The 72,089-nt window shown below is 34.8% G+C and overlaps 1 pseudogene; it reads left to right on the forward strand.

The window, feature by feature from the left end:
• Nucleotides 1–49,026: 49,026 nt before the first annotated feature.
• LOC114222756 (metallothionein-1 pseudogene) lies at nt 49,027–49,606 on the forward strand (annotated as a pseudogene).
• The last annotated feature ends 22,483 nt before the right edge of the window (nt 49,607–72,089 follow it).

Below are 72,089 nucleotides of genomic sequence, written 5' to 3' on the forward strand. Positions count from 1 at the left end.
TGATTAGTAGTTCCATGCATTAACTAATTTGTTGTTCAATTACTTATAGATTTATTTATACTTGCCTCCTTCCACAAAAATTTGAGGTCAATATTTTCCTAAATATACCAATGATAAGCGTATTGCTACAGTAAAATTTCTGAAATGTATTTTTATTGGTTACTTGGCTTTAAATGGTATATTTCAGAAATCTTGCTATACTACCAATATAAATGTCAGTAAAAATAAAATTGAGAACTTGATTTAGAGTATCGTTTATCACATGACATTATGGTGATAAATTCCTTTTCTGAGAGAATTGCAAAAGCAAACTTTTAAGTCTTCTATTATCATACAGGCATGTTTTGACTTCATTTACTCCCACTCCAATAATACAGAATTTTAATTCAAGAATATTTTTAACATCTGTCAACCTATGAAGAAACTAGATACAAAAAAATTTTAAAGGAATGTTTTACAGTTTGTACATAAAATGTTAGCTTTAAATGAAGATAAAGTTATAAAATATTGCTGCTATATCCACTGGACTTCTTTTGTATTGACAAGTTATGCCAAATACAGCCATTACTTTAAAAGTATTGCTTTAGCTTTAAAAAAAAAAAACACAAAACTTCTTTCATTCCTTCAATATCCTGGCCTCTGTCCCCCCTTCTGTCTCTGAATATGAAGTATGTCATGATTAAGTTTCATTTCTTTCAACTTCCTCAAATTTCTGGAAAGCCATCTCCCCCCTGGGAAAAACAGGAAGAAAGAATCAAAAGGTAATAGGAAGTGAGTTCCTGATTAGCAGATCATCTCTGGGGTTCAAAGCTATACCCCATGACAACCTAAACAGCCCAGAAACACATAAAAATTCTTATCACCATATCTTAACATGTATAAAAGGGTTCTTTAATTTTTATTGAAGTTTATATGTATGTGTGTTTTACACAATTTATTATTCAAACTGAAATTGAAAACTAGAATTAGTATACACAGAACATGCATCACCTAGGAAATGTTGCATTGTTTTACTTTTCATTTTACCAGATTGAAAATTAGAAGTAAAATGACTTTCTTTTTATTGAAGTACACATTACATAAAATTAACCCTTTTAAATCTTACAACTGAGTGGCAGTTAGTACATTCACATTGTTGTACAGCTACTATAATAAGTTTCAAAACATTTTCATCACTCCCTCCACGAAAAACAAAAACAAAAACAAACTTCTCCATTAATCAGTCATTTTACATTATCCCTTACTTTAGCCTCTTAGCAAGCACTAATCTGCTTTCTGTCTCTATCCATTTAACTATTTTGGATATTTCACATAAATGGAATCATACCCTATGTGACCTCTTATGTCTGGCTTCTTTCACTCAGCATAATGTTTTCAAGGTTCATCCATGTTGTAGCATGTATCAATACTGCACTCTTCTATATGGATAAAAAATATTCCATTGTATGTATATGCCCCATTTTATTTCTCTGTTGATGGACATTTGAGATGTTTTTAATTTTTAGCTATTGTGAACATTGATGCTGTGAACATTCATATGCAATTGTAGTTTGGACACCTGTTTTCAATTATTTGGGGTATATACCTAGGAGTAGAATTGCTGGGTCGTATGGTAATTCTACCTTTTACTTTTTAAGGAACTACCAAATTGTTTTCCACATGGCCACTCTATTGTAGATCCCTTCAGCAACGTAATATATGAGGGTTTCAATGTCTCCACACCCTTGCCAATACTCATTGTTGGTTGATTATTATTATTTATTACAGCTATATATTATATGTTGTTAATACTATATACTGAGAATATAAAATATTATTTTTATTTTTATAGCTATAGTGGATATGAAGTGGTATCTCATAGGTATTTTTGTTTTGTTTTGTTTTTTATCGAGGTATCATTGACATACTTTAGTACCTTAGTTTCAAGCATTGTAGTTTTAATTTTCATTGCCTTAATGACCAATGATTTTGAGAAATTTTTCATGTGCTTTTTGGTCATTGGTGTATCTTTAGAGAACTGTCTATTCTAGTTCTTTGTCCACATCTTAATTGAGTTTTGTCTTTTTGTTGTTGAGTTATGAGAGTTCTTTATATAGTCTGAAAATTAGATATTTATCAGATATATGGTGTGAAAATATTTTGTTCTTTTTTTTGATCTTTGGGTTTTCTTTTCACTTTCTCAATACTGTTCTTTGATCCCCAAAAGATTTTAATTTTATGAAGTACAATGTAACTATTTGTTTTTCTTTTGTTGCTTGTACTTTTGTTGTCATATACAGAATTCATTGCCTAGGGCACCTGGGTGGCTCAGTTGTTAAACATCTGCCTTCAGCTCAGGTCATGATCCCAGGGCCTGGGATCGGGCCCCACGTTGGGCTCCCTGCTCCGCGGGAAGCCTGCTTCTCCCTCTCCCACTACCCCTGCTTGTGTTCCCTCTCTCGCTGTGCCTCTCTCTGTCAAATAAATAAAATCTTAAAAAAAAAAAAAAAGAATTTGTTGCCTAACCCAACGTCATGATGATTTACCCTTATGTTTTTTTTTGCTGAGTTTTATAATTTTAGCTCTTATATTTAGGATATTAATTTATTTTGAGTGAAGTTTTATATATGGTGTGAAGTAAGGATATTGTAGTATTTTAAGGCACACCTCATGAATATTTGAGCCACTGGAAAAATAATTCTGACAAAACAAAGGAATTATTTCATTGTGATTTGTTGTCCTTGATTAAAAAAATATTACAAATGTGGATTTTGTAACGTATGGCCCTTACAAAACTTAGAATTAGTTAGTACTACTCTGGAAATATCCTATATTTGAATTGCTAGATGCATTAGAGCTACTGTGACTTCCTTATTTGTTTCCGCTGACAACTTTATCACCTGAGCACTAGTCCACCAAATCTGGCAGACTCTGGGTAGTATTTAAAGCTATAATATCCAGAACATATCTGCCAATCTTCCTACAGTCCTCAAATCTGATGGTAGGGGATGGGGTTGTAAACCTCCTTTGTGATTACCACACCTCATATTTATAGAGGGCTTTCCATTTTACAAAGCTCTTTAAACACAATATTTTATTTGGTCCTACTACTCCCCTTTGAAATAGACAGAACCTGTACTTCTTCATGATTTTATATATAAGATAACTGAATCTGCAGAACTAAATTATCTTCCAAGGTCATATGACAAAAAGTAACAGATTAGTACTGAAAACCCAGTCCTTAGATTCTGGGCCATTTTTTTTTTCTTTTTTCTTTACTCAACTATGATGGGTCAGTGTGATTCTTGAGCAAATTTATAGGAAGGGTTTATAAAAAATTATTTTAACTCATTATGGAAAATCAGATTTAAAAATGGTAAAAAGCTATAAAGTGCCATTTCCCCTCTAAATGAATGTGCAGTACATATTTATAAACTTTAGTACAATAATTTTATAACCAAACAGCTGCTGAAACAATGAATTTTTATGACCACCATCTCAGTTCATGTTTTTCTCCTAAGCATGATAAAATAAAGTTTGTGTGATACAATTCATCTACTTCAGATGCATTTAACATAAGCATCAGCAAAAGGATAATCAACCAGAGGAGAATCCATGAAATGAAGTCACATTGGCAGTAGAGTAAAATAAAAACACATGTTGGTTATCTATGTTTTTAACTCGTTTGTATGCCTGATCATAGTGAACAATAATTTGTGAGATTCTTTAAAAGAAAGCAAAACTAAGACTTCTTTTAGAGCTACATGGTAGAGACATCCATCTTAGCTCACCGTCAAATCACACATATTAATTGAGCACCTTTCATATGGATAGCTCCATGCTAGATATTATAATAGGGTAACAATCTGAATAAGATTTAGTTTCTATCTTCAGTTTACAGTCAAAGAAAGGTGAAATATATGCATGCAGCTAACTAGATTGTAAAAGAATATGCCACAGCTAAGGTATGAGCTGCCCTACAAGGTAATGAATTTCCTCTCCCTGGAGGTGTTCAAGCACAAGCTGGCCTTCCACTCAACAGCATTGCTATAACAGAAACTGATGCATGGGTAGAGGCTGACAGTGAATCACTTGTAAGAGCACTTCCACTTTTAATATAAGCTCTAAAATAATACAGTTTACAGTTAAAGCTGTAAAATAAACCCCTTCTCAAAGCATTAGCTTACTATTATATTAATGTTTTTTCCCTGCTTATGATCTTCTTTATTCATTACTCATATGTATTTGTGAAACATTTTTATTGCTTCTTGAATGAAACACTTTCTACAAGAGAAATAGCTTGGCATGTCTTTTGTAACAGGAATTCCATCCAAGATAAGTCCTATTCCAAGTGACTTTTTTGTTGTTGTTTTTTTTCCTTAAACAGCCCTCTTGCATCTGATAATGTTGATTCCTCCACCAGAACACCCTGCAGTTAATGCTATCACATTACTATTATATACTGGATCAAAGGATTGTGTAAAAACTGAAATATGGTGTAATTAGTAGCTGAAAGCCTAACAAATGTAAAATAAATTTTAGAGAAATACAAAGTGTTATTTGGCACTGATCACTACCATATAAAGCATGTCAAATTAAATAGCATCCCAATATGCTAACAATGTGTTTTCTAAAAGGTGAAGAGGTTAATTGTGTTGTAAAAGGAATTTCCAAAAGAATGCATCATCTATTTTACATTGAAACTTCAATTTACTACGGCAGGAAACCGTATTACTGAACTTTGCAGATTAGCAAGTAATTGACCAAACATTCAGAAATAGTTTTCCCTAATTGTTGGTTGTTGGAGCAGTATATGTTATTATATTTAGCAATCCTAATTAAGTTTAATAAACTAAAGTGATCTTTGTTGTGAACTAAAATTTTTTTATACATTTTTAAGTTAATAAAATTACATGAATTTGATAAAAGATTCCTGTGATTAAATTTGTCATGGTTGATATAAAATTGTTCAGCCATTTGGAGGAAATGAATTTTTTTAATGTTTTATGTTAGCAAATGAGAATTACTGATTATTATTTATCCTAACAATATTCACTTCTCAAATTATGAACTGAATACATCTTGATTGTGGCTTATGATAATAAGTAAAAAGTTTAATTAGTGTATACAACTGAGTTGGGCTTTTTTCTATAAATCCTATAGGTTTTGTTTTCACGGAGATTTTTTATTTTTGAACTTGTCCAGCTTCCAAAGGGAATAGAGAACCCAGTGAGGACTGATGGATTCCACAGGGGGACTACGTCAGTAAGTGCTCTCTCTCATGTATCTCCTTCCGTTTTTTTTTTAATTTATTTAGAATTTATATGAGAGAGAGAGAGAGAGCACAAGCAAAGGGAGTGGCAGAGGGAGAGGGAGAAGCAGGCTCCCCGCCAAGCAGGGAGCCTGATGCTGGTGCTGGACCATGGGATCATGACCCGAGCCAAAGACAGAAGCTTAACTGACTGAGCCACCCAGGTGCCCCCATGTATCTCCTTCTTTTTAAGGAATGTATCATCCCTTAGCTGAAGAAATAAGAAAAGTGATTCTTAAAATGTAAAGTTATTAGTACATGGACAACATTACCAAGTGTTTGTTAAGAAGGGCAGGCCTGTAAATGTTCTACTTAGCCAACACAGTTTGTATTAAATCCAACTAACTTTCTTAGTGCCCATCACCTGTCTTTGACCGTTTCTATATATAATACTGGTGCTAATGTAATGTAATCTGCATAGGCAGAGTCTGTCCCAGATAATGTGTAATAAAGATAATTGGTATTGACAAATGTTTGTAGATATATGAAATATTCATATAAGATTTGGGCAAAATTAAAAATGATTCTTATATTTAAAACCTGTGACATATCATCATTTTAAAAGGCAGAGCATGATTAATTACTTCACAGGCATTTTAAAAAGTCACATTAAGTGAACAGCAGACCAAACTGAGGGAGGAAGCCACTAAAAATTAAGTTGTTATTATGGTTCTACTCTTTTATATGAGCATATAATCTTTCAGTTGCTATAAAAGAAAACTCAAGTCAACATAGCCCACACTATAAAGGAGATGTGTTGGCTCATGTGATCAAAATGTTCTGAACTTCCTTTTCTCCTTTCAGAGAAACATGCTTTAGCAGTTCACATGCTGGGACCAGAGTCCTGTCTTTCGTTCTCAGTTCTGCCTCTTTGGTGTGAACTCCGTTCTTAGTGACCTCATGTCCTCAAGGCCCGACCCTGGCTCATGGTGCCTCCCAGGACTCTCCTCTTTCCCATTAATGTCACATAGAGAAGAATAACAAAGTAGTTCTGTAAGAAGAATTATAAAAGCATCTTTTCCAGGAATCTTAGGGAGGGTCACCCTTCAATCCCTTGGGTGCGTTTGGAACAAAAACCCTGAATTAATCACTCTGTGATGATTGTCTTAAGCCAATGAAGCTTTAGTTTTATGGCTGAAGAAGAAGTTCGACTTCCCCCTGAAATATATGGGCTTTGTGGGGGAGGACAAATTCCCACAAAATTTGGGATAGGCTTTTGTCAAGAGGAAAGAGAAATGGACCACCAGAAAATGTCCATGAAACTGGTGTTGTACATCTTTGCCCTTCCACTCATCCTCTCTCTGCCTTTAAGTAATTAATAGAAAAATCATTTTTGTAGAGATCAAAGAAACAAAACTGGTGAACCAATTATTCTTATCCCTCCCATTTAGAGCCCATTAACCCATGTGTTTATTACAAGAGATTGCCTCCCACCCCACTTAACATCCATGGAAAATAACTAAAGAAGTTCCTGAAACATAGTCTCTTGGATGATATACTCCACTGGCTAATTCTTCAATAGTAATCATAAATGCAATCAGTCTTCTCTCCAAATGTAGAAAAAGGTAAATATGTATAAAGTCCTTCTGCCATTTAATCATATTCCACATTCCCTTACCTTTCCAAAGAAACCTGTAGGCCTCAGTTCTTCAGTCTGCAGGTTCTGTGGGTCCCTAATTGGGCCCCAGAATCAAATACTTTTGTATTTATAACATTTTGATATTCCAGATCAATATTTGACCTCTAGCAAGGCAAGTATACTCTGGTTGCCTACTTATTCTCATGTTTTTGGCCATTGGTTTTACAGATACAAGTAATGTCTTCCCTATCCATTTTACTTTTTAAAAACCAGCTGCCATTTAATCATTGTCATAAAACCTATTTCCCTGCTCCACATCCAATAAATATGAAGTGCATGCTGATAGTTTTTCATTCATCATTTGGCAAAAGTTTACCAAGTCTTTGAAACAGTGGTAGGTAAAACACATAAGATATGGATTTTGTGGGCCAGGAAACACAAAAATAACAAAACATTGTCCCTAACCTCACACAGTTATAAATTTTCGTGGTGAGTGAATTATGTGATTCTTTTGTCAAAATATTATTTGACAGAAATAAAACTGTCTTAAGTGCTATTGAATCTCCCTCTCTATTTCCCTCCTGCCTTCCTTCTCTCCTCCTATTTAAGACAGCTATTTTCAGAGCATGTCAATATTGAATATTCATTAATTTTCAGTCCTGTGTTTTTGCCAGTTTAGATTTAGTTGATAGTCCATTACACTGTTGAGCAGATTTCATGGTCCTCTAATCAAATTAGCTCACTTCTAAACACAAACATTTTTATAAGACACTTGCCCAAAGCAATTGTGACTTAGCTCCCATCTTATTTTCTCAATAAAAAAAAAATCAAGCAGCAGGTTATGAAGTTCAGCACATCACCTGCTGTGCAAAGAGACCAACACACAAGAAGAGCAGCCAGCCTTCCTACAGCACATACTGTAGATCACACCATGTAACACACACTGTAGATCAGAGAGTGGTTACATCACTAATATTCAAAACGCCCTGCATTTCAATTATACTTTATTTATTATCTTTGCCACTCCACCACTTGTGATGCATAGTAATCTTCCACACGTTCACTGCTTCCACGTTGATGGTTGTGAAGTATCTTCTATGATGCATTTTGTCATTTAATATTACGTTTACTAGGCAAAACATAGCTAACTCTTGACAGGCCCCATAAAAACCCATCCTAAATGAACCATTATATTGTACGCTGTCAATGTAGACTAAAAAAATACAGTGCCACTCCACCACACTTGCAGAAGCAGCAGAAAATAGTGGGTGATGTAGAAAACTGTGAATGATGTAGCTTCCAAAATGGAGATGGCAACATGTTTCGCACTTGACAGGACATATTCCTGGTCGGGACATGGGGTGAAGATAACTGGGGAAATGGCAACAATTAATTCGAATTTGATTCCATTTATGAAGTAGTTTTTGAATTCTTACAGGAGAGTCAATTTTTAACAAGACCTCGATTATCTAGAAGTTCAGCCAGTGCAGGAGAACAAGAAGTACACGCATGATCGTACAAGGCCACCGCAGTGCAGGTGTAACAACACAGAGGCAGCCGACCGAGGCAGTGGCAAAGAGGGAGTGACTTGCAACCCCTCGGGCTCTTGGGAAGTGATGGGCTCTTGATTCTCAGGGCCTGTTAATCTTCTCCAGGGTTCTGGATTACAGTGCTGTCAGCCTACTTTGTCCGAATCACGGGGAGCAGCGAGTTCTGGGACCTGTGGCACCTGACAAGTTCCCATAGGCACAGAGGTGGTTTCCTATCTCGTCCGCATGTCCAGATCACCATGAGAGTAATGAATACACAGATTTCTCTGCCCTCCACCAGAACTGCTCTACTTAAGTCCCAGAGGAGAGTCTGTCTTTTTAAAAAGTGTGCTGGGTAAATCAAACGGTTAGGCAGGCATTGAAGACGCAACTGTGTAGCTTTGACTTGCCAGATATTAGAGTCCCTGCTGCCTATGATCAACACTGAAATATGTTTTCTGTTCCTTACAGTCCCTGGCCTGATAAAAATAATCCATTTATCTCTCACCCTTCAGCGACCCCTTTTTGGGGCCAAGCTAACAACCAGGTGACTAAAGTGTAAGAGCTATATACTTCTTTAGCTTTCTCTCAACCAGGATCATATCATCTCCAGGTGATTCAGGATCTTCAACCAAAGGGCGTCAACATACTACTGCTTTGAAAATCATGGGTAATTTTTATTAATAAGAGTTAAAGCACAAAATTAGAAATTTGTGTATTTTATTATCTATAAAAATGAGCTCATTCAAAGTTATCAATGCACAAATATATATATATGTGTGTATATATATATGGCATATGTATGATATAGAACATATTTCATGTGGACTTGAGGATAGTGGGACTACGTAATATTTTTGCTGGAAAACAAAATTGAACTCCCAAGAGGTAACCTACGGAAATCTAACAGTAACCTTTTGTAGAAAATGGTAGAATCTTTAATATCACAACTAAAAAAGTGAATGTTAAGACCTATATATATTAAATGCAAAGCTCTACTCTGCAATATGGCCTGATGGGGTAGGTACTCTTTAAAATCTATTCAGACCTTACTAACATGAAGATTGCAACTTTGCCATATAATTAACCTGTATTAAGACTTCAGGGTATATATACTGTGGCCATCCTGCATTTGTGTACTAATATGGCTCATGTCTTCCAATGGGCAGATTTAGACCTGAAAGGAGACCTGTAATATCATTTTTTCTCTTATTTATTTTATTTGGGAGTAGATATTAAGTGCCTCCCTTTTATAAAATACCTGGAAGTGCTGGTTAAAATAAAAACAAGCATGCTTTTTAAATAAAGAAAGGAAAATAGTCTCTAAATTATAAAACATAATTATAATTACCTAATAGTAATATAAAAATAATAATATAACTATTAATAAATAAATAATATAATTTAAATAAAACATATTTTATATTGATATATAAAATATATATTTCATATATTTCTATAAATATTTTGTATTATGAATTTATAATATTTTGAATAAAAACATTATGTTAGTATAATAATAATCTATATAATAATTATAATGGCCAATTAAAAAACAGTGAAATAGAATCTGTATACGAGTATTGGAAAATATTATTGGAAAATTAAAAGGTTTTAAGATGCCAAGCTGGAAGCTGAACTGAAGCTGCCATAATCCATACTGATCCAAATAATCTAGAATCTTGATTGTTAAAAAAAAAAGAGAGCCAGAGAATAAAGATAAGACATTGGGGCCCAAACATGGAGAAATGAAACTGACTACCTGAATAAAGTTAGGACATTCAGAGGGCTTCAACCTCAATGCAGAGATGCGCTAGGGAAATTTCACCTTCCAGAAAGTAGACATGACAAGAAATTTCTGTCTTAAAGAGGACTCTAGGTAGACTCTCCCCTAAAAATGTATAATTTGGACCGGCCTTCACACTGATGGAATTTGAATTTGTATTTCTTGCAAGTCTAAGTTAAGAAATTAAGTTATAAAACTAACTCAAGTTTTTCCTGCGTCAGTAGGCCCTAAGGCAGTCTCTGTAAGGATTCATAGCCACTCAGATTTCACATGATACAAAGAGATAAAACTCAGCTGGATGTGAACTCACAATACAAAAAGATATATATCAATATGAAGGAAAATAAGCACAAAGAACACATGGCTGAATTAGATAACCAAGGAATTTAGACATTCCAAATACTGCACGCAGATTTTGGACTAAGTACAAATAAAGATTTATTTTTTTTATTTTTTTATTTTTTTAATGAGTAAATCTAGACCATAAATGAGAAAGAAGATATGATCAAACAAAGCCAGAAGGATTCAAAAAACAATGAAATAGAATCTGTGCATGAGTATAAAAAAATATATATATGTCCATGCCTGTGTAACTACCACACAATTTTTAAGAAAGAGAATATTTCCAGAATCTTAGAGGATCTTTGAGTGAACCTTGCCAACCAAGATACTTCCCTCTGTACCACAGTAACCACTGCTTTGACTTATAGAATAAGTATTCCCTTAATTTTACTTACTTTTCTTAAACAATATAATATTTAATTTTGATTATATCTGAATTATACATACATAAAATTCCACTTTATTCATGTGGTTGTTGTCTTTGCTCAAAATTATTTTTGAAATTCATTTGTGTTCAGTTACAATACACTCACTTTTATTAGTCTGTATTAATCTGTGGTATGAATATACCACAATCAACCTGTTAATTCTAGTGCTCATGAACCCAAACAGAATTCCAGGAGTAAAAATATAAACATCAAAAGGAATTAATTAAAATTAATGTCACATAATTAAAAGTAATGTTATATAATTAAAAGTAACATCAAACAAAAAATTTGAAATTATACAAACTGCACCAAAGAGAAATTCAGTGAAGATTAAAAGCCACAGAGAGAGAATGAAAAGGTGTAACATGTATCTAATCAGATATCTGGGAAGAGAATAAAGACAATGGGGGAGAGAAAGAATACTATAAGGAAAGAGTTTCCAAGAAATTAAAAAAAAGAAATGAAGATTTTTATATAAGATGCACAGCAAAGGACATATCCAATAAAAGGTTAGTATCCAAAATATATAAAGAACTTAAAAAACTCAACACCAAAGCCGCCCACAAATAATCCAATTAAAAAATGGGCAGAAGACACTAGCAGGCATTTCTCCAAAGAAGACATACCAATGGCAAACAGATATATGAAAAGATGCTCAACATCACACATCATCAGGGAAATGCAAATCAAAACCACAATGAGATATCACCTCACACCTGTCAGAATGGTTAAATCAACAATGCAAAAAACAACATAGTGAATAGCAACACTAATGACAACAGCAAGCCTTAAAAAGAGGGCAATTTTTGGAATATTTTAGGAAAAGTTTTCAATTAGCAATAATCGCACCTCCAATAAACCTCATTTGGCTACGATACTGAATATTTTAGAACATTTTCCAAAGAGCGATAGTCAACTAATTAATCAAAATGAAAACTTGAAAAGATTTGCAAATCAATGAAAATGAAAATATTACATAGGGAAGCTTGTGGGACAGGGCTAACGTAGCTTTCAACAACAAAGTTTAAATGTTTCTATTAGAAAAAAGAAAAAGCCAAAATATAATTAATTAAATACCCATTTTAAGTACTCTTTTACACAGCACCCCAAATTCATCCTTGCATACAAATGTCAGTTTCCATTTTGTGACCTCATGTTCCTTGTCCTGGTTAAACTTAGCTTATACCCAAACTATTTCCTGCTGACCTGACAGGGTCATCGACAGACTTAATCATATGCCTTTACAGGACTTCACAGCCAGACCTTCACCCAGTTGTACAGTCTCAGCCTTTGTCTTTTATAAATCAAATGTATGAACCATTTATACAGTCAATTCTATCCTTTTCTTTCAAGAAATTTGTATCTGCCCATTCTGTCCTGGGTCTTAATAATCTGGTAACCTCCCTGATAGCACTGTGGAAAGTGGAAAGGTCATAAAGGGATGAAGAAATGAACCACCAGAATTTACATGTGTTCATTATACTGAAGAGAACTGAGTCCTCAGGCTTTGTGTTCAGATATTTTCTTTGTGGTGATAAAAAAGAATATCTTTCTCAGTCTTTAAGAAAAGCTAGATGATTCTGCCTGAGGATGTCACTGCACATGTACCTTAGACTAAATTCAAAATCTGTCCCTCTATTCAGAATGGTCACTTCCTCACCTTTTTACCAACCATGTCATCTTTGTGCAAGAAGTACACAAAAACTTTTCCTCTATACAGTAACTATGGAGGACAAGCTGGTGAGGATTTTTTGTTCTTTTTTATTTTAATTCCCAAAGGAAATAAAGATGCTGATTAGACAGAGCAAAAGCTCCAACAGGCATTCCACTTTGTCTTTCAATATGGGAACTCATCCTGCCTTCTTAAAATGAACTGGAATGAAACTGATACACTAACCAGAAAACCCTAAGTAACCCTCTCCAAGACAAGTTTGTCTGAGCAAATTTAATCACATGCCTTGCTCAAGTTAAATGATATATTCTATTTCTTGCAGAAATCTAGATAAATTTCTGGTGAGGCCATTTTGTTGTGTTTTGCAGCCATGTACAATAACTTTTTTTTTTCCCCTTGAGAGGATATGTTAGCTACAACAACTGAAGAGTCCCCTTAGATCAGCTACAAAAAAAATATATTCTTCTAAATTGAATACTAGCTTATATTTATAGACCAGTTCAGCATCATGCATCACCCACAGTATTCTGCATATATTAATTTTATTTGTTCTTCACAGCAACCCTATGGTAATAAGTTCTTTTATCCTTATTTTACAGAGAAGAAACTGAGGTACAGTTAAATAGAAGTAATTTCACAAAAGTGAGTGGGAAGTGAAAGAGGTTAAGATTTGAGTCCAGATAAGCTGGGCTTCAGAGCCCATGTTTGGAACCTTATTACTTCTACCTTCATTTTGAGTTTCTGTGGGTATCCTGCGACTCAAAGTAAAATATGGAAATCGATGAGCTAAGTTATACAAAGGTTTCTAAGATTCATTCGATGCAACTATTGCCCCAACTACTTCCTTCATTCCTGTACTTTCATCCTAAGCCACATGATGCCTGTCTTCACTGGGGATTTCTTGTATTTAGAATGCAATTGTTCAGAGTTAAGAGTCACCATTATGTAAACCATAATATATTTTATTGATTCCTCTAACTATATTCTGAGTAGCATGTGAATAAAGGCCTGAGCTTGGGAATGAGACTATAAATTTCAATCCAGATCTACGTATTCTAGCATATTCTAGTATATTGTTGGGGGGGTGGCAAAATAGCTTCAATCAGCATCAATTTCCTCTTTTGTAAAATACTGATATTAATAGTACTAACTCCACATAGTCGTGATGAATAAATTAGATAACATAGAGAAAGAATTTGAATAAATTTTATGTGACTCATTAAGTGCCCAATGCTTTAAAAAGCTAATGGTTCAAGGATGAAATTGCTGAATGATTTGCAAAAGAAAAAAGTGTACGGCGATGAAGATTTTAGAAAATAATTAATAGTAAATTGATTTACCATTTAATTTTTTTAGGATACCCAACCAAAGCTCTTGTACTCATCTAGAGTGCATTTATTGTAGGAAGCCAGTAGGACTTTCTCATTTGTTAGGTTTCAGACAGAGTTTAGTGTTTCAAATATCTTAATATATTCAGGAAAGCCCAAAAGAAATTGGCAAAGGCTCAGAGAAACCAAATGCAATAAAAAAAAAAGTAACTCTAAAAGTACTAAGGAGTGTTACTGAATCAGCACTACCCTGACTGTGCTCTATGATTCTGGTGAAGCTTGTGTGAAAACATAAAACACACTCAACAGATATTGTAAATGCTCTGCGAGTGGCTAGAATCAGGAAGTGCCATAAATTCTTGGAGGATACCTACATTTACACAATTTGGAAACAGATTATTTAGTGAACTTCAGCCAAACTGATCTAATATAATTTTTGCTGTTCTAATAAAGACAGATTAGCTCACAGGCGAATCTGGGTTGTGAGAACTTTGTAGATACCTGTATGTGTTTTGAAAGAGATTTCTTTTCAAGTAAAGGTATAGCTTAGAGGTGCCCCTACTGATACACAATTTTAGCTAAATATTAACTGGCCAAATGGCCAATGAAGCCAAAATTACTGTTATAGAATGAATTTTAAATAGATCTGATGAATTTTTATTTAAAAGAACAATTTTAAGCAGAAATGAATTTTGAATTTTATGGTTTGGGAAAAATAATTTCTCACTTAGATTGTTCCTGCAGTAGAGAATAAGGATTTGAGGTACAAAACAATGCTTTTACATAGGGCCTTGGAAGAGTCAAATATTTAGTGGATGCCTTGTTTTCCTGTAACATTTTCATTTTTTAAACCATTAAACTATAAACATATGCTTTATTATGTCTTGATCAATGTTGATTTATCCTGAGTAGTATCATACTTGACTTTGTAGTTTTTCTTTCTTATAACACATTTTTGAGGGGTCAACATTTACATTCTTCTTTTATGATTCGAAGAAAATCCACTCAGATTTTTTTTTCCCCAGGCCTACTGGCCTTATTTCATGCCTTAGTGAAATTAAATTAAAAAATCTAAACATAATTTTTAAATTGTAGTTAAACTTAATTTGGTGAATGTTATAAACATTGGCAAGAAGATTAGAATAAAGGTATAATAGCGCTATTATTATAACTTAGATTATTACTCAAATTTTATTGGCATTTATGGATATAAAGGATATGTATATATGTCTCAAAAAGGATATAAAAATCCCCCCAGGATTTTATGCTTTATAAACTAATATTAATTGTCAAAACATGTATTTATTTATTTGAGAATGCCCAATAATATTTATACATAAATTATTAGCTTTCACAATCATCAGTAATTGTGGAAATATTAAATACACATTTATATACAATCAAGTAATAGAATTTTAACGTATAAAGAATGTAAGGAGATTTTTATTCCAAGTTACAGATAGAATCCTCACCTATACTTGGAGGTATTATAAGATATTAACCTATAGATATGAGGAAAGTCCAGATGGAATATTCCTATGACTACTACTTTTATGCTGATTAAACATAATGCTACCTAACAGAATTAAATGATTATTATTCCCAAGCAAGTTCAGAGATACCAAAAAATTAAATGAAATATGCATTTGGTCTTCAGCTTTCCAAATGTTCAATCTGAGGCTCAAACACCTGAACAAATATTTGAAAGACTCTGTGTTCAAAGCCAAACTTCTGTGCCTTTGAGGCTGGCAGATAAAATACCGATATTAACAATTATCTGAACTAATATTTTAAAAATGTTAATGCAACACCTTTTTTCTAAGATTTTATTTATTTATTTGACAGAGAGAGACACAGCGAGAGAGGGAACACAAGCAGGGGGAGTGGGAGAGGGAGAAGCAGGCTTCCTGCTGAGCAGGGAACCCCATGTAGGGCTCCATCCCAGGACCCTGGGATCATGACCTGAGCCGAAGGCAGATGTTGAACAACTGAGTCACCCAGGCGGCCCAACACCTTTTTTTCTTTTTCTCTTCTCCCTCTTCTTCCTCTTAATATTCCTTTCTCTTCCCTTCCTTTCTTAATTCCATCCTAAACTAGTGAGGGGGTGTTTGGGAAGGGTAGCTGCAGTGGCTAGAGCAGGCTGTCAGAGTCTAAGAAGGTGAGAAGGACATCCATATGGAGACTGATCTGGCATGGGACTTCAGAGTCCAAGCAGGTAAGAAGGAGGTCCCCATAGAAGGGTAGCCTGGTATGGAGGCTTCAGTTAAGGTGAAGAGGGCATTCATGCAGGGGAAGGGCTTGGCTTGATGAGTTAGTGCTTTAGTGAGTGAGGAGGAGTGGCCTAAGGTGGAGTATCAAATGTTAGGTCAAAAGGGTTTCTCTTCCTTTGAGCCACTCCTGTTTCCTTTAATTAGTGTTTACATGATAGATCTTTTCTGCATCCTTTTACAAAATGTGTCTTTTTTTATCTTGCTTATACCACAAACTTCCACAAAGATTTTCTTTTTTTTTTTTTAAAGATTTTATTTATTTATTTGACAGAGACAGCGAGAGAGGGAACACAAGCAGGGGGAGTGGGAGAGGGAGAAGCAGGCTTCCCCCTGAGCAGGGAGCCTGATATGGGGCTCAATCCCAGGACCCTGGGATCATGACCTGAGCCGAAGGCAGATGCTTAACGACTGAGCCACCCAGGTGCCCACAAAGATTTTCTTACAAAAGATAATTTAAGAATGAGTAAGTGTAGATAATGCTGCTATAAACATAAGGGTGCATGTATCCCTTCAAAGTAGTATTGTTGTATTCTTTGGGTAAATACCTAGTAGTGAAATTCCTGGGTCCTAGGGCAGTTCTATTTTTAACTTTTTGAGGAACTTCCATACTCTTTTCCAGAGTGGCTGCATCAGTTTGCATTTTCATCAACAGTGTAAGAGGGTTCCCCTTTCTCCACATCCTCCACAACACTTCTTGTTTGTGTTGTTGATTTTGGCCATTCTGACAGGTGTGAGGTGATATCTCACTGTAGTTTTGATTTGCATTTCCCTGATGATGAGTGATGTTGAGCATCTTTTCATGTGTCTGTTGGCCATCTGTAGGTCTCCTTTGGAAAAAAAAATGTCTATTCATGTCTTCTGCTCATTTTTTAATTGGATTATTTGGTTTTGGGGTGTTGAATTTGATAAGTTCTTTATATATTTTGGATACTAACCCTTTATCATATATGCCTTTTGCAAATATCTTCTCCCATTCCATAGGTTGTCTTGTAGTTTTGTTGATTATTCCCTTCACTGTGCAAAAGCTTTTATTTTGATGAAGTCCCAATAGTTCATTTTTGCTTTTGTTTCCCCTGCCTCAGGAGACATACCTATCTGTTAAGAAGTTGCTACAGCCAATGTCAAAGAGGTTACTTGTTCTTCCCTAGGACTTTAATGGTTTCCTGTCTCACATTTAGGTCTTTAATCCATTTGTGGAATTTAAGATATGAAACAAACGATCATAAGTGGGGAGAAAAGAGAGAGGCAAACCAAGAAACAGACTCTTAACTAGAGAAGAACAAACTGATGGTTACCAGAGAGGAGGTGGTTAGGGGCATTGTTTAAATAGGTGATGGGGTTATTAAGGAGTGTACTTGTAATGAGTACCGGATGTATGTAAGTGTTTAGTCACTAAATAGTACACCTAAAATTAATATTAAACTGTATGTTAACTGACTGGAGTTTACTTTTGTTTTAAGATTTTATTTATTTATTTGACAAAGAGAGACACAGTGAGAGAGGGAACACAAGCAGGGCGAAATGGGAGAGGAAGAAGCAGGCTTCCTGCTGAGCAGGGAGCCCAATGCAGGGCCCGATCCCAGTACCCCGGGATGATGACCTGAGCCAAAGGCAGACGCTCAATGTCTGAGCCAACCTGGCGCCCCCTGACTGGAGTTTAAATAAAATCTTAAAAAAAAAAAAGAATAGGTAAGTGATTCAAGGGACCATAAGACCGACGTCCGCACTTCCAGTTTGTATTTATGTGCGATTCTGGAGAGCTACCTTAGTCTCCCTTTATTTATATTTTCTCATTTGTACAGTTGAATGATGTATTTTTTTTTCTTTCCTAAGCTGCAAAACTACTAAAGATTCATTATTTCCCTGGAGAGATTTTGCCACCTGACATATACTACACTGTAATACACAATCTTGGGAAGCATTTTAACCATTATGGAAATTAGTACCATTATTGATTCTGGATCTATGAGATGTTTAAGCTAAAATCCAGGTACCTGTTCTCAGTGTCAGTGATGCACATTCCTAGCTTTGTAGTATAAGCAAAAAAAAGAAAACTTTGGTTCATAGAAATGGTGAGAAATTATGACTTGCACTTTTGTGTTCTCACTTATTTTTCTTAAATCACCATTCTGATATCCAATCCAATTCATATGGATTACACAAACCACGTGGGATTTTTATCTAAAGCAATTACTTAACAATTGATTTGTTTTTACTACATTAATGGCTTTTCTACGTTAATGATACAGTTTCTTCCAATTTAAGTTTAAAGTTAGGTATTTATAAACAATGGCTTAAATTTTTCAGATCACTGAAGTAACAATGTCCTGGAGTTGTACTTACAGCATGCCAAGCACTCACTGTGGGAGTTGCCAAATGAAAATCCATAGGCAAGTACCAGCCCTCATAGATCTGTGTTTGGTCAGGCTGACAAAGTCTTTAAATAAAAATTGAATTGGACTTCTGATAAGAGACACATGATCTCCTCAGCTCAGCCCAGGCCCCACACTTGCCTATGTCCTTCTCCCAGATCTAATTCATACATTTATGTATTGACCTGACCCTTGCAGGTATTCGAGTTTGCTCACGATTTAACATAACTGCCGAAGTGACAAAACTTAATGAAGTATAGGAAATTAGGCATGCTGCTAAAATGACTTGAGTAATTTGAAACTATATATTTTCAGGCATATCCTTAAGTAGGTGGCAATTATGTTCTCCGATTACTGAATCACAATAGAATGGATATATGAGAAAATAACATGATCGTGTGCTATTCTTGCTAAATATCTATACTCGTTCTATATGAAAGCATCAATAGTTTTTAGCCAATAAGATTGCTGTATAAGCAAAAGGTGAATGTAGCTGCTCCCAAGCCAAAGTCGGTAGCAGATGCAAGGTGCCTCATTTCCAATGATATCTGCTGAAAGAAATAGAGCTAACACTGTATAATTTGATTCATAGGGTCTTAATTACAGGATATAAAATGTTCTGTAGATGAGCCATTATGCATTTTCTATTTTGTTAGTTATTTCAGTGAATAAAAACTTCAACACTGAGCAAATTTTTAGTTAAGATGCAAGTTACATGTGCTGAGAAACAGTATTATATAAAGAGTAATGCCCTTGTTTGGAAGCCTCAGATCCTAAATCCCTTTAGTTCTGTGGACTTCCTACATGATCTCAGGCAAGCCTCCTCTCAGCACAGAAGTCTTTGCAGCTTATAAAATGAAGACTAATACCTGCTGCATTAATCCCACTGATTATGTAGATTTAAAACACTGATTTATAAAGGACATTGGGCTTTTTGGAAGCAAATGAAAGACAAAAATAAACACGTGTTTTTGTTGTTATTGTTATAAATTCTATTATTATTTTAGTTAATACTTTTCTCAATGACAGATTTATGCAAGAGATCGTTATTTGGAAGAATTGTGTCCATTCTAAAAGTCTATCATTTATTAAGTTAACCACTCACAAGGCACTTCATTTTATCTGTAATTTGTATGTTCTTTGAGTTTTGTCAAAATCCTGAAGAGGAAATTTTTTTCTTTTTTCATCTTGGGAATACCTTATTATAAATCTTATTCCACATTCCTCCCTCCAAATTTAAAAAGAGAGAGAGAGAGAAAAAGAAAAAGAAAAAAATCCACCCTAAACCAAAGCATATTCTAAATTAGATTACTTAGTTTATAAACACCCATCAAAATATTTTTTGATTTTCATTTCCTACATGAAATTGCACAGGATATGACTCGAGATACTCTGATTTTAAATAATTGGAAGTGGAAGATAGTGTTTTTCACAGAAAAAGTAAACAAAAGCCTTAAAACCTAATTTATCCAGACAAATAACCTGTGTACATAAGAAAGTGGCTGTATTCAGACTTTGAAATATGGTGTCTATGAAGCTCCCCTTCATATCAAACACCTTACATCAGCTCATCATCAAGACAGATCATAAGTAGTTGCAATTGAGCTTGTAAGCTTATTATATTTTTGGAGTAAATGACCTTGATTTTTGCCTTATTTTTTTCTTATTGGTTTATCACAATAATAGATAATCAACATTGCATGTTATAAAATCCTGCATAAGCACAGGTACAGAATTAGCATTAAAAAGTTCAAGGCATGTATTACATTATAAAATAACTAAAATAGTGGTATAGCATAATTCATACCCAACTGTATCTATCATTAACAGTTATGAACAGAGCAAACTGATTTCATTGTTGGAAAGTCCTGGGTATTTCATGCCATCATTTGACGTGTACATGTGAATAAACTCTTAAGAGGAAATGAGGAGGGGCAAATAATGTAGTAGTGATAGAAAATAATAATCACTTTAGCAAGTGGATCCAGCTGAGTACAAATTGAAGTCACTCAATTCTTCCCTTTGTCTCTTCACTCTTTTTCTTTCATTTATATTCATGGACTAAGAAGAGCCCTCAAAAAATCATCTCATAAAGCCACGATGAGATAACATAATCAAGATAATTCCAAGAGTCAGTATCTAGTAATGAAATCTGTCAGGAAGTACATTCATTGTTTCATCATCTTGACTCATGAAATGGTTTTTCACATGTCACCTCTAAGAACTCTCCTTGTAACAATCAGAACTTAGGGACATCAGCTCACATTCTTCCTTTCAGGGTCAGACTTTCTCTTATCTCTCTTATGTGCTGAATTCTGTCTTCTTCCCAAAATTCGGGTGATAATGATGATAAGGTCTTTAAAGAGATTATTAAGAATGAAGTCTTTATGGTAGGCTTTAATTCCACACAATTGGTGTCTCTATAAGAAAAGGAGATTAAGATGCAGAGACAGAGACACCAGACACTTGCAAGCACAGAGAGAAAAGCATGTGAACACACAGTAAGAGAGCAGTCATCTACAAGTCCAGCAAAGAGGCCTAGAAAGTAATAAAATCTGCTAATACTTTGATCTCAGACTTTTAGCTTCCAGAATGGTGAGAAAATAAATTTCTATTGTTCAAGCCACCCGGGCTATGGTATTTTGTTATGGCAGCCCTAGCAAACTAACAGAATATCCAATAGCCAACTCTGGATGTATGTATTTGTGTCCACTTACAGGTGTAATGGAATGGCTAATAAAGCAGAGAGTCAATGAGATTGAGCATTTCCTTTGAAAGGAGTCCTTAAAAATTATGCCACTGATGTCTAAAGATAAAGGACACAGGCCAAATTAGAATAGCCCCCCTCTGAAATGCACTTCTCAGGCAAATCGTACAAGTCTTTTATTCTAGGAGAAAATTCTACTGTTTTTTCTAGCACTTAAGCAAAAGATGCCTCTCCTCTTAGTAGATATATTTAATCACTAGTGAGTAAATGTACAGGTGTGTTAGGTCTTCTGAGTAAGGAGAGACCAACATCCTATTGTCACTATATATTTAATATATTGATGTCAATGATGTTAGCTCAATAAAGGCTCAATGGTAGTAAAGGGCAAGGCAGTCCTGAAATTAAACAATCTCAGGAAAAGAAGGGGATTGCTTGTTCAACACAAAGGCCTTAATGTTTGAGAGGCACTCTTTTGCCTATCTCATTTCAAGATACAGAATGAGTGTGATTTTAAACTGGATTTATCAGACGAAGAAATTAGCATGAGTTAACTTGCTCAGAGCTGTTTGATCTTTGGACACCACTTCTTTTTACCATCTTCATTATTTATTAACTATTCCACTCTGCCAATAGCTTCCTAATGAGAACATGAGTCCCAGCAGGAACAAAGTACACATCTTATTCAGTTAGGCCTAGTACCCCAAAATTAACAATTTAAATTTTCCCTAGACAACAACTAATATGCTTTCAGTCACTAAATATTAGCTTGTATTTTCTAGAGTTTGATATAAATGAAGTAAAGTGGTATTAACCATTCGACTTATTCTTCTTTTTAAAATTTGTTTTGGTTATTCTATGTCTCTTGCATGTTTATATGATTTTTAGAATCCATTTGTCAATTTTTGCAAAATATTCTACTGTGACTTTAATTGGGATTGCATAAAACCTTATTAATTTCAGGAGGAGTGAAATCTTAATAGTATCAAATTCTGACTTACGTCCTTTTTCATCATTTATGATGTAAGCTGTAAGTTTTTCATAGATGTCCTTTATCAAGCTGAGCAAATTCTATTCTGTTCCTAGTTTATGAAAAGTTTTTATCAGCTGTGGATCTGGGACTATAGTAGATACCAGTCCTATGTCTATTTTGGTGATCTTCATGTTTTCCTTTTTTAAAGGTTTTGATATGGTTGATTATATTGATTGCCTTTTAATGTGAAACTACCCTTGAATTCCTGGGAAAAAACAACCCTATATAATTATGCTGTTTATATTTTTACATCCTACTGGATTTAATAGCTAAATTTTTGTTAAGAACTGTTCCATCTGTGTTCGTGGAGGATATTAATCTGAGGCTTCCTTTTCTCTTGACGTCTATGTTTCTAGTTTTAGAATTGGAATAATGATGATTCATAGAATGTGTTGTTAAGCATTCACTGTCTTTAATTTTCTAGAAGCATTTGTTTATATGTGGTATTATTTTCTTCTTAAAAACTTAAAAGAATTCACCAAGTAGGTGATCTGGACCTGGAGCCTCCCTTTGTGGGAAAGTTTGTAACTACAAATTAAATTTAAAAAAAAAAATGCCATTTGGATTACCTATTTGCTTAGAGGAGACTTAACTATTGAGTGAGCTTTGAAAGTTCGTGTTTTTCAAGGAATTTACCCATTTCACCTAAGTTATAAAATTTATTTCCATAAAGTTGTTCAGAATATTCATGATTCTATCCATAACTTATAGAATTATTATTGATGCCACTTCTCTCATTCCTGAGTGTATTTTTCTCCCTGTTTTGGCTGGCTAGGCACCTGTCAATTTTATTGATTATTTCATAAAACTGCTTTTGGTTACATTGACTTTCTCTACTGTTTTTGTTGTTTTCTATTTCATTGATTTCTGCCGTTATTATTTTCCTTCTTTCATTAATTTGAGTTCAGTTTGCTCTTCTGGTTTCTTAAGTAAAAGCTATGCACACTGATTTCAGACTTTTGTCTCATTTCTAGTATGGCTGTTAGTGCTTATAATTTCCCCCTAATTACTGTGTTACTGACATCTGACAAATTTTGGTGTGTCTATTTGGATTTTCAAATAGTTAAAAACTTTTTTTTAAATTTTTTTTAAGATTTTATTTATTTATTTGACAGAGAGAGAAACAGCAAGAGAGAGAGCACAAGCAGGGGGAGTGGGAGAGTGAGAAGCAGGCCTCCTGCTGAGCAGGGAGCCCGATGTGGGGCTCAATCCCAGGACCCTGGGATCATGACCTGAGCCAAAGGCAGACGCTTAATGACTGAGCCACCCAGGCGCCTCAAATAGTTAAAAACATTTTACATTTCTTCTTTGAACTACTTAGGTTGAAGCTTATTATTTAATTTCTGAAAATTTCTGGATTTCCCAGATATTTTTTGTTATTTATAATTTCATACTCTAATGGCTAGGAAACATACTTTGTATGATTGAAATCCTTCTAAATTTATTAACACTCATTTCATGACCCAGAGTATACCTATCTTGATAAATACTCTGTATTGGTTTGAAGAGAATGTATAATTTTCCATAGATAAAGCCATACACAAAATAATAATATAAAATGTTCAATTCTCAAACTCTCAAAGTAAATATGAAAGGATATATAAGTACAGAACTAATAGACATAAAATATAACAATGAGAAAAAATCAAACCAGTTAAAAGTGTACACAGAGCTGCTTATAAATTGTTTTATTTTGTCTGTAATCCAAATATGATTTTTTTGCACAAGAAATCAGTTTTGACAGGATTAATAAGACTAAGTAAAATAATCTACAGAAATAGTTAATGCAGTATATTCCACTTAATTATCATTTCTTCATATTTGTTTAAGAAAAGAATGTAGTCAACATAATTTGGTAGCACAAATACAATGAAATTCTAATAATTGTATTTCTGCTAAACTGTCTATTAAGGATGTGTGAATAAGCATATATAATTCTAATTACCAAGTGACCTTATATGATTTTTTGGTCAATTAATTATAGAAAACTATACATTGCAGAATATTTTGCAAAATAAAATGAACATAAATCTATTCAGAAAATTGTCATTATATACAAATTTTAGAAAGAACATTGTATGTTTAGATTTATTATAAAAATACAAATAATACCACATTTGGTAGGGTAAATTGCAAAAAAAAACTTGTACATTAATGATAAATCTCAACTAATTATCTAATGATAAATCTCAACTGATTATTTTTAATTCCTACCTCTCTTTTGCCTTAGTTACATTGACTTCTTTAGATGGTACCTCTTTAATGAACGGGAAACTCAAATAATAATAAAAATAATAATATAATAATAATTTGCAAAATAAAGTAGAACAGCAGGTGCTGTAATTTAGGAAGCTTTATCATTTGGAATAATTTTCAGCTATGGATCAAATCTCAAAGTCTCCACTAATGAGGGGATTTTTGTTTATTAATTTCTTCTTTCTATAAACAGTGATCAAAATCTTATTCAAAAAAGAGGCTGATAGCTCTCTGGAGATTGCATATTGGGGAATAAAAGTTACTATTATTAAGTAACATTTTCTTGAATGTTTAAGGATTTTTGAGAATAGAATAAGAGTTACCATGGGTACAATATTCACAAAGAATTTGATAGCTCTCTGGAGATTGCATACAGGGAAGTAAACATTTTTATTAAGTAACATTTTCTTGAATGTTTAAGGATTTTTGAGGAGAATTAGAATTACCAGGAGTACAATATTTAATATGTATTCCACTGGATTTTAAAATAGAACCTAATAATCATTACAATGTTTTTAAAGATTATTTAGAAATTTTGCTTTCAATTCTGACATATAAAAAGCTTATAAGTCATCACTCCTATTCTTAAAAGAATCAAACTGAACAAAGTGAAATCAATGATTTTATTTGAACCAGAGAAGTAGCATGACAAGGCAAACTGACTCCCCCAAATCTGAAGTCAACTGAAAAGAGAGAATCACAGCAGAGATCAGCCTACTTGAAACAAAAGTCCATGGAACCATAAACTGGTAAGAAGATTTACCCCAGGGCGTCTGGGTGGCTCAGTTGGTTGAGCCAATGCCTTCAGCTCAGGTCATGATCCTGGAGTCCCTGGATGGAGTCCCGCGTCAGGCTCCCTGCTTGGCAGGGAGTCTGCTTCTCCCTCTGACCCTCCCCCCTCTCATGTGCTCTCTCTCTCAAATAGATAAATAAAATATTTAAAAAAAAAAAAAGAAGATTTACCCAGTAATTTTGGCAAATTGTTAAAGACTGTGAACTAATATGAGAATGAGAACTCCTTGGGGCTGCAGACTTAGAGGAGCACTCACACTTTCATAGATTTAAATTCCAAGAACCCCAACAGATTCTAATGATGAAGAATAAAGAAAAATCGCTTGTTTTTCTGATGAGAGGAGAGAAAAGAAACCATTTTAAAATAGACCCAAAGTACTCTACATAACATGTATAAGCATACTCTCCAGAGTAAGACTAAGTATAAACTTTACCAGAAACATCCTACCCAAGGGTGGGTATTCCCTTGACTTCAGCACCTTATAGCCTTTTTGCCTTATCCAAAGGGAAGTTCCTGGGGAGTAACTAAAAACACTTGTGTAGGTCATAGACCAGGATCATAAGCCCACTAAAAGAATAAGACTTAATCACCAAATTATAGAATTCATTTTCGATATCTTGAAAGCATCTTTGTTGATTATCCTGGTTGCCATTCTCCTCTAAACAGAAATTATAATGATGTCAATGAAACATCTCAGGAAATTGTATGTTGATCTTGGTATGGTCTGGGTTTGCTAAAGTTAAATACAGCCTTTTCCTTCAAGTGACATCTTAGAATTGGTTTGAAGCTGTACAACACAATCACATAATCTGAAATATCAAGGATCAGATAAACTTTCTGGATTGCTTATATAATACTGGATACTATATAATGCCTAATTGAGCAGTATAACTAAGTGGTTCTACTCACATTTGTTTTATACTGTTAATCCTACATAAATTTTTAATGAACAAAAAATCTTGAAACATTAAGTGTGATGACATTAGTGTTCCATCTATAGAGAACTAAAACAAAAAGACATTAAACTTTAACTTTTCCCCCAAAACATTAATAGATAATATGAAAACAAAAAGGGTTCTTTAAGAAATCAAATATCATCTTCAAGGTATGAGGGAGTACCTATCTTATAAGCATAAAACCCTGAGTGCATAGAGCCATTATTATGCTAATAAAAATAGCTCCATTAAAATTCCATGGTGATTATTGTCTTTGACAACCTAGCATCATATTTTTCTTTCTTCTCATGACAGAATTTACCTTATCACAAGCTTTGCAAGGTTAAACCATTTATAATTATTTATACCCCTCTCCATGGTTTGGTCCAAAGATAGGTACATAACATGTGAGGACAATGGCTTTCTGCAGGATCTTTTCTGCTGGAATGTTAGGTAGTTAGAACCTTTCCTTTCTCCACCATCATGAGTATATAAAATGTGACCCCAGAGCTGACAGAAGTCATCCTTATTATGTAGGTATGCCTGAAAGAATTAGATAGACAAACAGGGGGAAAGAGGGTGAGAGATAAAAGATTACTTCTGTTATATTCTGAGTTTCTAATATTCCTGGAGCTAACTCAACTTTGTAATTTTTCTTCACCTTTCAACTATGGTGTTTTTAAATAGAAAGATAGATAGATAGATGATAGATAGATAGAAAGATAGATAGATAGATAGATAGATAGATAGATAGATAGATAGATAGAAACATACATAGTTATAACATATATGCTGATTTGACCAGTTATTGAGGAGCATTGTTTGAGTTGGAGTTCAGTCATATACAAGGGAAAGAGTATTTAGATTAAGGGGATATGAAAAATTTACCATAAAAATTGCAGTTTCTTCCTTTTACCAGCACTGTGTAAGGTATGTTGAGGGAAATGGTAAATAAGTGCTGATCATATCCCCAAAGAATTCTCCTTGTTAAGAACATAAGAAGATCATGTACATAAAAAAGGATAATATAATTTAGAACATACTAAAGAGCTGACTGTTCAGCATGAGAAAGAGCACTAATGATTAGATTGTCATCTCCATAAATATTTAGGCAGTGCAAGTTTCAAGACCTGCACAATAGTCCATTATATTGATAGATGCACCATGGTTTGGTAAGTCAATTCCTCTATTGGTTCTTTCCTTCTATTATGATGTTTCTCAACTTCAGCACTATTGGCATTTTGTGCCAAATAAATCTTTCTCATGGGAGCTGTCCTGTGCATTGCAAGAGGTTTAGCAGCATTTCTAGCTTCTACTCACCAGGTATCAATAGCTTAGCCTCTCCCCTCTCCCCACAGTTGTGACAAAAATGTCTCCAGAAATTCCCAAATGTCTTCTGGGGGATAAAATCAGCCCTGATTGAGAGCCACTCTTTTACTTAAAATGCATTTTCATAGTTTTCCCAATCATAAAAGTAATAAGCATTTATTTAGAAAATTAATAAAAATACAGAAAAATAAAATGGAGAAAGTAAAAATTATCAGCATTTTATTTTACTCAGATATGTCACTTAATAGATTTTGTTACATTTCAATACATTTTATTTTATTGGATATTAAATTTTATTTATTATTTATTTTTAAAGATTTTATTTATTTATTTGACACAGAGAGAGAGAGAGCACAAGCAGGGGGAACAGCAGAGGGAGAGGGAGAAGCAGGCTCCCCGCTGAGCAGGGAGCCCAATGCAGGGCTCGACCCCAGGACCCCGGGATCATGACCCGAGCCGAAGGCAGACGCCCAACTGACTGAGCCACCCAGGTATCCCTGGATATTAAATTCAAATCATGTATCATTTGGCATCCTATAATTCTTATTCAATGTCCCATATAAGCATTTCCTCAAGTTATTAAATATTGTTTTAAAATGATTTTGATTGACTATGTAGGATCCAATTGCATGATAGGTTTTTATTTATTTATTTTCAATTTAGAACTCTCCTGAATCCAAGTCAAACTTTAATGAATGGTATAATGAGCTCTTTGTCTAATAAGAAAATGATTCTGAACAAAGGCCTTTTCATCATTCTGTTTAGTAAAGAACATATTTAGTCAACCAATTGGTCCTATAGTGAGTCAATACACACTTAGTCTTCCAATTTTTTGATTTTTGTACTATCCAGTTGGGTAAATTTCATTTAAATATGTTTTGAATCCAAGGACACCTGAAGTTTTATTTAATTAATGGAAGAACCTATATTAGCTTAAAAATAATTATGGCATAGCTTTTTATGTACTTATGACACTGTACTAAGGACTCAATTTACAGATCTTTCAGACAATTTCACCCCATCCTTCAGGTGTTTTCAAGGAATAAGACATGCATAACCAGAGTACAGGATGTGATGTGAACAGGAACCAAAAAAGATGTGGAAAGTGCAATGGCAATTCAGAAGGAAGGAGTAAGTGGGAGAGATCAAGATAGGCCTGGATGAGGAAGCAGTATTCATGGGACACCTTGAAGAAATGATAGAATTCTGACCTACCACACAAAGTAAGGAAGGGGCGGCCATTGCTGACAGAAGAAACGCCTTGAACATGGAAGAGTGGTAAGATTGGAGGGCAGGAAGAGGTCTGGAATTCTAGATGAAGGTGCCTGAGGTGAAGAAGGAAAAAGTAGAAAGCATATGGTGAAAGAGAAAAGGGATGGAAAGGAGCAGACGTTAACGATAGCCTGGTCTTGTCAGGCACCATGGTTTAAGTTTTACTGGCATCATTTAATGACTCACATCAGATGTCTCAAATGAGAACACCAAGGCACATAGTTACCCAGCTATTAAATGGCAAAAATGGTTACACAGCTAACAAATGGCAGAGATGGTAATAAAACAGTATTTACTCCAATTGTCTAAATTATGCGATGCCATCTTCCAAATGCCATACAGTTTATTACTTACATTTAATCCAAATAAAATTAAAAATCCTCTTTCATAAACCTTTCCTTTTCAGCGAAATACATCAATGCTCTCAGAGTACTCTGGGCACTTATTCAGTTGTCTCCACTCTAATGCAATACGTTTATATATACACAGGTCTACCTATTTTCCTCAACCCACTCATACAATATGTTGAGTTTCTTGAGTCAAAAAAGCATCTTCATCATCTCTATGATTTCAATGCCTAGAACAGAGTGTCTCAAAATATTCATTGATTAGATAAAATCCAAGCAGGGATACAGAGACTAGCATTTCCACCTCCCCCAAAAATGTTGTCAATTTGCCTCTCTTAAAGTAATTATAAAAATAGAGCAAATGCCTTTATCTAGTTCTTGACTCCACGCATATTCCTGGCTTATTGGAGGTCCTCACATACAAAGAAAACCTGCTGATAGCATGTTGTACACAGAAGCGAGGGTGTTAAGTGTGCTTTAAATGTTAGGCTTAAAATTGAATTGATTTTTGGACTAATAGTGTAATTTCCAGGTATTTGTTTTAATAACAAACAGTACTCAAAATGACTGCTATTCAGCAGTAAGTTTATCGCTAATTAGAGGAGCGTCTCACTTGATGCACGCTAATGAGAGGGAGAGCAATAACTGAGCAGAGTGCCAAAGTTTCAAGGAGAGCATCATAAATGCAGTTTGCTTAGTTCTGTAAATACATGTTGTTTGCTTTATTTACAACAGCCTGTAGATTACTCAAGTGCATAATATGCTGGTGTATTAGGTGAAATAAAAATCTCACTAACGTGAGCTCTCACCAAAGTGCTCTGTCTGCTATTAAACTTTTATTAGGAACGGAGATAAAACAATTCTCTTCAGAACAGGAATTAGAGTGCCTGCTGATGATCACTGAAGTGAATAAGGATGAGACAATAAGAGAGAGAGCCATGTTCTCAAGGAAATCCCAGCTGATCACGCCCATTGTGCTCTGACCTTGCTCTTACCATTCCCAGAGGAACTTCAGGTCACTTCACATAAATGGATAACAGAACAGCTAAATGTCCTGGAGTGAGTGCCGCAGTGTGTGAAGATACAAAGGCCACTCTTGGGATGGGTGTCTGAATGTAGGTTTTGTTGTTAGGACAGAAAGCAGCCTCAGAGCCAGAGAGCCGAGTATAGCATTCCATGGGGAGACGTGAGCTTTGGAGAAAGCCACGTAGTCCCCAGCTTCTCTGGGGCTGGCAATGGGGTAGAAAGAGAGCGAACAAGTAATGGCAAGGGCCAGCATATTGGGGAAGAACCTAAACTGGATGAGCTGCTTAGGGAAGAGCTGGAACCTGGAAAGTTGGAAGGAAAGAGATGTTTTCATAACCAAAATACCTGGTCATAGCAGTAACCCAAACAAAGAAAGGATATTCCAATGGAGTAATTGTTTTCACTCCAGTGGTTCATTTTCTGTTTTATAGGGAATGATCTGATGGAGTCAGTCAGTTGTTCCACCTTTGAAAAGACTTGAAGATACGTTCACGTTTCTTACCAAAACTTTCAATGAAAACATAAAGTGGACATATAATTGGAATTTTCACTTTTATATATAATATTCTTGTGTATGTATTTCTCACATATCATATGTCAAAAACAGCACAATAGCTGAAAATTGAGTCCATCTAAGAATGTGTCATCAGCTCAGCCCACAAACAATAGTCTCAGAGTCCAGGCTGTACAGAGCAAAGAGCACAAACCTTGAAGTTAAACAATCCTGAGCTTAAGAATTGACATTGTCACCAACTGGCTGCGTGATTTTTGGCAAATTGCCAAGGCTCTCTGACTTGCCGATTCCTTGTCTACATATTTGGGATAATAATATGGACTGCTAGGTACTACTTGTCTTGGTCTATTTGGGCCAGTATGACAAAATGCCATAGACTGGGTGGCTTATCCACAACAGAAATTTATTTCTCACAGTTCTAGAGGCTGTAAGTCCAAAATCAAGGTGGCATCAGACTCAATGCCTGATGAGGGCTCATTTCCTCACTAATGATCATCTTCTCACTATAATCTCACATGGTAGAAGGGATGAGGGAGTTTTCTAGGACCTCTTTTATGAAGGCATTAATCCCACCCATGAAGACTCTAATAGTGACCTAATCACTTCTGTCACAGGGAGTAGGTGGTAATGGGGAATACTCTGTTATACGTTACCTACTTCCATGTCTTACAACATGTGGTCATTCCTTTTACTCATCCATATGCTATAATCATCCAATACATTGTTGCAATTATTACTTTTAAGTTAATAGATCAATTAAGAACAAGAAAATTAAAGTATTTGTTTTATCTTTATCCTTCTCCAACGTTCTGCTTTTCTTTTTGTAACAAGAGCTTCTCATTATATCATTTATTTTCCCTCTTCCTGAGGAATTTCTTTGAACATTCCTTGCAGGGTGATGAAATCCCTCAGTTTTTGTCTGTCTGAGAAAATCTTTGTTTCTCCTTCATTTTGAAGGATAATTTTTCGGGATGCAGAATTCTAGATTAGTAGAATTTCTTTTCCTTTCCACTATTTAAAAAATTCACTTCACTCTTACCTTGCTTGCTTGATTTCTGATAAGGAGAACATTGTAATTCTTGTCCTTGTTCCACCATTTGCAAGGTGTTTCCTGCCCTCTCTGGATGCTTTCAAAATTTTCTCTTTATGTTTGGTTTTTACAATTTCAATGTGGTGTGCATAGCTGCCAAATTTTTGATATTTATCCTGTGCAGTGTCTTCTGAGCTTCCTGGGTCTATGGTTTGGTGTCTATCATTAATTCTGGAAAGTCCTCAAACATTATTTATTAAATATTTCTTCTGTTCCCTTCTTTCTTTTCATTCTGGTACTTCAAGTATGTACATATTTCAACTTTTGCAATGGCCTCAGTTTTTGGATATTCTCTTTTGATTTATTTTTTTTAAAGATTTTATTTATTTATTTAATTGACAGAGAGAGGGGAGGGGAGAGAGAGAGAGATAGCCAGAGAGAGAGCACAAGGAGGGGGAGTGAGAGAGGGAGAAGCAGGCTTCCCTCCAAGCAGGGAGCCTGATGTAGGGCTTGATCCCAGGACTCTGGGATCATGACCTGAGCCGGAGTCAGTTGCTTAGCCAACTGAGCCACCCAGGCGCCCTTGATTTTTATTCTTTTTCTCTGTTGGAATTTCATCTTGGGAAATTTCTAAGGACATATCTTCGAGCTCACTAGTTTTTTCCCCCCTGGTCATGTGCAATCTCCTGATGAACCATCTTCATTTTTGTTACAATGTTTTTGACTTTTAACACTCCTTTCAATTCTATTTTAGGGTTTCTATCTCTTTACTTATATTACCCATCTATTCTTGCCTGTTGTCTACTTTTTCTATTAGAGTCCTTAACATATTATTCATATTATTCTAAAATCCTGTTGATACTAAAATCTGTGCCTTAATCTGTTTCTGATATTTTTGCTTTATTTCTTCATACTGTGGGTTTTGTAATTTGTTTGTTGTTGTTTTTGCTTACTCCCATTTAGGTCACCTTGTAATTTTTGTGGAAATCTAGATATGGACATGACACTTTGAGTAATAAGAACTCAGATAAGTAGGCCTTCAGTGTAATGTTTTATGTTAATATGGCTAGAAGGTGTGCTATGCTTAATATTTGCTGTACCTGTAGGTGTCAGAGGCTTCAAGGTCCTCTCCTACCCGTACTTCTGTTTCCCTTTTGGCTTTGGAGTTTTTCTTTGTACTACTACTCAGACAGAGTCTATTTCTTACAGCTCCTTCATCTACAATCCTCTGTTGTTTATTAAAGACTATTGTAGGGAAAAGAAACTCCCCATAGTCTTATAATTAAATATAATTCCTAGGGGCACCTGGCTGGCTCAGTTGGAGGAGCTTGTGACTCCTAACCTCAAGGCTGAGTTCCAGCCTCATGTTGGGTATAGAGATTACTTAAATTAATTAAACTTAAAAAAAAATTAATTCCTATAGTGGGCCTATGTTCCTACACTGGTACCTTCACCAGTATTTCTTACCTTTTTTTTTCACCCTTGTGTGAGACAAAGAAGCTAGGGAGGACTGGAATCCAGGAAATGTCCCACACTTAGGTGGTCTAGGGCTCAGGTAAAGTATTTTCCCCTGGAGTAGACCTTTGGTTAGGAAGGATGTTCTGGACTTATTTCACAAGGATTACTTTTCCCCTCCCCCTGCCAGAGCCATGAAGGGGTCTTTCTTGGCCCTTTACCTTGAGAACCTGGTGATGTTCTTCAAAGTAAAACTCTGAAAGTGTGGGGTCTCAGCAGTTTCTTCCCTCAGGCTAGTTCACGTTCAACCTCCACAATTTGTCAAAATTACCATTTAAGTCTTCAGACTAGTTTATGGCTCCAGGTAATGGGAGTCAGCCTTCACTTTGTGGATTCACCTAACTCTCCAGATTTGGGGATAGAAATTTGCCCTATAAACTTGGCCCTTTAATATGTCCAGAAGAGTCATTGATTTTCAGTTTGTGTAACTTTTTCTTATTGTAAGGGTAGGCGTGATGACTACCAAGATTTTAACATGTTGGAGCTGAAGTCAAAGTGTCTAACTTTTATTCTTTATTTTATTCAACTACTGTGAAGCATTTGGCAAAGTTGACCACATTTTCCTTTTGGAATTCTCTTCACTTCTGTCTTCACTGTCAGCATTCACCACATTTTTCCTCTTCCCTCTCCAGATCATTCTTAGTTGTTTTTCTCCTTAATCCTGGATTCTCAATTAGTGTCATTCTACACATTCTCACTGAGCCTGGCTTTAGCACCATGAATATGATGCAAAATTCCCAACTGTGTCTTCATCTCAGATATGATTCCCCATAACTTTATTTTCAATCACCAATTGGGCTTTTTCTTATGACAGTACCAAACAACCTTTGGAAATAAAACACAAAAAAATGTAAAAAATTGAACTCACAATCTCCTCATTCCATTTGCCTCTATTCACTTCCCATCCTGATGGATAACACAATCATTCATCGAACAATTAAATGAGTAACTTGAAGCTTTAATCTCTTTCAAGTAATCTTAACTAAAACACATTCATATCTTTCAATTATGACTCCTTTCCTCCATATCTACTAGTGTAGACTTTGTTCAGTCCCTTATAATTCTTATTATTTCTCAGCTTGACTATGAACATAGATCCTAAATAATCTCCCTTGGCCAATCCAGTTTTGTACTTCCATAATACTATAAAACTTACCTTTCAAACATGATAATCTGTTATTCTTCTGCTCAAATCCTTCCATAACTTTGAAAACCTGTAACATAAGGTGAAAATTCTTGACCATGGTTATCAAACAAGTCCTTAACTTTCCACCCTGGTCTAACTCCCTGGTTTCACCTCCTGTTATTTTTCTAAATACGTGATTTGCTTCAGTGATTTTGAACTACTCATAATCACCCAATTATACCATATTTTACATTTTTTTATTTTTGTCTTTAATGCTCTTCCCTTGCGTTTTGCTTAGATAATTCTATCTGAGCCTATAAGACCAAGTGAAGCATCATCTCCTCTTTGGAAGTCTTCCTCCGTCTCTTACCCACATCATCCTTCCTGACACTCCTATACTTAGTAAACTTCTTTGTGCTCTGTCTTTAGGCTTCACATAATATCATATTCTGAATTGGATCCTGAAACAGAAAAAGGGGAGAACAGGTAAAATTCAAATAAAGACTGCTATTTAGTTAATAGCAATGTACAAATATGCATTCTGTAGTTTAGACAAATGTGCCATAGAAATATAACACAGTAATATTAGGAGACTCTCACACCTAAAACTGGGTGAGGGATATGGGAGCATGCTGTACTATCTTTACATATCTAAACATATTAAAAAAATAAAATATCTATTTAAAAAATCCACAGAAAACAAAGTCTTGCATTCACTTCTCTCATAGAAGTTACTGCGATTCTTGAAAAAATAAATAAAAATAAATAAATAAATAAATAAATAAATAAAAGACGTTACTGCGATTCTTGAATGACCTGAGATACAGACTGATATCATTTCTCTAGCCTCAGTTTACTTTTCTACAAAATTAGGCCAATAATTGCACTCATCTCTGATACTTTTTGTTAGGACTAAATCAGAGAAGCCATGTGAAGGACAGCATAGGATCTTGAACCCAATAAGTGCCTGCTTAGCATTGGCTATTGCTATTATTATTGATGAAGTAATTGATTTTTCATATATTCTAGTCCCACTAGACTCTGAGCTCCTTAGGTGCTTAGCATGGTATCAGTCAAACAGAAAATACTCAGTAAATATTTGTGGAACAAATATTGAATGAAAGTATAGATTCTAATATTTTTACTCTTCTCTCCCTAGATATGCTTTTCATAACATGACAAAAATAAATCCCCTGCTGGTTGGTTTACTTCAGTGATCAGAATTCACTACAATATCACCATTGCTTGCTCTCCTACTGAACTTTTCCCCACCTCAGACCTTGAAAGAAACTGCATTTCATCTATCATCCTAGAATCCATGACCTCTATTTATTCTACTGCACAAAAGAAATCTAAACTGCAGAAGTATATTTTTTCAGCCAACACATCTTTTGGAAGTCAAAATTCTCCTTTTATTGAATTTCTAACTTTATGCTCAATGAGAATTCTCAACTTGCCCTAGATAGAGATTTTTTTTCTTAATGTTAGACAGTCTTTAGAATGAAAATGGATAAATTGTACCTGTGAAGTGTCTGGTTAATCTGGAGTCATAAAACTTGCAAAGCAAAAAAAAAAAAATTAACCACTCAAAATTAATTCAATTAAGTCACTGAATTTCAAGCTAAAAAGATACTTAAATGACACATAATCTGAATGTTAAATTGCTTAGCTGAGGATAAGCAAGCAATGATTGTTTTCAAAACCATTGTTCCTTTTTACAATTACATTCTATCCTTTCATTGTATTATATATATATATATATATATATAAGTTTTTCTTTCTTTACAATTTGGGGATCTAGTTTTCTAACAAACAGACCAAAATACACACAGGATCCAGTGTATTGCTCTATTCTGTTCACCTGTCTGATTATATTCTATTTTTTAAGATTTTATTTATTTATTTGACAGAGAGAGAGATAACAAGAGCAGGAACACAAGCAGGAGGAGTGGGAGAGGGAGAAGCAGGCTTCCTGTCAAGTAGAGAGCCTGATGTGGGGCTCGATCCCAGGACCTTGGATTATGACCTGAACCGAAGGCAGACGTTTAAAGACTGAGCCATCCAGGCACCCCTCTCTCTCTCTCTCTTTTTTTTTTAATTCTTTTTCTTTTTGGTTTTGGATCTGTTCTAATTTGTTTAGTGTATATTTCTCTGGGGTCATTGTTGCCATTTTAGTATTTTGTTCTCTCATTCATCTATACTTCTCTGGACAGAATGAAAAGACAGAAAAACTCACCTCAAAAGAGAGAACAAGAGGCAGTACTGATTGCTAGGGACCTAATCACTCTAGATGTAAGATGTTAGAACTAGAGTTCAGAATAATGTTTTTAAAGGTACTAGCTGGGCTTGAAAAAACGTAGAAGACACTAGAGAATCCCTTTCTGGAGAAATAAAAGAACTAAAATCTACTCAAGTTGAAATCAAAAGGCTATTAATAAGATGCAATAAAACATGAAGGCCCTGGGGTTCCTGGGTGGCTCAGTTGGTTAAGTGTCTGCCTTCAGTTCAGGTCATGATCCCAGGGTCCTGGGATCAAGGCCCACATTGGGCTCTCTGCTCAGCAGGGAGCCTGCTTCTCCCTCTCCTTCTGTCTACAGCTCTTCCTACTTGTACTCTCTCTCTCTGTCCAATAAATAAGTAAAATCTTAAAAAAAAATGAAGGCTCTAACTTCTAAGATAAATGAGGCAGAAGAGAGAATTAGTGATACAGAAGAAAAAAATGGTGAAGAATAAAGAAGCTGAGTAAAAGAAATATAAACAACCACTGGATCATGAGGGGAGATTCAAGAGATAAGTGATACCATAAAGCAAAACAATATTAGAATACTTGGGATACAAGAAGAGGAAAGAGAGAGAGAGAGGCAGAAAGTATACTTGAGCAGATTATACTGGAGAACTTCCCTAATATGGGGAAGGAAACAGGCATTCACGTCCAGGAGGCACAGAGAAACCCCCTTGAAATCAATAAAAATAGGTCAACACCCTGCCATATAATGGGAAAACTTGCAAATCTCAGAAACAAAGAGAAAATCCTGAAAGCAGCTTGGGACAAGAGGTCCATAACCTACAAGGGCAGAAACATTAGACTGACAGCAGACCTATCCACAGAGACCTGGCAGGCCAGAAAGTACTGGCATGATATATTCAGGGTGCTAAATGAGAAAAATATGCAGCCAAGATTACTTTATGCAGCTAGGATGTCATTCAAAATAAAAGGAGAGATAAAAATCTTCCAGGGCAAACAGAAACTAAAAAGAATTTGTGATCACTAAACCAGCCCTACAAGAAATATTAAAAGGGATCTTTTAAGTGAAGAGAGAGTCCAACAGTAACATAGACCAGAAAGGAACAGAGACAATATACAGAAATAGTAACTGTACAGGTAATACAATGGCACTAAATTCATATCTTTCAATAGTTACTCTGAATGAAATGGGCTAAATTCCCCAATCAAAAGGCACGGGGTAGCAAATTGGATAAAAAAAAAAAAACAAGACCCATCAATATGCTATCCACAAGAGATTGATTAATAACAAAATTAAAGAAACACATCAATAATAATACAATAATAGTATGGGATTTTAGCACCCCACTCACTGCAATGGACAAATCATCTAAGCAGAAGATCAACAAGGAAACAAGGGCTTTGAATGACACACAGGATGAGATGGACTTCACAGATAAATTCAGAGCATTCCATCCCAAAGCAACAGAATACATATTCTTCTCAAGGGCACATGGAACATTCTCCAGAATAGATCACATGCTGAGTCACAAATCAGGTCTCAACTGGTACCAAAAGATTGGGATAATTCCCTGCATATTTTCAGACCACAATGCTTTGAAACTGGAACTCAATCAAAAGAGGAAATTTGGAAAGAACTTAAATACATGGAGGCTAAAAAGCATCCTACTAAAGAATGAATGGGTCAACCAGGAAATTAAAGAATTTAAAAAATTTATGGAAACAAATGAAAATGAAAACACAACTGTTCAAACCCTTTGGGATGCAGCAAAGGTGATCCTAAGAGAGAAGTTTATAGCAATACAAGCCTTTCTCAAGAAACAAGAAAGTCTTCAAATACACAACTTAAACTTACACCTAAAGGAGCTGGAGAAAGAACAGCAAATAAAGCCTAAACCGAACAGGAGAAGAGAAATAATAAAGAATAGAGTGGAAATCAATGAAATTGAAACCAAAATAAAATAGTAAGCATTTGACTTCTTTGCCAATTCAGATGCCTTTTATTTCTTTTTGTTGTCTATTGCTGAGATTAGGACTTCTAGTACTATGTTGAACAAGAGTGGTGAAAGTCCCTATGACCCAGCAATTGCACTACTGAGTATTCACCCCAAAGATAAAAATGTAGTGATCCGAAGGGGCACATGGACCCCAATGCTTATAGCAGTAATGTCCACAATAGCTAAACTATGGAAAGAGCCCAGATATCCATCAACAGATGAATGGATATAAAGAATGTGATATATATATATATATATACTCAACCATCAGAAAAAGGAATCTTGCCATTTGCAACAACATGGATGGAACTAGAGGGTATTTTGCTAAGCAAAATAAGTCAATCAGAGAAAGACAATTATATGATCTCACTCATGTGGAATTTAAGAAACAAAACAGAGTTTCATAGAGGAAGAGAAGAAAAAATAAAACAAGACAAAATCAGAGAGGGAGACAAACCATAAGAGACTCTTAATCATAAGAAACAAATTAAGGGGTGCTGGAGGGAAGGGGGTGGGGGGATGGGGTGACTGGGTGATGAACATCAAGGAGGGCATGTGATATAATCAGCACTGGGTATTATATAAGACTGATGAACCATTGACCTCTACCTCTGAAACTAATAATACATTATATGTTAATTAATTGAATTTAAATTAAAAAATTAAAAACAAAACAAAACCATTGTTCCTTTTATTGTTCCATACTCCCACCTCTTACCATTAGTGATCAAACCTATATCCTACTTATTCTATTTCCTATTCATTTTTAAAATACCAACATAAACTTCATTCCTTCCGAGAAAAGTCCTAATGTACACACACATGCACGCAAATATGCACACACACACACCACAAATATTCACACTCACAAAAAAACAGATTTGATGCCCCTGCTATGTGATCCGATGGCATCTGCTCATCCTTCATCAAGACACTTATTACATCTATTCAATTTCATTTTTAATTGGTCGTCTCACCTGTTAGACTTTAAACTCAGATAACCATGTCTATCTGGTTCTTTATTGTATTTCTAGTCTAGGTACAGTGAGAATTGCTTAATTCAACACTTGGTGAATGAATAAATGAATGTTTTAAAGAATTAATTAAAAGAAGTTTTTAAATCTTGGTAATGTTGGGCGCCTGGGTGGCTCAGTTGGTTAAGCAACTGCCTTCGGCTCAGGTCATGATCCTGGAGTCCCTGGATCGAGTCCCGCATCGGGCTCCCTGCTCAGCAGGGAGTCTGCTTCTCCCTCTAACCCTCCCCCCTCTCATGTGCTCTCTCTCTCTCTCTCAAATAAATAAAATCTTAAAAAAATAAAATAAAATAAAAAAATAAATAAATCTTGGTAATGTTGAATATAAGGCCCCAAATATGTTACTACTTTGACATTAAAATTGATTTTATAAAAATGGATATTAGTATTTTTTCATATGTTTCACAGTATGAAAGACAAGCATTCACAAATACCAAGAATTTGCTATTCTACCCTTATTTACAACCCCTTCCATGCCAGTTATCTTAGACACTTTGTCAGATTGTAAAAAAAAAAAATGTTTGGCATACACCTTTTCTTTCACTGAGGTAATTCTTCAAACTGGCATGGTAGAAAGATGTTATCATTTGAAAATTTTTTCTGACAAAAATTGGCTACTTTCTTTTGTTATTCTCACCCAGTGAACCCAAGTTTAGAAATATGTTATTTCCATAATATATTATATCATAATAATCAGAGGAAAGTGGAGAAGTTATTTCTTTAAATATCTTTAAATGAGTAAAATAAAACCCAACAAATCCAACAAGCAACATTATATTAACATATAATATTTTGCCTTAGAAATACTGTGATCAAGATTTTTCATACGTGCATGGGTAGAAGAAATACTGCTCTAAATGCTTTCATGCTGAATGTGCTTTGTATGATTAAGAATTTTCCAAAACTTGATGTGATTTATGGTTTCTCTTTTTCTTGACTGCCTCATCATCCTCATATATTATCCAAAGTTTTCCTTATTTTTTTGAGAAATAATTGATGCATAGAATATTGACTTGTATAGGTTTAAGGCAAACTGCATGATGGTTTGATTTAACTATACTGTAAAATAATTACCACAATAGTTTCAGCTAGGTCTATCTTCTCATATAGATATGATAAAAAGAAAAATTTCTCCTTGTGATGAGAATTCTTAGAATGTACTCTCATAACAACTATATATCACACAGCAGTGTTAACTATAGGCATAATGTTGTACATTACATCCCTAGTACTTATTTATCTTGTAACTGGAATTTTCTATCTTTTGCCAACCTTCCTCCAATCCCCTTCCTATGCACTCAGCACTTCCCAACCCCCACCTCTGGTAACTGTAAGTCTGATCTCTTTTTCTATGAGTTTGTCCGTTTGCTTTAAATTCCACATATAAATGAGATCATATAGTATTTCTCTTTCGCTGAGTTATTTCACTAGTACAATGCCTTCAAGGTCAGGGATATGTTGTTGCACATGGTTGGATTTCCTCATATTTTATGGCTGAATAATCTTCCTTCTATATATATATACCACAACTTTACCCATTGATGGGCGCTTAGGTTGTTTCCATGTGTTAGCTATTGTAAATAATGCTGCTATGAATATGGGGGTGCAGATATCTTTGCAAGTTACTGTTCTTATTTCCTTTGAATATATTCCCAGAAGTGGGATTGCTGGATCATCTGGTAGTACTATTTTTAATTGTTGGAGGATCCTTCATACTGTTTTTCACAGTGGCTGCACCAATATACAATTCCATCAACAGTGCACAAGGCTTCTTCACTTCCATGCCAGGATTTGTTATCTCTTGTCTTTTTGATGATAGCCATTCTAACAGGCTTGAGGTAATATTTCATTGTGGTTATAATTTGCATTTCCCTAATGACTAGTGATGTTGAGCATCTTTTATTATACCTGTCGGCCTCTTGTATCTCTTCTTTAGAATAATATCTATTCAAATCTTTTGCTTATTTTTTAATTGGGCTATTTGTTTTTTGTTTTTGTGTTATTGAGTTGTGTGAGTTCTTTATATGTTTATATGGCCTTGGTTATGTTGAGATATATTCCTTCTATGTCTAATTTATTAAAAGATTTTATCATGAATGAATGTTGAATAAATGTTAAATTGTGTCAAATGTTTTTTATACATGTATTAAGATGATCATATGATTCTTTTTATTCATTCTATTAATGTGATATGTTGAAACATCTTTGTATCCCCAGGGATAAATCTCACTTGATCATAATTAATTATTTTTTTTAAGATTTTATTTATTTATTCATGAGAGACAGAGAGAGAGAGAAGCAGAGGGAGAAGCAGGCTCCCCGCTGACAGGGAGCCTGATGCAGGACTTGATCCCAGGACCCTGGAATCATGACCTGAGCCGAAGGCAGATGCTTAACCATCTGAGCCACCCAGGAACCCATGATTAATGATGTTTTTAATGTACTACCAAATTCAGTTTGGTAGTATTTAACTGACAATTTTTTTTGCAGCTACATTCATCAGGGATAGTCACCTGTAGTTTTCTTTTTTAGTAGTATTTGTTTCTGTATTTGGTATCAGAAAAATGCTGACCTTATAAAATGAGCTTGGGAGCATTTCCCCCTCTTTGATTTTTTTGGAAGAGTTGGGGAAGGATTGATGTTAATTTTTCTTTAAATGTTTGGTAAAATTCACCCATGACACCATTAGATCTGAGGTTTTTTCACTGGGGGATTTTTGATTGATCTATTCAGATTTTGTATTTCTTCCTGATTCAGTCTTGATAAGTTGTATTTTTCTAAGAGTTTTCTAATTTTTTTAGATTATTCTGTTTGTTAACATACAGTTGTTCATAATAGCTTTTTTGATCCTGTAAGTTTCTGTGCTATCAGTTGTAATTTCTCCTTTTTCATTTATAATTTTGTTATTTGGATTCTTTCTCTTTTTTCTTTGGTTAGTCTATCTAAGAGTTTGCCAAATTTGTTGGGCCATGAGGCTTCCCACGTGTTCTGCTTAGGTGCTCTGTTTGGACAGGCTGAAGACTGTATTCAGCAATGAGCAGGACTGTGAATCAGATTCTCTCCCTGGGCACAGCAGGAGAAGCAGCACTAAAACCAGTAAAGCTCTTTGTTGTCTTAACTCAACTCAACCCACACCCCAAGTTCCCCGGCCAAACAGGGCCACTGTCTTTGCTCTGCAAACTATAGGCTCTTTCTGTTCCTCTCAGCTTGAGTGCTATTGGGCCACAGGGCTTTCAGGTGTTTTTGCCAGCCCTTCTGTTCAGATGGTGTTGGAAGACACTCTCCACAGTGTGTGGGGCTATGCCTCAGCCCCCTTTGGCTAAAATTTTTAACCACATTCTTAAATGTCACCCTCTGGTACAGTCTAATATTTTTATATAAACAATAGACATTAAACTGCTGGTGGTATCATAGAAGAAACCTTTCTGGCTACTCACTAGCAGAGATGGCAAAATAAAACCATGGGGCACATGTATATCTTTGTTCCAAACTAAATAATCTCAATATGTTGAGGGGATAAATTAGTGCTCAGCTCCTCCAGCATTTTGACATATTTTTTACAAGCATTTATTATACTGCAAATTAATTATTCATATACACATTGATTTCCCTGCTAGATTAGAACTCCTTGCATGTAGAGCCTGTATCTTGTCTCCCTACATATCTACAGGTTCTAGAACAATGATCAGAACAAAACAAATTTTCAAAAAATGCTTCCTGAATGAGTGGATATTATAATCCTAATAATGTTTCCTAACTACTATACCAATTTTGAAACACTAGTATTTCATAATTAATTTATCTTGTGGTTAATTATAGACTACAAGGTAATATTTCTGTATGTTCAGTTACCTTTCATCCTCCATTTTTAGAAGGGCTTTCTTCTCAAGGAACTTACTGTTTATGTGTTGCCATTTGCCTAGTATAAGATAATTAGGTATGTGAAATCAAGAACAGATCACTGGATCAGATAAATCCAATGATTCTTTTTTAAGGTATAAATTGAAAATAATTTTATAATAAAATAAGGGGCCTTGTCCAACTGAGTAATGCAAATTTTTCCAAAAATCTTATAAAACTAATGAAGAAAATAAGATAGCAAAGATCTGTTCAGCAGAAAAGCAATAAAAACACCAAGCCAATCAAGATTGAAGATTTTTTTCCTAATCTTGAACAAATCACTTTCCATCACAAAAAAATTAACATCTTGCTTTTCTTTCCCTCTCTCTCCATTGTCATAGGCTACAGAGGTGTCTCTTTTTCATTAGAAAGAAGCAAATACTATCCTTTCTCTCTAATCCTTCTTCCTTTGCCTTCTCCATGGATCCCTTTAAAATTACCACCTTCTGACTTCTTCATTAAGCTTTATATTATTTCTCTTAACAATTGCATGAAATAAGTTCTCATGACTATGCAAATGGCCAATTAAATTTCAAACCTTGATTCTTCTTCTAAGTACATTTCTAAGTACCTGCTGGACATCATCTTCTGTAGTCCTTCTGGAAATTCAAGTCTGCTATATCCAAAATGGAGCTCATAACCTTCCATCTGAAGTCTACTCTTCCTTTTCTGCTCTTCATTTCAGTTTACGGCACCCTTATTCTACCCATCAGTAAACTTTCCAGTCATGTCACTTCTCTCTCTTACTTGGCCCCTGATTCCAAAAAGCTTCCAACTCCTCTCTAAACCCATGTAAAACTTACCTCATCTTACCTTCACTTCTTTTTTAAGATTTTATTTATTTATTTATCTATTTGAGAGAGAGAATGAGAGAGAGAGAGCATGGGGGGAGGGTCGGAGGGAGAAGCAGGCTCCCCACTGAGCAGGGAGCCCGATGTGGGACTCGATCCTGGGACTCCAGGATCATGACCTGAGCCGAAGGCAGTCGCTTAACCAACTGAGCCACCCAGGTGCCCTTACCTTCACTTTTATTCAGACCATAACTAGTTTAGGCTTCAGCATTTCACATCTCCTATTGCAATATTCCCCAACTTACCCATATATATTTAACACATCTCTAATTATTTTCCATCCCATTATTAAAAACCATCTGTGAGGGAAAAATAAAAAAATATGGTTCCAAGATGGCATGCCAAATGTGACTTGTTACCTTAGAGAGAATGCTATTCATTTGCTAATCTAATTAAATTTATTACTGGGTTGACAGGAATACTACATTCCCAGCTCATGAGGAGTTAGGTTGAAAACATATAAGTAAGTTCTGACCAATGGAATATAAGTCAATATCATTCATGTGACTTCCAGAATGGCCTAAAAATCCCTCACACAACCCATCACTCTTTTTATTTTCCACATTATGGTTGTCACAAGGATCACAGGTCTCTAAATGACTGCATAGCACAGTATTCCCCACAACTCCAGTGGACCACAGTGAACTTTTGTATGAGTGAGAAATATACTTATTGGCTACACTTCTAAGCTTTGGCCTTTAGGATTGTTTTCCAGCATTCACCTACCCTAATATCCCATTCCCATCTGCAATATGTACTACTCTTTAGTTGAATGTCTGCAGATGGTTGCTGGATATCAGCGAGAATTTGGGCACTATAGGAGCCTCAGCAGGGAGAACTTGTGTAAGCCTTTCTTTCCTGTAGTGTGGAACACACCCAGGATATCAGCAGGAGAAAACACCAAAGTAAGATCAGAATCCAGGAAATTATTTAAGGGAGCATGATGCTGAGAGATGTGCATGGGCGTCTGGTACAGAAAGTCAACATCACTAAACATCCCTGGACCCAGTGAGATGGGCTGAACCCACACAGTACTTGAAACTGAAAGAAGGCAAGGAGAACTGGGAGCACTGGCAGTACTTCCTGGTGGCTCTCAGGAAAACTGACTTTCTGTCTTCAGCTGTACCTCCATCCCACAAGTGTAGAGACTACTGTGTCTTTTCATAGTCACAGGATTAAGCCACTTGAAAAAGAGAGTAAGCTAGACCCACTTTCCAATGAACAGACAGAGAAAAATAATAACCCATTCTTAGAGGCACAGCACTTATAAATAGGAAAATAGGTTGGAAGAAACTAAGTCCATGCTTAGAAAATTAGAGTGGGAAGCATGGGACCATCGTGTAAAATTATTTATATTGTGCACTACACAAGACACTTAGCCAGTAGAGCATCAGGACCTGAAATTTCATCCCAATATAGGTGTTAAGCCATGCACCTTCTTAGGTGTCACACATACCCAGAGGAAGAAGCAACTTTTTAATTAACAGAAAAAGCACTGCCTGCTAGCCAACATATATACCTATGGAACTGAGCCCACCTATAAGAAATCTCTTTTTCACTAAAATTTAAAAAGCACTTTTTGAGGATTCATGTGTCACTTTGTGGAATATTAGTGGCCCTTAAGTTAGATGACAATTTAAAAAATAAGATACACTAAAAAATGATAATGCAATTCTGGAATGATATTATCACTTTCAAACTATATTTTACATTTGGGTGCCTGGCTGGCTCAGTCAGAAGAGAATGAGACTCTTGATCTCAGGGTCATGAATTTGAGTGCCATGTTTGGTGTAGAGATTACTTACATAAACAAACAAACAAACTTAAAATATATATATATACATATATATGTATATATATATATATACACACACATTTAAATATACCTTTAATTCTAATGAAAATAACTACCTGGAATACCAAGTATAAGAAATATCTCAAAACACATACCTTAAATACAGTTACAGAATTCATGATGAGTGAAAGAGCAAGAGAGAGACTGACTTAGAGGATAGATCCTGAGGAAATAAAATCAAATGAGTCCACTTATTCATTTATTCAGCAAATAATTTTTGAATATTTGTTATGTGTCAAGATATTCTGTAATAATTTGGAATAAACCAGTGAACAAAAAAGGATAACGCTTGTCCTCTTGGAAGTTATATGCTAGTGAGGAAAAACAAACAAGAAACAGTAAATGTAATAATTTATACGGTATGTTAATACAGATAGATTTGGAGGGAAGGGTCCTGAAGATTATACAATTTAGGAGAAATTTTTTAGGAAAAAAATTCAAACTGATACCACCTCCTGTTCTGCTTCTTATCCTCTTACTTGCCTTCACTGAATAATTTAATCTAAAAGTATTAGGTAGAACTGAGCAAGGTAAGTAGCCATGCACAAAGAGTGTGGGTATATACCAAAATAATGAGCATACCTTGTACAAAGGTCTTGGTCTCTAAATACTTTCCTCCCCTATAAGAATCAAGGCTCTTTGAAGAAATCGCTGGTCCGGGGCTGAAGCAGGGGAGAACAGGAAGTTTGTTTGGAATAGCTTATTATAAAAGAAAGGAAACAAATGCTAAAAGAATAATGAAGACTTGAAAAAAGTACAAAGAAATTAGAGAAAAGAAGCTCTTGCTGGTCTAAAATTGGACAATTTATGCATCAAAATAACTAATAATAATGAATATAACCAGTTGTATAAAATAGAAAATCACGAGTCAATGTAGGTACAAATGAAATCATTGGTAAGTTGAAATATTGATTAGGAATGAGTCTTAAATTACCTCCTTGAAAAGTACTTATTAATTACAGAGGATAAAGATTAACTTTCTAGTGAAGGAGTCTGGCAAGTGCCAACATAAGTGATTAATATTAATATAAATAATGAGGCAAAGCACATTGAGTTCCCAGGACAGAATTCAATGAGAACTGTATTATAACTGTTAACACTGATGCCCAAGAACTCCTAACCATAATCTAATTACAAAAAACATCAGACAAACCAAATTGAGGGATATTCTACAAAGTGAATGGCCTATAAACTTCAATAATGTCAAGATCCTGAAAGGAAAAAAAAATAATAATAAATAACCATTTTTTTTAAAGATGAACAACTGATCCAGATTGAAGGAGATTGAAGTACACGTGACAAATAAATGAAACGTGTGATCCTGAACTGAATTCTTCTGTTGTAAAGCTCATTACTGGGGACAATAAAGAAAACTGAAATGAAGGGACAATAAGGAAAACTGAATGAAGTTTGAATTAATGCACAAATGTTACTTTCCTGACTTTGATCATTGCATAGGGACTATAGAGAAGAATGTCTTCTTATGTAATAAATATACATCAAAGTATTTAGGAATACTGTAGCTTTAATATCAGCAAAAATGATCCAAGAAAAATAAATTCTTTGTACTCTACTTATAACTTTCTGTATATTTGAGTTTTTTTAAAAGAGAAAATCTTTAAATAATTTAAAAAATATAAATTTAGGTATTAAAGCAAAAATTCAGAATGTGAAATGAGTCCAAGGTATAAAATATATCATACATAAAATACCACAGTGGTTTTACAATTAGCTGTCTAATACATATCTGTGATACTTTTTTTCTCCATGTTTTCACTTCATATTCTTTGCCTCCTAGTCTAATAATTCTTGATATAATTTTCTATAGAGAGTATATAAGGACAAATTCATCTTTCTTCTAATGTTGATGAGTTTTTAAAAAATAATTGACAGTTGAGAAAAGTTTCTTTCAGTTTCCAAACTTGTTATGGATAATTAGCACCCAAAATAAGAAACCTTTTTGACATTTCAAAGTCATAAGTTTTATTTTGAGGGGTGGATTTTTGGCCTTTTGTTATATTTAGATTTTGGTATGATCAGTAATTTTCAAATATGTATATAATTTAATCAAAATTAAGGTATACACAAGAGCATTTTAAAGACATTTTAAAATTACCACTATGTTGAACAGAAATATATGATCATATTACTCTTCCGCTACATTGACTCATTAATATGTACATGTGAAATTTTGGTCACTGGAAATTGTTACTTTCAGGCCATTTGATTGTGTTGGTGGTCATTCCATTTTATCCAGATCTGCCAGACTTCAACAAGATATGTCATATCTGCTAAAATATAATCTAATACATTGGGAAACATTAAACACACATCTTTCTCACACAACCATACTACTCTGTAGTCTCACTATGATTTATATACTAGAACACAAATATTAATAAATTCTATTTTGTGTGATTCCCAATAGAAAAAAAATATGGTGTATTTATAATTGCTTTCTTCAAGTATATGTCTATACTACAAGCAGAAGAGCACTTCATTTTTCTTAAGTGTTCTGGAGAAACAACTACACTTACAATTTTACTCATCTGATGATGGTAAGAGTTTCCAACAGATCAGCTTCTTGCTCTGTGATTATAAACATTGTTTCTTTCTCCTGCTGCCATGGCCCTAGACCAGTTGCTAAAGGACACATCCATATTACAGTATGAGCTATGAACCTGGACCTTTGGATCTCAATGGTAAGTATGTTGACACCATTGCCAATAGCAGTACACCTGGAAGCTACTTCTATAAAGAAATGAAACTGACTGTAAGCCAAATTATATATCCCATTAATCTCATTCTTAATGTACCAAATTAAATCCCCCTTGGGTTGATTCTCCAAATCCCATAGTCATTCCAGTACCATTTATAATGCGGATAAGTGATGGAAGGGAAATGCTTGAGGTATGTCTCTAATGCTCCCAGGTCCATAAACAAACAAGCACACAAACAAACCACTGAGATCTTAAGATACAATAAGATGAGACCACGCCCCCAGGCCACACCAGTGTCTCCCTGTGTCACCTGTTTTGGACCTCTGTCCTCCCCTTGACTCAAAATAGACCCCAACTGCTCCTACTCCACCGGTGGTTCGTGCACTTGTGTCAGCTCCTGCAAATGCAGAGTGCAAATGCACCTCCAGCAGAAAAAGTCACTGCTCTTGTTACCATGCAGGCTGTAACAAGTGTGCCCAGGGCTGCATCTGCAAAGAGGCACTGGTAGAGTGCAACGACTGTGCCTGATGTGGAGGAGATCCTGTTCCAGTTGGAAATAGATCAACATGTACAAACCTGCAGTTTTCTGTACCCAGTTGCTACATTCTGATTTCTATGAAATATTTGAATGAGGATAAACTCATCTAGACACCCCCCCCAAAAAAAATGTATAAGGAGAGGACAGAGTGGAGGTAACACTAGACTACCAGGAGTAATAATATATGTAGTAATATGGATTTATGCAATGGAAGGAACTAAGGATTAATAAAACAATGAGAATATTCTTCCAGGAAAATGTTAGTAATTTCTAGAACCACACTACTTATTCTATCTCAGAACATAGGAGTTAAACAGTAGGTTGTGAGGAATAGAGTAGGGAGAAATACTGGAGGTGTTTTACTGACATTTCTGAACATGTATTTCTATCCTGATACAAACTCTTTCAGTGGAAAAAAAAATAGGAAATACTTCTGACATTAGTTTATGGAGCTATGATAACCATGATATAAAAAAATATCATGGAGAGTAATAGAGAAGAAAATTATATTTTGCCTTACTCATGAACACAGAATCAAAACCTTTAAGCCAATTTTAGCAAAAGTGGTATCAATTTATTTTTTAAATGTATCATGGCTAAGATGGGTTTATCCAATGAATACAAGATGCTTTATATATAACGATGTCAACATAATTCACCACACCAGTAGATTAAAGGAGAAAAATTATCTCACCAGACATATTAAAGTTATTTGTTTTGAAATTCAGCATCTTAGGAAACTAGGAATTGAAACAAAACCAAATGCAATAAGGACTATCTATCAAAAATCAATTGCTAAAAACATACATAAAAAAGAATTGTCACAAACACTATTTTGAAAATCAGGATAAAAACAAACACTACTATCCAGAATTGTCTATGAGAATCTTGCTGATGCTATCATTAAATAAAGGCATAAATGACTAAATAAAAAATTAAGAAAGAAATAACAAAATTTCCTTACTTGAGGATGTCTACATAAAAATAACAAGAATAAATTAGAGTTGAAGTACATAGTGAATAGAAGATAAATTGATAATTTCCACTCCAAATCAATACGTTAGAAAATGTAATATTTACAGAATATCATTTATAATAGCACACAAAACATAGAGCACATAGAAGAAATCTAATTGAAATATAATAGGAAAGTATAAAACTTTACTGGAAGGCATAAAAATCTGTAAGTAGGAATGTAAACTACACTCATAGATAAGAAAACCCAATTGAAAAAGTATAATGTCAGTTTTCCCCTAATCTATACATTCAATGCATTCCAATTTAAACTCCAAATATAATTTTGACTAGAGATTGACAAATCAATTCCAAAATGTGAAAAGGGCCAAGAATAATTATAAGCTTTTTTGAAAGTCAATGAGGTGATTTCAAGACATATTTTAAAGTTGTAGTAGTTAAGACTATGAAATTGATACAAGAATAAACAAAGAGAACTATATTACAAAGTAGTGTATACTGAAACAGAATGGTTCATGAAAGTAAACTTGGTTTATAACAAGATAAACTGCAGCAGATTAGGATGGATCATTCAATAAATGGTACTGGGACAGAGGGTATGATAGCAGAAAAAAACAAAGAGTATACCTTACACCATGCACAAAAATCAATTGTAAACAAAATAAATTCTAGAAAGTAAAACTTGAAACTTTTAGAAGATAATGAAGAAAATATATCACAATGTGGTATAGAAGGAATTTTTTTAATCAACTCCCCTGAAGTAAAAATCATAAAGGAAAAAAATGAACATATCTGTCAACAATAAAAATGAAAATTGTTACACATCAAGACACTTAAAACATAAAAATACAATTTGCAGACCAAAATGGTTAGGTATCCAATACAGAAATTAATACAAACAAATATGAAAGCAACTCATTCAAAATAGGGCAAATGATACATAGAACAATTTACAGAAGAGAAATCTTACAAAACCAATAAATGTTGAGCAGATGCCCAACCACCTCAGTATTCAGGAAAATAAGAATTAAAATGACAAGATCTTATTTCATAGGTAATCATATTGACAACATTTTAAACATCAGTCAGTACCAAGAGATGATGAGAATTCTCACCGTTGGTGGCAGTGTATATGTTTAACCATTTGGGGAGTAATTGACAGTATCTGGCAAAGTTGAAAACACATATCCATTAACCTAGCAGTTTAAACCTAGAGAAAAATCTCACAAATATGTACAAGGAGACAGAAAAGCATTATTTGAAATAAGGAAAAAATAATGGAAATAACTTAAATCTCCATTAAGAGTAAAAAGAAAAAATAAACCATGGGAAATTCATGCAATGGAATACTCTATGTATCAGTGATACATGAAGGTGAACGCAAGATTGTTGAAGTAAGCCACTGACTTTTAAACTGTCCCATTTCTAAATAGATGCTATATTGAGGTAAACTCTGTACAATTTATTTCTTCTTTATTAGATTTTAATTAACAAGCCTAACATAGACGAATAAGTTGTCTGTAAAACGTATAATCAGCAGAGCTATTTTTGTTGTTGAAGTACCCTTTTCACAGAGATGTCCTTATTCAAGGGCTGAATGGATAACATGTGTGAACATATCCTTTGAATAAGATCCTGTGAGCCCATAAGGAACTTTGATGATGAGTCTATGAAAAACACTGAACATGATTCTTAGTGATCCAATCATATACAGCATTCCTAAGAGCTTCTGTGGCTTTCTCTGGCTAGAGAGAAGCTTAGTTATATGTTTGAGGTCTCATCGATGACCTAAATGCTCCTCCCCTAATCACCACTGCCACACATACACATGCACACACACACACACACACACACTTCCTTGCTAATGAACCAAGAAGAGACATTAATAGCAAATCTACTAATAAGTATGCAACACCAAGAAGATCAAAAGGGATTCGTTCAAATAAGTATCTGAATGTAAAAGGACCTTATTGCCTGCATCCACTTTTCCTGAATCTCCACCTGGTGTGCCAAACTTAGCATATCAAGTAGGCAGCATGCATTCTGAAGAGGGTAGAAGTCTTATTTTACACACCAGAGTAAGGTAATTTTATATGTGCTCTAAGAGTGGATTAAGTAGTTACAGACAATTGTTAAGCTACTAAAATAATCATGAAGAAGAATGGATAGAAGAACAGATCCTTGCAACAAACCCATGTTAATTACCCTTGCAGCTGGGAGATCAATTTGCATAGAATCTTTGAAGCCTGTCAGGTATGAATTGAACCACTGAGCTGCTACATTTGATAATCCAGCCCTTGAGCTTCTTTTTTTTTCCCCCTGAAGATGTTGTTTCAGCCTACCAGGCAGCGTTTCTCATATAAAAGTACTCATTTCTAATTAATTTGGTCTTGTACTTAACACACACACACACACACACACACACACACACACATTTGTGACTTTTAAAGAAATTATCAATGAAATATTGTCAAAAGGATGGGTATTGTTCATTACAAATAGGAAAAAATAAATATTTGCATTTCTAAGTTTTAGGTTTAGTTTTTTAAAATCTGGGAACTCAAGAACCATCCTGAGACATTCATAGATTTGCGGATGGCTAATGATAATGAGGCTGTATTATAAAAGGCTTTACCTGTATTAACGCATGTAGTATTCACAACTGCCATATGAAGTAGGTAACAAGCTTTCTCCTTTTTACCCAAAGGAAAATGGAGGCACAGCTGCAATAAGTTGAGTGAGTACAAAGTCACTCAGTGAAGCACATACCAGGGTCAGAATTTGAATCCGGATAGCCTCTTTCCAAGCACATTGTGAGCCAGCCTACCTTGTCTCCCCTAGCACACTACACTGCATTGCCTCTCTAAGGAGGGAGATTTATTTTCTATTTAATCATATTAACTTCAACAGAAATGGAAACACAGGGATTCATAACACTTAGTAATATTTATCCACTAGAATGATTTGCCTATTTCTGAATTTTTGAAAATTAAAGAGCTAAGAGAGGTACAATGGGAAAAAGGAATAGGAAAAATGTGAGAGAGGAAAAAAAACCAAAGAAACTGGATAGAGCTCTACTAAGGTTAATGCTGTTTTTAGAAAATGTAGCAAAAATCAGTCTGCATAAGAATTATTCAATTTTGTAAAAATATTTTATTTATTTATTTATTTGACAGAGAGAGAATGAGAGAACACAAGCAGGGGGAGCTGCAGGTAGAGGGAGAGAAAGAAGCAGACCCCACACAGGGCAGGGAGCCCAATGTGGGGCTTGACCCCAGGACCCTGGGATCATGACCTGAGCCAAAGGTAGATGCTTAACTGACTGAGTCACCCAGACACCCCAAGAATTACTCAATTTTTAAAAAATTAATTAAAATGGAGAATTATAAAAAAATGATATATTACTTAAACATGTAATCTGTAGATGTTCACCAACATTTTCACAGTAGTACAAGTTCTCTTCTTTAAGTGTGGATCTGCTTATTAGGGGTCTAGTCATCTTTCTTGCATAACCAAATCTAGTTTAAAGAAATTCCCAGTTTTATTTGAAGAATCTTCTAGATTTGAGCAAAAATATTCCCATAATTTATAGTGCTTTCAATCCCACTAAATTTAACTTGCCTTTAACAAACCTTGACAAAGCAATCAATTTTGTTTTCATCAAAAAACAAATATTTTCACATTTGTACTTCCATAATTTGCATAATCAATTAAATTTAATAATTAGCAACATACAGATATTGACATGTTGGTGAGAAAAAAATAAAACATTGATAATCAATAATAGATATAATAAAACATTAAAAAGTCACTTTACAGATGTATACACATAGAAGGGTAGGTGTTTGAGATCAGCTTACTAGCCAGTAGCACCCACCATGCCATAAGCATCAGTCAGCTACAGGAGTTACAGAGAGAATGGGGTCCTTGGATCATCAGAAAGCCTATTAAGTGCAGGCCAGTTAAGGTTTTCTTCTGTATATACAAAATCCTTGGAAGAAAAGTAACCATTTAGTCATTGACTATTTTATGTTTAGAATGATATAACTGCATATTAATGTTCACTCATAATATCACCCTCTGAGTGTCATGAGGTTCCTTAACTGTGTGTATTTGTCATGTATTTCTATGTTCATGTTACAGAACCTAACTGAAATGAGCTTAGGTATTAAGAAAAATTTAAAAAGCAAAGAACAAAAGTGCAGGACGGGAATTTGCCATATAGTTAGTATGACGCATGCAATGATAGGCGAAGATAAGTCCAGCCCAGAGAGAGAGGGTATTGCTTAAAATGTGACTAACTTTGGATAATTAAGAAGAGTTGCTACCATCTTAGAAAAAATAAAACAATTACTAAGTACACTCTCTTGTGTGAACACATTAATTTCTCTAATTTTCATAATATTCTGTTAAATTTCATAATTATACATGCATAAATACACATGGCATATTTGTGGGGGGAAAAATCCAATAATCACAGAAGTCACCTGGTTGAAGTGTACCCATGCAGGGAGGGGATGAGCAAGTATTGGAGTGGCTTGCTGACCATGAGCAGTCAGTGCCCACTTCCTGTCATACGGCAGAAAGTTTTCTCCACATGCAGAGGAACTGGGCTCCATGAGTTTGCCTCGCATTCTTACAGTTCTAGCCCTCTGAAATTCCAAGAATCCTAGAAAAATATTTAATCCCCCAATATTAAGTTGAATATCCATCAGTAGGTCCATCACTGAAGTTGCCTGAATAAGGTTCTAGTTTGTTAACTATTGAAGAATATTTATAAATATTTACAACAGATGTATAGTTATGTCCCCTGCTAAAGGTGTAGGTTCTCCATGAGAAAAAATTAAACTCTGCCCACAACTGGAATAGACACACACACACACACACACACACACACACACACATATGTAATAGATTTGGGGAGAATCTAACAAAATCAGATTAGTGGGATCCTCAAGCCAAGTCACCCTAAGTGAAGGATCACACAGGCGGGATATTTTCCACAGGAAGGATCTGCTGTTAAAAAGCTCAGTGTGAAACTGTACTTAAAGTCACATAATTCTCGCCTCAGGTATCAGTACAAACTAGGCAAGCAAGGTGTCTGTAGCAAAATGGAAAGAAGTTTATTAAAAAAAAAAAAATCACAGCAATGACTGACCTAGCAGATATGCCTATTGCCCTCTCTTCATTTCTTTCAAGTTACAGAATTTTAAATTAGTATTACAAATCAGGCTTCTGAAATGGAATCTAAGAAGGTGATTTTAACACAACTGGGTGAACAGAGGAGAATTCAAAGAGAATCTAAACAACTCATTGTAGGGCAGCTTCAGGGACAGACAACATTCAAATATAAATTCAATTCCTATGTGTGCCAGAAAAGGAAAATAGGCAGAGAGGAAGACATAGTATGCCAAATAACTTGCTTCAAAAAATAAATTTTAGCCTGTTAAAATTCAATTAAAATATAGACTCCATGCAAGAAGATAAGAAAGATGAAATGATAAAAATATGAATTGAGATAAAAAATGAAATGTCTGAATGAGAGGTAGAAAATAAGGGAAACAGACATGGTAAGAAAGGCTAAAAAAAAAAAACCCAAGAATATAGTGCTTTGAATAATTAATAAGTTTGATTTAATAGATTTCCCTTTACTAAACCCTACACTCGAAGAGATTGCCTTCTCTTAAAGCAGCCTTTCGAATATTTATAAAAACTAATGTTGTCATAAGACAAACCTACAAAAAAACAAATACACGGAAATACTATAATACTGACAATAATCTTTGTCCAAATGTAATAAAATAACAAATTAGCAATAACAAAACCTGGAACAACTACAACAACAACAATGACAACAAAGAAACCAACATGGCAGATTTTTTTTTTTTTTAATTTTCACATAAAATCCTAGGGTCAAAGGCAAAAACAAAGCTACATATTTATAATTAGAAATTATAATAAACAAGAAAATAAAATTAAATATTTTTTTCCTAAAATGCAATTCAATAAATTCAAAAGATACAAAATAAACATAAGGAGATTAGGAATGAGAAATTAAGAATATATGAGAAATTATCATTTTAAATAATAAATAGGGTTAGGAACAAATATTTTGAAATAGCGATAAAAGAGACAAATCTAGAAAGTTGAATTTAGTAAAGCAGATAGAGAAAATTCTACATACACACCATTAGATGTAAGAAAGAGGGTATAATTATAGAATAGAAGAGCACAAATAATTAAAATATTCTCGATATAACTGTGATAGATTAGAAAAGAACAACAGGGGCTAGATTTTTTTAATGATGGTGGAAAAAAAGATTTAAAGAAAAAATTAAATAAGGTTCTTGTTCTTTCATAGGGTCCTTGTTCTTTCCAAACACAGCAAACAGAGAATATTCTTAAATAATCAATTTTATGAAGAGAACATCACCCAGACCACAACCATGACAAAGATAAGGCAAATGAAACAAATTTAAGATGACCAAACAACACTCTCAATTATGAATATATATATAGAAACCCTAAATAAAATAATAGCAAATGGAGTCTAGTAATATATCAAAAGAATATTTCATGATCTAGATGTCTGAATATAGAAAAATGTTTGTTTTAATATTAAAGATTCTATTAATTTAAATAGAAGTATCAATTAGTCAAAGGAGAATGGAATCATGAGATCATCTTGATAGAAGCTGATAAGTCATCAATTCAATACATTTCTTCACTCTTCCTTGATAGGAAAACTTTAAAAAGCAAAGAAAGGATGTAGTTAAGAAACATGAAGAATGTTTATCTCGAATCCTTGGCCAGTTGGGAAACACCAGAAGTATTTCTTCATGAAAGCCAGAAACAGCTGCAATAACATAGGTCATAATATCTGGTGGTTCTCTGGAAATTCTCACCAAAGTAAAAAGAGAACAAATACAAATATAAGGCATAAAACACTATAAAGGAGAAAAACAATTTATGTTCAGATGCTTTATTATTATTAATTCAAGAGAACCAAGTGAAAAACATTTTAACTAGTAACAAAATTTCCCAATCTCATATGTTCTAACTGATGGTTACTGATGTATAAGAAACTGCTTAATATATGCATGTACTCACAAATAGACAGTAATAAACTTAAAAAAACATGTAACAACCTATTGGAGAATTGTTTTCAAGCTAAATTAAATAAAAGAAAACATGGCTGAACAGGGCACTCATGAGAACATTTAGTAGCATGGATGTGGCCAGTCTCCCCCAAATCAATATATATATTTGATTTATAAGGAAACAAAGGTAGTCTATCTGAAAGTCTGGATTATTGAAAAAAAAAAGATTTAAAAGACAAAATTAATAAGTAGTGTCCTGGGTCCTTATTCTTCCTCTTCTTCTTTTTTTTTTTTTAAATCACAAAATTCCCTCAAAGGGACCCAAGTATACTGAAAATTTTAAATATAATCACTATAGAATTCAGAGGTAATAGAGTATAGAATTTAGATGATAGGACATTTAATTTATTCTTTTTTTTTAAGATTTATTTATTTATTTTAGGGAGAGAGACAGAGAGAGACCCTGCTTGTGCCCATGAGTGGGTAGAGGGGCAGAGGGAGAGGGTGAGAGAGAGAATCTCAAGTGGATTCCCCACTGAGCACAGAGCCTGACTCAAGCTCCATCTCATGACCCATGAAATCATGATCTGTGCTGAAGCTAAGAGTCAGACGCTTAGCCAACTGAGCCACCCACTCTTTATAGCATTTTTTTAAATTCCCTAGTTCATATTGTACATGTTTACCTTTCCTCACACAGATATACAGATGAATTTAACATATCAGTATAAAAAGATTACATATTAAAGATACTGGAAGGAAATTTATCTGATCATGGAGTAAGGAAGACTTCTCTAACCATAAATGTAAAGGAACAATCTTTTTAAGGAAACCTTAGAAATATCTATATGAATGAAAATTTAACACTTCCATATGTCAAAATAACATTATAAACAAAATTTAAAATGTGAGTTCAAAAGCAAATGAAACCATGGAAAAATAAGGAGTATTAATGAGACTTAATATATTTCTTTATAAAAAGCTCTAAGAAATTCATATGATTCAATAGAAAAAGCTGAGGTGAGGATAGGAGCAGAAATTTCATAGAAGAAAAACAAACAAAACAGCAGTAAAAGTATGAAATGGTGTATGGTTTTACTACTAAAGAAAGCAATACAAATGTAAGGAATGAAAGAGCATTGCAAACTACAGAACTAGTTTAAAACTTAAAATACAGTAATCAGTGTTTCAGTGAAATAGAAAATGCATACACTGCTGGTAACATGTCCTGATACAAGGTTAGGTGTTTGACAAGCAATGAGAAGTAATATTTCGCTGAATGATTAAGCTTCTAGAAATATATTCTATCAAAACCATCTGAAATACATGAAAAGATTTATGAACTGATATTTATTATATTGCTATTTATAATATCAAAATGAAACAAGAAAAATTTTAATACTTTTAAAATGTGGATTGGTCAAATAAGGGAGGGGGTCAAAGCAATAGACTATCAAGTAGTCTTGGGGTGCCTGAGTGACTCAGTTGGTTAAGCATCAAACTCTTGATTTTAGCTCAGTTCATGACCTCAGGGTCATGAGACTGAGCCCTGCATGGGCTTCCACGCTGGGTGTGGATCCTGTTTAAGATTCTCTCTCTGCCCCTCCCCATCCATCCCTTGTGTGCATGCTCTCTCTCTCAAAAAAAAAAAAAAAAAAAGAATACCAAGTAGTCTTTCAAACAATATTTTCAAATAAAATACATCCAAATGTATTTATTATATAATTTATTATTATCTCTTCAAATAATGCCTCAGTGACCCCAGAATTACAGAATAGAATACTGATATAAGTAGATCCACATTAGCTCAGTCTTCTCCAGACCTCAGTCTCCACCTACCCTCACAACGGCCTATAAGTCACTCATATTTGAAAATAGCTGCTTTGGAACAATATTTCATGGGAAATAAAAATGTATAGATTAAATGTTAAGTGAAAAATAAACTGGTTATAAAAACAATTATGCACATTTTAAATGTATTCATATATGCATAAAATGGTTTAAAATATTTTAATACATGATGGGATAAATTTTTTAACATTTTTCTGTGTTTTTCTATATTTTTCCAACACAGCAGAAGCTATATTATATTTTAATAGGAAAAAAGTTAACTCCTTCACAAAAAGAGCATAATTGAATAAAATATATAAACATGGATAGATGTAGGAACTTGGGGTATAGAAAGGGAGACCTGAATTAAAACGATCACCTGCTTGGTGACCTTTATTTGAATCAGGAATGAACAACCTTTTCTATGAAAACCTTCCACAGGTTTTTGTGGAACTTAGAAAACAACTTTTCTTCTCTGACCAAAAGAGAAAAAAAAAATTTTTTTTTCCCACCACAAACCTAAAAAGCACTTTATTATTTCTTATATAATTGGAAGGAAATAGTCACACAAGTAGAAGACTATTGATTGAGACATTCCCAGGATAAACACAATATTCTATTAGGAATAGCTGAGAGAGAAATTACTCATCTGATCTTGAATGATTTACTATTTTATACTTCTCTTGTGCTTCAATTTACTAATTTATAAGATTGAATGATCATATATATGTAACTCACAAATGAACTTTCCCACCCCTTTATGAGTTATCTCCCTCTAGTATATATGGGAAAAGGTTAAGTTTGTTAAGCAGTTTGTCATGTCTGTGCTCCATAGTTGTCACTTTTCATTCAAAATTTGTATTCCTCTTTATTCTTTGGACCACAGTTCGCTGCCTGCCAACTTCAGTCTAGACCAGCATGGTACAATGGAAATAGATGTGAGCCATACATGTAATTTTATATTTCGTAGTAACTACATTAGAATTAATACAAAGAGTGATGCCTGGGTGGCTCAGTCAGTTAGGCGTCTGACTCTTGATTTCAGCTCAGGTCATAATCTCAGGATCCTGGGATTGAGCGCCGCCTCAGGCTCTGCGCTCATCAGGAAGTCCACTTGAGGACTCTTTCTCCCTCTGCCCCTTCCCCATTCATGCTCTCTCTCTCTTTAAAATAAATAAACTTTTAAAAAATAATAAAAAGAAACAAGTAAAATCACTTTAATAAAATATATTATTTAACTTAATATATTCAAAATATTAGTTTTTCAACAATTAATAAAAATAATTGAGGTTTTTTTTCAAGCTAAGTTTTGAAATCTGGTGTGTATATTATACTTTCAGCATGTTAACTTAGTTTAAATACTCAGTAGAACATATGCCTAGTGGCTGCCATATTGGTTAGCACAACACTAGAACTTTTTTCTGCTTTTTGGCTATTTCCTCCTCTGATATTTCCTCTAATTCTATTAGGAACTCTCCATTATATGATGACCTCTGGCTTCTTTCCAAACCTCTTTCATACAAAGCTCTAAATATGTATCAGAAGAGCTAAAGAAAATCTAGGTAGACATACAACATATGAGGTAAGTAAAATAAAAGGGTATGCAAAATACTCCAAGAAAAAAAAGGTAATTCCACAAGGAATTACACCCTTGCTTTGGGAGTATTTCACTTCCTAGCTGTTCCCCAACACTCAGGTTTATAATTCACTAAGAGAGAATTTTCATCTTCTAACTTCCACCCTGTGACTCTTTACTTATCAGTTAGGAAACATCACCCCTTGCCAATAAGACATGGCCTCATCCAGACACATCACTAACTTGCCAAATAGATTACTGCTTGGAGTCTGAGATGACCAGATAAGACCCAAACCCAGTCTAAATTCATACTTACAAAACATGATGGTTTGTAAACTTCATGTCCCACAAAAGAATCTGGGATGAGTGGTAGCTACCTTACTGTCACCATATCAGTGTAATTTGCGGACTCATATTTTTATTCCACTAAATTACAAGATTATAGTTTTCACAGCACCCAACACACACACACACACACACACACACACACACACCCCTGCCTTCAAGGTGCAAACCTAACTCTCAAAGTTAACACACACAGTTTAACCCAATTTACAAGAAGATAGTTTCTTATTTACCTTTATAATTTGCAAGGCTATCCTCTCAGAAAAGAGACAGATTATAGTCATCCTATATATTTCAAATTTTGCCCCCTCAGATCTCCTAAGAGGAACAGGAAACCACTGATACTTAGGGAACAATGGCACCCCCCTCAGCTAAACAAAAACCAGGCTTAAGTAGTAAAGGTTTTGTGAATTTTGTTTCCTGTGATAAAGTAAAAGCTATTTTCCTCCCCAGTATCTGTTTGATAACAAGGGCGGTCCATTCACTCTTACTTCATAGGTTAATTGTGAGGATAAAGAGAAAGAAAATTTAAAGTGCCTGGTAGTGAGCATGGCATGTAGAAGACATTCAGTAAATCTTAGCTAATCATTTCTGATGAGAGGAAGATGATGAGGTTGATATAGTCATTGCTTTAATTAGTTTATAATCAAACTCTATTTTGCTATATTTTTCATAAAATATACCATAACAGAAAAATATTCATTGTTTCAGGCTCTTGCATTGTCCCTTTGAGAAGGCATTTCATGGCAGTAATAATGTTATTTTCCCTAAAGAATTTAAAATTCTAAGTAGTAGAAATATTTTATCATCAGGTTTGTTTTTTTATTCATTTCCATATTATTCAGTAATTTACTTGGATTTCAATACAGAAAGACAAAATATACCATTTAAGGGATTTTTAGTGGGACAAATTAACATTATAAAAAAATAAGCTTATGTGACTACATTTCTAACAAAATTGTATACCTCTACTCGTGGCCAGTAAACTATAGCACTCTAATTTCAATCTGAGATAGATGTAAAAACAAATCAAACAGTGAAATAAAGTTCTTCTCTGTTTTCTTAAACATTTTGTGATTGAATAGGAGCTTGTGTTCCTTGATCTAATGAAAAGAAAGAAATACATTCAAAGGAAACTTCTTTTTGGCTAAAACACAAAGTTTATGTAATAGAACAATTTTCTTAATATAGCAAATATTAAAGAAAATTATCAGTGTTAATTATAATTCAAATGCAATGAATTTTAAATGCAGGTTATACAAAAAAGGGATTTGGACACAATGTTAGAAATTATAAGTTTTCCTACAGATGTCCCCCCTCTCTCGTCTCTTTCTGAATCTCTCTCCCTCCCTCTCATGCTCAAGTGCACAAGCTGTTATATTTTTAGCCTCTTTTTTCCCACAAGTTTCTTTCCCTGATGCACATACTAAAATGTCTGCAATCTTAAAATAAGTAAATAATCAAACAGAAGTCTTGCTGTGTTACATTTGCCTCTTAACCAATCTACCTTTATTTCCTTCCAGCCATGCTGTACTTCTTTACTTGACATTCACTCTCAAGTCATTGCAACTCCCACCTTCAGCCTACACTGAAAACAAAGTACCTTCAATAAAATCCTTAGAGAGTCAAACTAAGTTCATTGTATTTTAGGTGTTACCTTACTTGGGTTTCCCATGGGCATTTAATACTTGACTAATGCCACCTTCTTTGAAGTATCTGCTCCCACCTTAAATGTTTTTCCTCTTCCTCCATCTTCAAATCTTACTGGTCTTCAGCGATCCATTTTCAACTGAAACTCTCTATGAGAGATTTCATTAATTCTCAAGATTTCTATTATTACATTCATGGTAATGATTCAGAAATCTATATTCTTCAGTCAAAACTCTCTCTTCACCTTCAAACCCATATTTCCTAACTCTCTGAATATCTCCACTTATATATCCAACAGATAATTTAAATTTAAGATATCTGAAAAAAAAATGACCACCCCCCCCCATTTGCTTGATTTACATTATGTATTCTCCATCTTGCTGTAGGTACAACCATTACCTAAGTCAGAAATCTGGGAATAATATTCATTTTTTCTCCTTCATCCAATCGGTAACTGCATTCTGAAGAGTCTTCTCCCCAAAGACGTCTAAGTGTCCTCTGTCTCCCTTCTGCACTTCCACTGTTCTTATTCAGGTTCTTATCATCTCTCATCTGACCTAGCAATTGCTCTAGTATCTCCATTCAACCTACTTACTCCACACCCCATCTCCAAATCACAACTCTTCATGCTGTTCTCTTGAGAGCAGCAATTTTATTTAGCGAAAATATAAACCAGTGGTCTTTACTCTCCTGCCAAAATCTTTTCATGGTTCTCTAGCATCTACAGGGTAAACTACAAAGCCTTTTGCCTGGCATAGATCACTTTTCACAATCTTTTACCTTCCCCTGCCCTCTGACTTCTTGCCCTCCATACATGAAACCGCTAAAATGTCAAATTTCTAAATGTCTTCCTAAACCTTGATATTCTGCTCTAAAGTAAAATGTCAAGAAAGAACATCTTCAATATTAGACAAACCCGCCTCTATAATGATTAGTAACCAATAACAACTACCCATTCACCAACATGTAAAATAATATATGAAGAGAAAGAAATTGTGTGATCAATCCTGTAGAAACAAAGATGAAGAAAAGCAATGAAAAAGAAGTTAGGAGAAAGTCACAGAAGACATTGGACTCAAAACTGGAGGATTAATAAATATTTAGAAAAATGGAAAGAAGTTGAGAAGACATTTCAAAAAAGGTAGCACCATTAGCAAAGACATAAAAGGAGTTATTGCTTATGGGCTAGTGAGTAGATCGACTGACAAGAACAGAAAGCATGCTGGTTGGGAAATGAAAGAAATAAGATTTGATAGTAAATGTCAATAGAATGCGGAGAGCCTTGACATTTATATGAATAATGATGGAAATCCTTAAATGGAAGACTATTGTGATTATGGTGAAGACCTTAAGAAAAAGAAGCATGCATTAAGCTGATGGAGGTACAGTTCCAGAAAACAGATGAAAAGGCATGAATAGAGAAATAGATTATAGAGTCATGAACAGAGTCCTTAAAGCTGTAAGAATAAGTTAGCTGTCCACAGAGAGTAAGTTGGAGGAGAGAAAAAAGAGAAGACCAAGGATTAAACAGGGGGGAATGTGAAGAGTTGGGGAGAAATGCAGTGAAAGAATACACATGTGCAAACTACCCAGCTGTTTCAGTTATCTACTGCCTGCCAAATAGCAGACTCACACAAAGCTTAGTCAATTAAAACAGTCATTTTATTATTTCTCACAATTTAGTGGGTTCACCAGTGCCTAGCTCCATGATTTCTCTGCTTGTCTTGCTTCGAGTCTATAATGAAACCGCAGTCAGGTGGCAGATAGGGGCTCACATATTCAAGACATTGGTGGAAATGGTTGGAAGTCTACCCTCAAATGGAACATTAGGGCAACTATTGGGATGGTTTGGCCTCTCTCTCTTTCCTTATCCCTGTGACCTCTTCCCAGTATCTCTACACATGTTCTCTCTAGCAGGGTAGCCAGTAGCCAGACTTTTACATGGCAGCTCAAGACTCCTAACAGCACAAAAGCTGGTGCTTCCAGGACATCTCAAGGTTTAGACCAGATCTGGCAGAGTGTCACTTCTGTTTTATTTCCCTATCAAATCTTATTTCTCTCATTTTCCAATATGCTGTTTCTTCTCTTGTCAGTTGGTCTTACTATCTTATAAGCATATTCAAATTTACCTTTGTAGCTTTTGCTGTTGGACTTTATCTTTTCTAAAATGTCCCCTTAACTCGCATTCTCCTTTTAAAATATCAGTTGTGTCAAAGTGCCTTGCAAGGGCAGTCCATATTCTGTATGAGGGGAACAACACAAAGGTGTCAATTTCAGGAGACATTGTTCATTAGTGGCCATCTTTGGAACCTAGCTCCCACCTCAACATGTAGGAAATTTTCAGTAATTGTTTAGCCCATGAATCCTTCACAAAAACATATGAATTATTATCCTTATCTGATAGATGAAGAAACTGAGGCTGAGAAATATTAAGTGGGTTGGCTAAAGTCACACAGCTAATAAGTAGTACTGTAGAGCTTGTCAACTCCAAAAAGCTACAGCACACTATGCTCATTTGCAGGAATAAAAGTAATACTGTTTTGATAAAGACAACGCTAAGGACCGGGAGTTGAGTGTATGATAATTTCTCATACTCTCGGTTTAAAGCAGGGTAGTGACAAGAATAATAATCTAGGAGAAAACATCCTATACAGATGCTGTAGGATTCTTTAGAATAAAAAAGTCTTTTCAAAGACATCGTTTCCAGCTGAGCCTTTGGGCAAGAAATTTAGTTTTCACTTTACAAATGATAATCACAGACCATGAACACCTTTTTAAATGCTATTTTTCAAGGCTGAGAGCAAGCGGTCCAATTATAAAAGAATTGATCTTGTTAAACTTATTCTTAAATTTTTTATTTCTCTCCTTGGTTAATTCAATTTCCCTTCAAATGCATGAATCATCAAGACATAATGTGAACATTCAGCCACAATGGAAGAGGATGTTACATTATTTGGATGTACCTGATAGAATTCAGAACAGATTGAGCAGGGTCAAATGAAACTCGCCTAGCTGCATATCTTCAGCAACCATGATGGCCATTGTATTCTTTTCTTTATAGGGCTTTGCAAAAAATTTGCTCTAATAAAAGAGAATGCACATTTCTCTTTGCTTATTTTACCCAAAATGGTAACAAATTTAAGAAGAGTTGGGATGCTAACATTTATCTGTGCTTACCATGGACCAAAAATTGTGCTGGGAAATTCCTCTTCATCTTAAGCAGTTTTCATGAGAACTCTGATAGAATGTGTAGTATCATTCCATTTTTACAGATGAGGGAGAAACGAGCATCAGAGAAGTAAAGTGACTAACCCAAGTTTATTCAGCTAATCAGTAGTAGCAAATCAAGGTTGGAAACAAAGACCTATCTGCTTTCAAATCCTTCCCCTGCTCACTGCCTCTGAAATTTTTGGCTTCCTGATCATTTGTAACTACAGCCAAGAAACTCAGTATTCATAACCAAAAAATGACCTGATACTAAATATCATAAAATCCAGTTTATAGGAAGAATCAGAAAGTTTATGGGAGGTACAGAGTTCTGAGGGGAGAGAGAGCCGAGATTGAGAGTCATCTGCTCTTATTTCTCAGAGAAGGAAATGGGAACAAACCAGGCCTCAGAGACTCTCCCTTTCATCAGGATTTTGCTCATGAAATATTTTGGAATTGTCCTCCTTCTTACCCCCTACCACTCTAACCCAGAAATTTCTGACTGCACATTTGCCAAAGGGGTTTTACTATGGTAACCTTCAGGACTACACAAAGAACACAGTCAAAACAAATAGCTCTCTTTAAATGTCATTATGTGGAGTAAAATTCTATGTGGTGTATTAATGGGCCTCCCACAGCTAAATCCTAGCATACCACTTTGAAAAATGTCCCCTGTGGGTATCGCTTAAACCAACAAAAGTGAGGGAATTTGAGAGTTAAGAGAAAACACGATCTGGCTCTGGTGAAAATTAATAGAAGACAGAAAAGTATGAATAAAGCAGTGAGAAAGCAGGAAAACAAATTAAATTTGCTTTGTTTTCATCCTTTTTAATGTTATTTTAATGTGGAAGGCCTAAAGAGAAATCTAGCCATTTTTTATATGCAATTTCCTTATTTTTGAATTTATTAAATCTTTAATGGAAGAAGAAATCCTGCCTTTGGCTTAAGAAATATGAAAGAGAAGAGAAATATGTATTTCTTCCTCAGACATCAGACAGTATTCATAAAAGATCAGAGCAATGCCCTAAGTAAATAATATATAGAGAGTGTTTACCCAGCATGCACTGCTTACCTGATAAATATGTTGGTTGCTCATTTTTTAAGGACTTATTAAGGAATAAGCTAATTTCCAAAGCTTATTAAGGAATTAGTCAGCATATCTAATAGATCCCTAGAGACAATTTGACTCAAGATATAAGTGTATCTTGAGGATAGGACTGATGTATGGTTAGAAACCTCCATGAAAATATTTTAAAGCTTTCACCAGGCCTTTATTAAACCTACTACTTATTTGCTCATTGTATTTTCTTCAAAGCAAAGAAATTAGTTCTTGTTTTGCTTCCCCCTGCCCAGAGCCTGAGGCAGCTTGCTTTAACCTATGCTCTGACTCCCCAGGACAGTTGAGAAACTTCACCATCCATATCCTACAGAGAGAAAAACTGACATTGAGCATAATCAGCACCATCTACAACCAGGATGCTTATGGGATGGCCACTCTTAAGCTCCCTCACTTTTGTCCCCACGCTTCCCTCCTTTCTTCCACACATTCCCCTCCCCAACCACTTTTCTCTCCAACTCTTATTTCTAGATGGCCTCGACAATCTCAATTTAGAAAATAACACAGTTTAACCATGTGATATTCAACACAATAAGGAGATCTGGAAGTTCTGTTAGTATCATTCTTGGATGCTAAATGTGAACTTTCAAGTCCTGTGCCCTCACACATCAAATTAAAAAGAGATGTTAACTTCCTAAAAGATTGTGATTTCCTTTCGGGAACTTCATAAATAGTTACTCAATAAAATTTCTGAGAGAATCATCTGAGAAAACAAAATTGACTACCACATTATTTTTGAATTGTGTCATTAGCTTTGTGATAACAATGGTTGTGGAGTAGAATCCATACCTAAATATGTTCTACCAAAAGTTAAAGACCACAGTATGGTATGCCAAAGGTAAGTTCTTATGAGTATCCCTTTATAAATATTTTGCTTATAATTATAAAAGAAAACATTCAAAACAGATTTAGAAATAAAGCTAACTTTCATGTGCTTATGGTACTCTCTCCAACAGTAAGAAAACGGGTTAAGTTTATCTCTTATTAAAACATAAGCCTTAAGGGGCACCTGGCTGGCTCAGTCAGTACAGCATGCAACTCTTGACCTTGGAGTTGTAAGGTCAAGCCACACTTTGGGTGTGGAGGTTACTTAAAAATAAAATCTTAAAAAAACAACAATAACATAAGCCTTAAAATTATGTTAGCAAGTGTTTAGTAGAAAGAACACTAACCCAAAGTCTGGACCCTAGTTCTGCCATACATTTAAGGTGATTTTGGTCATTTCCCTTCTTAGAATCTTTTCTCTCAAATGCAATAAAGATAATATATATTTTATAAAATTTGCTGTTAAAATTCAATTATATAATATCCATTTATTTAACAAATTTAAATAAATTATTTTTCTTATTATGTCACACTGCCTTGTGCCAGGTAAGGTCCAGGGGATGAGGTGATGAGCAAAAATATCTATTCTCAAGAATCATATATTCAAGTGGTGGTTAAGAAAATAAAGGTAGAGGAGAGTAAGAGAGTAAAAAAGAAAGAAACTGGTAGAAAATCACAACATAGAGGTAGCCCACGACAGGCCAGTACAGAGTAGCTTTGAAATATGTTTCAGTGTTTTGGGAGTTAATAAAAATTATTTAAAACAGAAAAGTCATATGATTCAATTTACCTTTGAAAAATTCACTCTGACTACTACCAAGAGGCAAGAATCAGATTGGGGGATTCGATGGGAGTCTACGGTAAGAGGCCCAGCAAAAGATGCTGATGTCTTGGACTAATGTGCTAGTGCTAAAATCCTTTAGAAATTGTTGGATTTGGGGTATGTTTTTAACTGTTGAGTCAATGGTGTTTGCAGATTAATTAGATATGGGGAAGGAGAGAAAGAGAAATTATCAATCTTGGCCTGATCAAGAGTGGATGCCAAAGCCCAGAGACAGTTAAACGCTGATGCTCATGAGGTTAGGCCTCAGGGCTCCTCACTTGCACAAGACCTTTCCAAACTTCTGAGGCTTGTCTAGGCCCTAAAAGTGTATTCACATGGTCATATATATTTTTATATTTTCTAAAACTAGTGAATTTTTAAAACCACTGACACTGGTTGTAGTGATTGTTTAAAACCACTGACTCCTCACTGTCAGTCACAACACTCCTTGAAGTAGGTGTTACTGCAATGGTTGTAGACATTTCTGGCATCCAGCCAAAAAGAAGTTGCCTAAGGGATTGTGGTAGATTATTAAATACGGGCCCCCATAAATCACTCCTCCCTTTGTCCAGACCCCTTTGCAATGTGACTGTAATGCTCTCCCTTCAAGAAGTAGAGTCCATTTCCTCTAACTCCCTGGAACTGAGCTGGTCCTGTGACTTGCTTTCACCAGTAGAATGCTACGGAAATGAAATCTTAAAGACTTATTTTTAGAAGACTTACAGCTTCTGCTTTTAATCTTGGAACCAAGGTTGAGGCCATGTGGGGAGAAAGACCATAATGAATAAGATATCATATGGAGAGAAAACCCACATAAAGGAAAATCAAGGTGTTTCAGTTTGACAGTAGCAACGAAGCTCCTGGTATCAAGAGTAAAACCACCTTTGGTCTTCTAGCCCCAGTCAAACCATTCCAGATAGATACCACATGGAGCAGAGACAAGTCATCCTTACTACACCCCAAATATCTGACCCACAGAACTGCAAGCAATGAAAACATAATGAATTAAGCCACTATATTATAAGGTGTTTTTTTTACACAGTAGTATGTAACTAGTATGAGGATAATTTCATTTGATTTCAGTAGAATATATCTATGCGGCTTTCAGTCACTTCAACATATCGTTAGGTTATTGCTTTCTCTCTATGTGCAACACTGGGCTCCAGGAAAACTCCTGCCACCCATTGACTCTCTTGGCATCATGACACCGATCAATGTGCAGGGCCAGGGATGCTACTGCACAATGAATGTGTCCTGTGGTGTCTGGCACCCGAACTATGTAAGCATTAGAAGAAAAACAATGCTAAAATCTACAGAGCTGGAATAACTGTGGGAAAAATTCTTCCAAACAGTAGTTGTATAAGATTCTAAATAGAGCAGTATGTTCTTATTAATGTCAGATCAAAATGGAAGTTCTTGAAAATGCAGCATATAGATTATAAATTTACCATTTTCCCCTTTTTGATGAGAATTGCACACAATGCAATTTATTGGAAATTCTGTGCTTGTAGGGCACAAATCTGTATCAGAAATACAAAGCAAGTATATTTGCAAAGACTCATATTTGAAAAAAAGGCTTATATAAGCTTTCTTTACATGATAACAGTTTCTAAATGTGACCACAATTTAAAAATTCTTATCGACTTTATAAATAAACATTTCTATTTTTTTTAATTTTTTATTGTTATGTTAATCACCATATATTACATCATTAGTTTTTGATGTGGTGTCCCATGATTCATTGTTTGTGCATAACACCCAGTGCTCCACACAGAACGTGCCCTCCTTAATACCCATCACCAGGCTAACCCATCCCCCCACCCTCCTCCCCTCTAGAACCCTCAGTTTGTTTTTCAGAGTCCATCGTCTCTCATGGTTTGTCTCCCCCTCCGACTTACTCCCCTTCATTCTTCCCCTCCTGCTATCTTCTTCTTTTTCTTTTTTCTTAACATATCTTGCATTATTTGTTTCAGAAGTACAGATCTGTGATTCAACAGTCTTGCACAATTCACAGCGCTCACCATAGCACATACCCTACCCAATCAGGTTTTGGTCCACGTGCTCATCTACCCATCAGGTAGCTGTTCACGTTGGAAAGGGTGGTGTTTTGTTGCCTTGGGGACGAACTCGGCAGTGGCCGCCACTGCCCTAAGGCATGGCAGCCGCAGGCTACCAGATCAAGCTCTGAACCCTCTAGAACCCTCAGTCTGTTTTTCAGAGTCCATCGTCTCTCATGGTTCGTCTCTCCCTCCGATTTTCCCCCCTTCATTCTTCCCCTCCTGCTATCTTCTTCTTTTTTTTTTTCTTAACATATATTGCATTATTTTTTTCAGAGGTACAGATCTGTGAATCAACATTTCTAAACTATCAAAAATTTAAATTTATTTTTAATTTACTTTTTTTTAAATTTTAGAACTAGAGTAATTTTATAAGGTTTTAATTCTTTTAGAGCAGTTTTAAGTTCATAGAAAAATTGAGAAAAAACTACAGAGATTTCCTATGTGCCCCCTGCCCCCCACACATGCATAGCTTCCCCCACTATCTACATCACTCACCAGAGTAGCACACTTGACAAGTGATTAATTTACATTGACATCGTTATCCCCTAAGTCTATAGTTTACATTAAATTTCATTCTTAGGTGTTGTACATTCTATGGGTATGGACAACTGTCTAGTGACATGTATCTACCATTATGGTATCATACACAGTATTTTCATTGCCATAAAAATCCTCTGTGCTCTGCCTATTCATCCTCCCACACCACCACCACTCCTTGATCCCCCCATAGCCTGGCAACCACTGATCTTTTTACTGTCTCCATAGTTTTGCCTTTTTCAGAATGTCATTATGTAAACTTTTCTAAGTGGCTTCAATTACTTAGTAATATGCACTTGGTTTTCTTTCACATATTTTCATGGTGTGATAGCTCTTTTTATCACTGAATAATATCCTGTTATTTAGATGTACTACGGTTTATCCATTCATCTACTGAAGGAAATCTTAGTTGCTTCCAAGTTTTGGCAATT

Source organism: Eumetopias jubatus, unplaced genomic scaffold (assembly GCF_037043125.1).
Source record: "Eumetopias jubatus isolate StellerSeaLion01/CBP00866 unplaced genomic scaffold, mEumJub1_p1.0 scaffold_6, whole genome shotgun sequence".
Classification (NCBI taxonomy): Eukaryota; Metazoa; Chordata; class Mammalia; order Carnivora; family Otariidae; genus Eumetopias; species Eumetopias jubatus.